At 35.0% G+C, this 60,948-nt stretch overlaps 5 protein-coding genes and 1 long non-coding RNA gene across 7 annotated transcripts; 2 read left to right on the top strand and 4 right to left on the bottom strand.

Moving 5' to 3' along the window:
• Positions 1–1,396: 1,396 nt before the first annotated feature.
• Positions 1,397–2,405, bottom strand: LOC120133836. The gene is made up of 4 exons (XR_005517127.1): positions 2,267–2,405; positions 2,143–2,188; positions 1,546–1,599; positions 1,397–1,440 (listed from the first exon to the last, which is right to left on the bottom strand). It is a non-coding gene; the product is annotated as an uncharacterized LOC120133836 (long non-coding RNA).
• A 2,164-nt stretch (positions 2,406–4,569) lies between these two features.
• On the top strand, positions 4,570–7,633 carry LOC120133835 (ferrochelatase-2, chloroplastic-like). The gene is made up of 9 exons (XM_039150344.1): positions 4,570–4,726; positions 4,872–5,223; positions 5,331–5,474; positions 5,814–5,915; positions 6,376–6,479; positions 6,558–6,684; positions 6,809–6,961; positions 7,046–7,146; positions 7,245–7,633. Exons 1-9 carry the CDS (start codon positions 4,668–4,670, stop codon positions 7,558–7,560), a joined length of 1,458 nt encoding a protein of 485 aa, XP_039006275.1. The 5' UTR covers positions 4,570–4,667; the 3' UTR covers positions 7,561–7,633.
• Positions 7,634–12,693: 5,060 nt separating this feature from the next.
• On the bottom strand, positions 12,694–13,378 carry LOC120134109 (abscisic acid receptor PYL2-like). Of its 2 annotated transcripts, XM_039150583.1 has the most exons (2): positions 12,811–13,378; positions 12,719–12,773 (listed from the first exon to the last, which is right to left on the bottom strand). In XM_039150583.1, exons 1-2 carry the CDS (start codon positions 13,367–13,369, stop codon positions 12,745–12,747), a joined length of 588 nt encoding a protein of 195 aa, XP_039006514.1. In that variant the 5' UTR covers positions 13,370–13,378; the 3' UTR covers positions 12,719–12,744. The 2 variants fall into 2 exon arrangements, with proteins under 2 accessions (XP_039006515.1, XP_039006514.1); XM_039150584.1 differs by having other exon boundaries at positions 12,694–13,378.
• Positions 13,379–14,661: 1,283 nt separating this feature from the next.
• On the bottom strand, positions 14,662–16,342 carry LOC120134065 (protein REVERSION-TO-ETHYLENE SENSITIVITY1-like). Its single transcript, XM_039150544.1, has 3 exons — positions 16,162–16,342; positions 15,485–15,890; positions 14,662–15,366 (listed from the first exon to the last, which is right to left on the bottom strand). The coding sequence occupies exons 2-3, from the start codon at positions 15,830–15,832 to the stop codon at positions 14,989–14,991; spliced, it is 726 nt and encodes a 241-aa protein (XP_039006475.1). The 5' UTR covers positions 15,833–15,890; positions 16,162–16,342; the 3' UTR covers positions 14,662–14,988.
• Positions 16,343–55,140: 38,798 nt separating this feature from the next.
• On the top strand, positions 55,141–55,788 carry LOC120134739 (NDR1/HIN1-like protein 13). Its single transcript, XM_039151175.1, has one exon. The coding sequence runs from the start codon at positions 55,141–55,143 to the stop codon at positions 55,786–55,788; it is 648 nt and encodes a 215-aa protein (XP_039007106.1).
• Positions 55,789–58,381: 2,593 nt separating this feature from the next.
• On the bottom strand, positions 58,382–59,907 carry LOC120133942 (acyl-lipid (9-3)-desaturase-like). Its single transcript, XM_039150431.1, has one exon. It carries the CDS (start codon positions 59,836–59,838, stop codon positions 58,495–58,497), a length of 1,344 nt encoding a protein of 447 aa, XP_039006362.1. The 5' UTR covers positions 59,839–59,907; the 3' UTR covers positions 58,382–58,494.
• Between the last annotated feature and the right edge of the window lie 1,041 nt (positions 59,908–60,948).

Below are 60,948 nucleotides of genomic sequence, written 5' to 3'. Positions count from 1 at the left end.
TTCAAATTTCAAATTATCATATATTTTAAATACTTTTTTTATATTTTTTGTTGATAATATATTTTTGTCAACCTTAAATTTTATAAGTTCATATTCCTTTAAAATTTTAAAAATTAACTCATAACATAAAATCATGTGTCCATCCTAGGGTTGTAAATGAGACGAGACAGATCGCGAGCTACTCGAGATCGACTCGATCTTGGCTCGATAAATACTCGGATCGAATGGACTCGACTCAAGCTCGAACTCGACTCGAGTTTTTAACGAGCCGAAACGAGCTACTCGATACTCGACTCGAAAAGCTCATGAGCAGCTCGAAAAAATGTTATATTATAATTTTAAATTTTTTAAAATTACATTATTAAAAATATATTAAAAATACATTATTGATGAATAAATATTCTTGAATTGAAAATGGTTAAAAATTATTTTTGAATAAATTTCTTATATTTATTTTAAATTTAAAAAAAATTATTTATCTAATGACAAATATTTAATATATTTCTAATGATAATATTTGAAATAACTAATTTTTTAAAATTATTGTTATATTTTGAGGTTTCGAGTTCAAATATCATAAATATAAAGGTTTAGAGATTAGAGTTTAGGGTTAGGGTTTAGGGTTTAGGGTTTAGGGTTTAGGGTTTAGGGTTTAGGGTTTAGGTTTAAGGTTTAGAGTTTATGTGATATGATTTAAGGTTTATAGTTTTGGGTTTAAGGTTTATGAATTAGGGTTTAGGGCTTAAGTTATGCACATGAAGGTAACATACAAATTATGCAAAATGATGTTATGTGACTCCTAAAGAAATCATGCACATACTTATACATAAACATATCAACATGCAAAATAAATATACACAACTAATTAAAGAAAACAATCCTAAACAGGGATTAAAATAAATATACAAAATTGGAATTAAACCAATGACTTAAATACAAAATGCGCATAAACTATAGGGTCTTATATGCAATTGATCCTATTCGGTTTAAGCTAAAATAATATGAAAAATAACATAAATGACACCTGAACATTTAAAACAAATAAGAAAATTTAAACAAATGTGATTGAAATACAAAAATTAAAGTATAACATACCAAACTATAAATTTATCAACCAATAACATATTAATTAAATAATTTGCCCAAATTTTCATCAACCAAATGCACTTCAAAGAACATTTATAAAGAAATATGCACTTTAACGATATGCAAAATGCTACAAGGTACTGTCATCATGAACAAGTACTATAAAACATATGTCAAGAAATCAAGTTAAGCTCATCAATCTGTACAGAGGGACGATTGTTGGCAACAAGCAATTTATTAAATCAAAAATTCAAATTGCTAACCAGTTTGAGAAAAACAAAATACCATAATATATTGAAACAACCCATCCAAATTTTGTGGCTTATGATGTACACCAACAATTATGTAAGAAGCCTAAAAGTCCCAAGCATCAAAGCGTATCAGTAGAACTGAGGGAGGATAACCAATGTATGTTTGCAGCATAAGGCCAGTAAGAGAGCATTACTAAAGGTGCCATACCTGTTGCAGAAAGGCTGAATTCTGTGCACCTATGTAACAAGAATCTATAGGAACCTGCAGAAGGTAGCCAGTTAATTAAGACTGGCGACAAGAACACCTTTGAAGCAAGAAAAACTACACATACAAAAGAAAAGAATAAATAAGCCAGTTAGTTGTATCATGCATGTATTCATGTGTATAGGGAGTGAGTAAAATAAAAAACAGTCGCAAACTAAAAAAATGAAAGATGCCAAATTTCATCGACATAATGCAAACCATTCTACTCAAAAACAAGATGGTAGAATGAAAACAATAATATTTCCACTACAAGGTTAAGACCATTTGGCCAACTAGAAGCTGTCATTGTGATACCTACCCTATACATAAATCGCCAAAAAAAAATCCAAACAGCTGCTACGGATGGTAGAAAGAATAGGATATTTAACTTCACAACTACATCTAAAGTTTTCAAGTCACTATAAGAAAGAACATAGAGGACTAGGTTGAATTGAGTTGGTAATGAACTGCAGAATTAATGAAACATGAAATTTGAGAGGAAATTTGACAAATATATATTGAAACAATGAGAAAGAAATACTGGATGTAACATTTGATTACCTCAGAGCGTTGGGCAGAGAATATTGCATTCATGATTGCAACATATCTGAAAAGAAGAAATCATTATGAAGTCTAAAAGCAGAGGTGGAATGTGTGAATAACCATAAAAAGAAAAGGAACTTACTGTTCAGGTCCATCTGGTGATCCCTGCAAGCATAAGATCTGCATACAAATGTTGGTAAAATACCATGAAACATAGTAATAAAAACTAAAGAAGAAAATACATAAAAATTCACCACCATAAGCCAATTACAAAATCTACACGTTTAGTGTTTTTCTTTTTCCAATATGTACCCACAGAAACTCTTCATTTACTTCTCGGTTTGAATATAGCTATTTCAAGTTGTTTGAAATTAAACCACTGTCGTGTCGAGTTAATAATTAAAATATTAAGTAGAATAACATTGATATTTGTTCAAAACACATACAATTATGGTGAATGGAATTATGAAGCTTCATCTTCATCGTCATCTTCTTCATGCTGACAGAAAAGTTACGCAATAAGGAGACTGTTATAGACTTATAGTACACGAAAAGCACAAAAGAAAGAAGAAAAGATGGTCAACAAATGTGAGTAACGTTCAAAAAGAGAAGGGAAAAGGACGAAATGAATGAAACTGAAATGCACGAGGTTGGTGTTGGTTGCAAAAAAGGCTTCTTAAATGGTTATTGATTTCTCGAGAAGAAAGTTTAATTATGCAGATTGTTCTTCATTTAATGGTATTTATTGTTTATTTTTTACAAGATTCTGCTTGCCATTTTGATGAAAACCGGTCACTTGATTCCTTCCTATCTACATTGATGTAAAGGGGGTTTTCTGTGCCGTCAATCCACTTTGGAAATACACTGTCCTATGTGAGTTGATATCCCACATCGTTAGTTTTTGGGAATAAGGGATAAGTCGAATGAATTAAAGGGGATGGGTTTTAGCAAAAGAATATTAACCCATCCACGAGCTTAAGTCGAGCTCACAATCGAGCTTGAATCGAGCTCAAAATCGAGCTTCAATCGAGTCTCGAGCTTCAGTTGAACTCTTGAATTTTTTTCGAGTTTGAGCTTTTTCGAGTTCGAGTCGAGTTTCAATATTATCTTTCGAGTTCGAGTCGAGCTTGAAAATTTTAGACTCGCGAGTTTTCGAATCGAGTCGAACTTATGTTTAAAATTTTCGAGTTCGAGTCAAGCTCGGCAATACTAGAGCTCGACTCGACTTGTTTACACCCCTAGTCCATCCTAAACTATCTCATTTCTCCCGTAACACAATTATGCAATTACCACCGAAAAAAAGCCATTACATGCTTCACGAATAACCTTTTTTTTCTCTTTTGAATTGCCAACCCTTAAATGCAGACCTTTACTTTTGTTTTTAAGAACGTAATCTTTAATTTTAAATTTAAAAATTTGAGTCAAATTAGTAAAATCGTTACAATTTTATGTTAACTCCAAAACGGTCACTTGATTCCTTCCTATCTACATGATGTAAAGGGGGTTTTCTGTGCCGTCAATCCACTTTGGAATACACTGTCCTATGTGAGTGATATCCCACATCGTTAGTTTTTGGGAATAAGGGATAAGTCGAATGAATTAAAGGGGATGGGTTTAGCAAAAGAATATTAACCCATCACGAGCTTAAGCGAGCTCACAATCGAGCTTGAATCGAGCTCAAAATCGAGCTTCAATCGAGTCTCGAGCTTCAGTTGAACTCTTGAATTTTTTCGAGTTGAGCTTTTTCGAGTTCGAGTCGAGTTCAATATTATCTTCGAGTTCGAGTCGAGCTGAAAATTTTAGACTCGCGAGTTTTCGAATCGAGTCGAACTTATGTTTAAAATTTTCGAGTTCGAGTCAAGCTCGGCAATACTAGAGCTCGACTCGACTTGTTTACACCCCTAGTCCATCCTAAACTATCTCATTTCTCCCGTAACACAATTATGCAATACCACCGAAAAAAAGCCATTACATGCTTCACGAAAACCTTTTTTTCTCTTTTGAATTGCCAACCCTTAAATGCAGACCTTTACTTTTGTTTTTAAGAACGTAATCTTTAATTTTAAATTTAAAAATTTGAGTCAAATTAGTAAAATCGTTACAATTTTATGTTAACTCCGTTAATGTGATATTTTAAAATTAAAAAATTAATATGAAAATATGTATGAAAATTATACCTAGAATTATTTTTAATGTTTAAAAAAATTTCGATAAAAATAAATAGTTAACACCACCTGTGGTTTTTTTTATTTAAAAAAAGGCACCGCCTTTACTCGGACCTTCTTGGAAGCTTCTATGGAGGTGTAGGCCTCCATCCTATTTAAGGTCTCCCTTTGAAATGGTCAATGAAAACTCTGGTTTGACTTTAACAATACGGTTGGCCTTTGGGACTGAAGTTTTTCTTTGACTTTTCGATTTTCATAAATAAAAATTTCCCATTTCCTTCTCAACAAACCCTTACAAGAATCTCTCTCAAATCACCTAACACCCATTTTTCTATTGCACTTTCAATTAAAAAAAGAGAGGTCTTCAGATCAAAAATCATGGAGGCTGCGTCTTTATCTGGTTCCAGTCTCTGCAATTATAATGATAGATTTACAAGGTCAGTCTTTTGTTCCTTGCATTTTTGGGGGATTGAATCAAAGGTTTATAATTGGTTTTGGTGAATGAGTTTTAGATCCTAATAACTTGCCTAAATGTTTCCCAAATTACGCCTTCGTTAATTTCTTTATTTTTCTTGTTTCCAGGTCGATTCCTCGGGGTAGATATATAGCCTCTGCATCACGCAATTTCTTTGTGGGACTTAATGACGTTGATAAACCTTCATCGAAACCCCTTGTCATTTCAAGTTCCGATTCGAATACTCAAAATCATAGCGTTCTCAAAGGACGCAATCTCAGCGATGGAGCAATTCAGAAGAGAAATCTGAACTTACAAACGAATTGTGCGGTGGGGGTTTGCACTTTCCCCGAAAATGTTGCGGAATCTCATTTCTCACACGCTGCGGAGGAGAAGCTTGGGGTCCTACTTTTGAATCTTGGCGGTCCAGAGACTCTTAACGATGTTCAACCATTTTTGTATAACTTGTTTGCTGATCCTGTATGTTGATTTTTCTTGCTACTTATATATGTTATTTGTATAAATATTTCTGGGTTTTAAGTTAAGTCTCAATGGTGTGCTGATGGCGATGATGTTTGTTTATGTAGGACATTATACGGCTGCCTCGGCTGTTAAGGTTTCTACAAGGACCACTGGCAAAGTTGATATCTGTTCTCCGAGCTCCCAAGAGCAAAGAAGGGTATGCTGCCATTGGTGGTGGGTCGCCTCTGCGTAAAATAACTGATGAACAGGTAAAATAAATTCCCTTCTTTGCAGAAATTGACATGTTACTTTCATCTTCTAGGCTAGTGTTGTATAGAATTGAAACAATTGTCTTTTCTTTCATATGAATATTTGATACAAAGTGAACGGTGCTATCATGTCATGAAAGTTTTTTTGTTGTTTGCAATTGAAATTATTCAATTATAGCTTGAAGGATTTGTTGCAGGTGGATGCTTTTAGCTTGAAGCTTTTGTTTTTTGTATGGATATTTGTTCAAAGTTAACCACACTATTGATTAGTGTTTTATGATGAAGCTTTTGTTGTTTGCATTTTATTAGTGTATTTATAGCTTGAAATTTTTGTTACAGGCAGATGCTCTTAGAATGGCGTTGGAGGCTAAGAACGTACATGCCAATGTATACGTTGGAATGCGATATTGGTTCCCGTTCACTGAGGAGGCAATTGAACAGGTTTGTGGTATTATTATATCCATGAATGATCTATTGCTATTTCTTTAGGTTTTAGGGTTTATTGTCAAGTTGATCAATATGTTCATAAGGGAGAAATATGGGGAGTACGAAGAAAAGAAAGAATCTACGGTGCTTTGACTCATTTTTCTAAGTATCCACATCCAATGCATCTCTGGATATCGGTATGGGATGTGACCCTCCAAAGACCCACCAAAGTTCGCTGACAAACTTTTTTAAAAAATAGACATACCCATATCCACGACTCACGCCTGAGTTTGAGTAATATAGGAAAACAATGACATGCCCTTCTGCAATTTCATGGCATTGTATGACTATGCCATGATAATTCATTAACTTGAAATTAAAACTCTCGTTATAAGGAACTATCTGATTAGCACTTAATGATCCATCTCCAAATTGCATCGAGTATTTATTGCTTAGGCTTTATTTTATGGAACAGATTAAGCGAGACGGAATAACAAAGCTTGTTGTGCTGCCACTATATCCTCAGTTCTCCATCTCCACAACTGGGTCCAGCTTCCGAGTTCTTCAACGTGTATTCAAGTAGGTTTTGATAATTTGTTTGACACTAAACTATCCATTAGCAGTCTCCTTCATAAATGGCTGTGGGTTAAATTTCAGGGAAGATGCATATTTATCGAGACTACCTGTTTCTGTCATTCTTTCATGGTATCAACGACAAGGTTATATTCAGTCTATGGCGGACTTAATTGAGAAAGAATTGGGTAAATTTGCAAAGCCTGAGGAGGTTGGTTTGATTACTTTGTGTACTTTTCGATGCACAAATTCATCGATTATACTTTTGATAATCTTGAATCATGGTCTCTATTTGATAGACTTTATTGCAATTCTAATAATCCTTAAAACATCAGGTCATGATATTTTTTAGTGCCCATGGGGTACCTGTCAGCTATGTTGAGGACGCTGGGGATCCATACAAAGATCAAATGGAGGAGTGCATCTCCTTAATTATGAAAGAGCTGAAAGCTAGAGGGATTGGAAACAATCACACCCTTGCTTACCAGGTCGATTATAGAACAGAGTTTCTGCTTTCACTTCAAATTTCGTAACTGTTATGCTCTGACTTTTTCTCAATTCTATCCTTCCAGAGTCGAGTTGGACCTGTCCAATGGCTGAAGCCCTACACCGATGAAGTTCTTGTCGAGATTGGTCAGAAAGGAGTGAAGAGTCTTCTAGCCGTTCCAGTAAGGTACACTACTCAAGTTCAAAGATCTTGTTCTTGATGTTTGGTTTTTAAAGGCTCAGTTATGTAGTAAAAATTAACTTCACTTCCATCTCAAATTCCAGCTTTGTGAGTGAACACATAGAGACACTTGAAGAGATTGACATGGAATATAAACATTTAGCTCTGGACTCCGGCATAGAGAACTGGGGTCGCGTGCCTGCTCTTGGGTGCAACTCTTTGTTCATCACCGACCTAGCTGACGCTGTAGTTGAAGCTCTACCATCTGCAAAAGCCTTGTCAACCACAACGGATGATGCTGAAGAAACTGAATTCAACCCCTTAAATTACATTGTCAAAATGTTCTTCGGTTCAATATTGGCATTCATTCTGCTATTGACGCCAAGGGTGGTAATTGCATTTAGGAATGGACTCTTTTAGTGAAAGATTTCAGAGAACCTCAAGTTCGTCAAGATTACGGGGTCAAGTAAGGAGTTTTACTTGATTTTGACAAGCTTGTACGCCCCTCCGAATTTTGGCTTTACACAGATTTGAGATTTTATAGAGCAACCAGAAAACTGTCTCGATGATTTTATAGTCAACAACATGATATATAAACGATTTCGTTACCATCCAGATCTTCCAATGTTTAGGTTCATAATCATGTGTTAAAAATCGAAAAAATATAGAAGAAATTACATTTCACGGGGCATTTTACAACAACCAAAATATGGGTTAAATAGGGGAACTTATGGTGTGCGGCGTCTAAAAAACGGCGTGACTTGTTAAACAAGTGATCGATTAAAATTATATCATTTAACCGGAAATATTATCAAGTACAATAATGTATTAGGTAGTGTTTATATAATGTAATATATAGCGCTTATATTAACCTATTTTCTAACTAAACATGTATATTTAAACCGGTAATATTACAAATTTACTTATTACATTATAATTATCGGTTTTGATGTTTTTGGGATTGATACAATTTTAAATGTATTGACACTTTATGCGTGCACCTCGTTGTGCTTTCATTTTGGGAAAAAAGTATTGACACATATTTAAAGAGTGTCGATACATAATGTAAACCTATTTGCTAATTAACCAGTATATTTTTACCGGTTAGATTGTAAATTTACCTGTTACATAATAATTAGAGATTTCGATTTTTTTTGGATCTATATTTTTCATAAATGCATCAACACTTATGTGTGCACCAGTTTGAGTTCTTCAATCAACAGTTTCAATGACACAAAATCCTAACTAAAACTGACATAACTTTATCGTATAGAGATAATAAGAATATATCATAAGTTTGCGTTGAGACCAAAAGTGTCGATACTTATAATAAAGTATCGACACTTTCAACATATTCGGTAGCTCTTTACCGGTTGTCATTTCGAGACCGGTTTTGTCATATTTTTAACTGTTATATTGTTATGGATCGATACATTTTTATAAAGTATCGACACTTTCAATATATCCGGTAGCGTTTTACCTGTTTTGTCATTTATAGACTGATTTTGTCATTTTTTTACCTGTTATATTGTTATAGATCGATACATTTTTATAAAGTATCGATATTTTCAATATATCCGGTAGCTCTTTACATGTTTTGTCATTTATAGATCAGTTTTGTCATTTTTTTACCTGTTATATTGTTATGGATCAATATATTTTTATAAAATATCGATACAAACCGACAAGCTAAGTTTGCCGATTGCCAAATTTTTTAATATTTATTCATGATTTCCACCTATTACATTATTATTACTCGATATTTAAAATAGCGCTAAATCAAATTTATTAAATATCTTTTAATATATCCGGTAACATCATATATTAGTCATTATTTCCTTAGACAATCCCGTTAAATGGTTGCTTTACGGTCAGGAAAGTGTAAGAACTCTGTTTCCTCAACCACACAAAACATCATACATCTTAAAAGAGAACTGTATTAACTCATCATGAGAGGATCGTTGAAACAAATGGATTCTCCATTTTAATTCTTCTTACAGAACAGAAAATCTTATGTTCAGACAAAAAAAAAACACAGATATTGAACACGCATATCAAAAGCTGTTCTTGTCGACACTTGATTATAGTAATATTTCCACTACGAATGTCAAACAATACATTCTAACCAAAATAGGAGTTGCGATGCCCCAATGCCATTCATCGTGAATGCCTTCCTGTTCATCCATTATGCGATGCTCGACATAATCAACCACGTTCAACCAGCATCAAATTCAGAAAACATGCACATCATAACAAGTTCAAATCGTCAATAAGGAGCAAATAAGTAAAAACAGAGACAAGGGTAATTGTAAACAAATAAAATGGATCAGCAGAGAAGGTTTGATCAACGCAAGGGAGCAATAGGGCAGATGACAAATGTTAAAGCTAAAAGGGAAAATAAACGAATGTTGGGAGAAGTCTAGGCCAGCGTTTAATACTAAAAACGCAGCCCACGCCTTTCATTTCAACCCGCAGCCAATGCTTATTAAAAGCACAGGCTTTGATTGTTGTAGGAGAGGTTGCGAGAGTCCGCAATGCAATCACTTGAAGCAAGAACTGGGGCCCTCTCCCTTTCTCCCTTTCTCCCTTTCTAACTTTGACACCATTATCAGACTACCACCATAAGCTTCCTTGCTCAGACCTTTTACTTTTAAGCCATCATATCCATCAATTTCAAGTATGCAATAATACGAGCCTCGATGAGGAAAAATAGAAAGAACAAGAGTAAATTAGAAACCACCGGAAAAGCCGTTTCCAAACCAAGGACGCTTAGGTTCACCGCCAGGGGAGGCGATGGATAGAATAAAGCTAGCGACAATCTTCTGAACTCACTGCTTGGCCATCTCGTTGCCTCCTATTACTGAAGAAGTTGATGACTGGCCATCGTATTTGCATTCCTTGCGGCGGGCTTCGGGACCTCGAGAGTCCCGTGATTCGCAATTTGTAAGAGAACAAAAAATAAACCCTAGATTGAATAGACGGTGGGGTGTGAACATAAGTAGCGCCAATAAAAAGACAGGTAAACTATGCAAATGGTCACTTGTGTTTAATTAAATTCCTTTTTTTCATTGATATTTTAAAATTATTGATTTGATTATTGATATTATCAATTCGTAATAAATTAATCACTTGCAATTAACTGTGGTTATTGGCAGTGATAGAATGCTGATGTGGTGCATTAATTCGATTTATTTGGCACCGTTTTTTTCGTACGAGATAGCTTTCTACAGTGATTGATTGTGAAGAATTTTGTTTCCTGTTAATACCCCAACGCTACAACAAATGACTGAATGAGATCCTCGTTTTTACAGCAATTAAAGCAGTAGTCGTCATTTTTGCCGACGAAAACCTTCAACTCAGCCATCTCAAGCTTTTACTCAGAACGTAATAGACAGAGATTCATTGAACAGAGAGAAACTTTCTCACATTAAAACGAAAGGGAAAATCTTATCCATATTGAACCATTTATTTCTTCCGACGCTTTACACATGTATTGAAAGCTTTGCACTGTACTTGTTTCAACAAAAATTTCCAAGGGAGAAAGATTATCAAACATAAACAGAAAGAAATCTTTATCATATGTAAAGTGATTTAATTGTGTTCTCATCAATGATTCAATCATGAAAAAAAACACCACTAGTATATTTATGTTATAGTCAGTCCAAAATTGTTCATTACCGATTTCCTCTAGTGGCTAGTGCAATGTTCTCCTATCTTTCAAGGTATTCACCTAGTATAATTTGTTTTTTTACTTATCCTAATTGTCTCAAATTCTTTTTGAATGTTATATAAGAGATCAAACTCGGAGAAACTATGAAGTAATGGTTCAAGCGACAATACTTTATTAGCCTAAGGCCCAATTATTACAAAGTAAGCCTACTGGATTAAGGTAGACCGGCCGACAAATAATAACATGCTAGCCGACCCACTTGATCAACACATGCTAAGTAGGTTCGTCACCTTTAATTTTTTAACTCATCTTTCTCTCTATATTTTTTAGGTAAAAAAAATTTATTAAATGATCCCATGGTTAAAGGGAGTATTATTTTCTCTTGGAGTCTTAAGAGAAAAGAGAAAGAAAAAATAAGCTTATCTGTCTCCTCTATTTTTCTAGACTTGCCCTTATCAAAATAAAGTGATGTGATCACGGAAAATAAAAGGTTATGGATTTCATTATGAAATACATCCACAAGCTTTATTTCTGCTATTGACACACACATATGAATAGCTCTAATTGGCTAAGATTGTGGTTTGAGAAAAAGAAAACGAGTATTTTAATGGGATTGATTTCATAGTCACATGTCCCTTGAAGTTTGCTCAAAACTTTGCACCAAGGAAAGGTGATATGTTTGACTTTTTTCCACCACATTGGAACCACACGAAGATGTTTTATTCACCATCTTAACTTTCTCTTCTTTAAACCCCATGATCTTCAAGATTTTCTATCATTTTCAAGAAAAACCACCACATGATTCATTGGTTTTAGTGTATACGACTAATTACATCTATAACTTATATGGATTTCAAGTGTGCGATGGATATAGATATATATTTGATGTGGGTAAAGGAAATAGTGTTCTTTATAAAGATATTGAGTTCAAAAAATTATGTCTGTAGAGTATGTATACATTATCATAGGGAAACAACCATCCTAAACTACCTTATTATCATCCTAAGCTATTAAAAAATATTTAATTTATCATTTTTATATATTTAAAAAATCAATTTTCACGTAATAAAAAGATTCAAAGGGAAACAATAAACAACTTTCTTCTTCAAAGTTCAAACCCCTCCCTCGAATCTTCCAAGTTATTTAATGATTCTTTAATATAATCAATCGAATTACATATGGAATTATTCCACGTCAACAACTTATAGAACAAGGGATTAAAAGCTCTTAGAAATAATTTTTTTTCCTCTTCTTCTAAATAGGAATTGTTCAAAAAAACATATATCATTCCTTTTATGAATATATATTTAACTTATAAACAGTGAAAACTTATTTTTATACCTAAAAATTTTGATTTCAAAAGCTATTTTTGTTTTCATTTTCTTAAAATATGAAAGAAAATAGATAAAATGTATTTAATTAAAATATTTAAAAAATATTTTTATTAATATGAGATAAGTACAAAGTAATGTTTGATCAAAGACTTCAACCATTTGATATTAAATGCACATATCTATGATGTATAGGGTGCTCGAACTCAAAATCTCAAATAATAATAATAATAATTCTTTAACCAATAAGATCACTTGATTCGTGCATCATCACACTATTATAAACAAGAGATTAGAGCTAATGAAAATGTAATACTATGCATCATTAGAAATTATATTTTCAACATCAATACCATCATCAGAATAGACTCATACACCAAGATTATCTTTATTTATATAATTTTTAGGACGAAATTTCAGCTTTTCTTCTCGACGTTTAATTATAACAAAAATGAAAGATGAATGGTTTTTTAATCAATTATTAGAGATTAAAATAATATAGCTCAAATATTCATCACCCAACAGGAACTAAGATATACAAACCAATCCCCAAACCCCACTAATAATCAAATAACAAAAAGAACAAATCCAACTTCTCAAAATCTAGATTGACCATCGTTTCCAAAGAGAATCTTACCCATCTTCTTCTCAAAATATCTGATCAATGATCATGTCCACGAAGAGAAGCCATTGCAATAACCGCAAGCTTCTGCAGATTCAACTTCACTACTGTGTCCACAAACATCTTTGTATCTTCCCCGGTGTTCCCTTCTGGTATATCCACTGTATAGGACTCCAAAACGATGGTGTACACTTTCCCTTCTTTATGGAACTCATTCACCGAGGTGACCGACCTGTAGTTCCTCAGCCTGTGCTCGCCTCCCACCACCCGAAAGCTTAGTATATGCTTCTCGTCGTCCAGAATCTCAAGCCTCTCGGTGCTCGTCGATGCGGGAAGGCCCGAAATGACGGTGACTTCCCTGATGCTACCGACGCCTCCGTCGCCGCACATGTTGCAGCTCTTGATGAAGTGCTTGTATTTCTGGGGCTTTTCGAAGCTCCGGATGAATGGCCACACGGTTCGAACCGGGGCGTCGATGCGTTGCGTTATTAGCGACGTGCATGTGTTGGGGATCGGTTCGAATTTGTGGTATGTTTGAATGAGGGGCTTCAGCTCGGAATAGTCTTCTTTGGATAGGCCATGAGGGGGCGTTTCCGTTGCGTCCATGGGTACTGGAGAAAAAAATTGATCTCGTTCGATGAGGTTAATGAATAAGTGTTGCGATTATTCTATTTTGGGGTACGACATACGATAGGAAGGGGGTGACGACTGGTGGGAGTTCGACGTTAGAAAATGTGGGCTGTGGTGGTTGATTTTACAGTGTCATATGAAATTTAGAGATTTGGGGTTTATCAATTTAGGAGATTTAGGGATTTGAATAATTTAAGAAGTTTAGGGGTTAGAAAATTAATGAATTTAGTATTTTAAAAAAGAAAAATAAAAAAAACTTAAAAATCATGTTACATGTCAAGGATTGATTGGATAACAAATTTTTCAATTGTCGTTAACAGTTAGGAATCTTAAATAGTGATGAAATAAATGTTAGACACCACTTTGACTAGAAAAATAAAATTCGACACCTAAAACAAGCACGAGGTATAATTTGATTACTTATCTTTTAATAGTCTTAAAAATATATAAATATTTTAAGTTGAATAATTAATGATTTTAACTATTTAAATTAATATTAAGTTGAATAATTAATGGTTTTAACTATTTAAATTAATCAGTGACATTATAAAAATATAGAGTTTGAGCATAGTAGGACCAAAATCAAAATTTGAACCATATCTATGTTTTTGTTGGGGAGATATGCCCTTTGGGGACATTGGACTTTTGAACCAACCAAGTGAGTAGTTTGAGCTTTTGTCCTTCCCTATTAAAAAATGTGCTTACTTCTAAATTATACAAGTTAGGCAATACGATAGCTATATTTGGTATGGACTTTGTCTTTAGCTTCCTTGAGATTCTATTCATCGTGATTGGGGTTTGCTCTTTTGGGGAGATTACAAAAATGGATTAGTCATTATCATGTGATTTTGATTAATACTTTAATAGTAACACGATTATCATCTTAATAAATCTTAAAAACAAATATGGATTAGTCATTAGTCGAGCACTTTGTTATCTTAATTACTCCTTTATTACAATTTGTTGGTGAAGAACTTATCTGTATTCGACAGCTCCGAAGGTTTGGGTAATGAATATGTTGATTTGAAATCATGGCAAACAACCTTTTGTCTACCAAAATTGTGTAATAATCCAATAGTTTATCTGAATCAACGTTTTTAAAGTGATGTCTTATGACCCTTATCTTAAACCCTTTGTTTTTTTTTATAAAAAAATATTATTACTTCGTTTCTCGTTAATCAGCATCAAAATATAGATAAATCCAAGAATATTAATACTGATTAACATAAAAGAAGAAAGCAAAGCTCGTTGCCCGACACAAGTTGAGATTGTTCTTGAAGCACATATATCTATGTCTGCTTATATTTATATATAATAAAATTGTGATTACCAGTTAAATGAGAGGAACATGTAGGGGGTTGGGAGTTATGGTCCACTGCTTTAAAGGCAAAATATACTGCGGATTCGAGGATTTCATGTGACAAATCTAACAAACGTCCCCTCTCCTGTGATCTTTAACTTTCACCTTATGGATCAGATTAGGCTCCAAAGGTAATATTATTCAAAAATAAATTATTGGATCAAGTAACCTTCAACTTTGACCAGTTGCTCTAGCATTCCAAAATGGTTTTCAGATAGAAAGTTCCCAATACAAACTACCCCATGAGGAGTAGAGAGAATAGGAACAATCCAACCAAGAATGGCCAGCCGACCAATACTAACCCGAGGCAGAGCACCACCATGGAAGGGAGGAAAGATCTTATTATTGACATGTTGTCGACCCAATGACCCTTAAATAGTATTAGAGCAGCCACCGTTAGCATGTTCCAATCCATCGATCCGTTGTAGCAGAGTCGGTTGAGACAATTTGCAACAAATGAATGTGAGTTGCATGTGAAGAGGTTGTAGCTCTTGTGCTCAAAATAACGTATACTCGACCGTAACGCATCGTCCCATGTGACCGCTGTCCCGTATTCGGAATGCTGGTAACCTTGCTTGCATGTATGCACGGACATGTTCAGAGGAAAGCAACACAAGTTCAACAATAAAAGTAGTTAATGACAAAAATTAACTCAAATAACAGTATATGCCTTTGTGTGCATGAAGAGATGTAAAAAAGGTTCGACTTGGAGTATCTGCATGAAACTATACCTTTTCTCTATCAAGTTTAACATATCGAGCTGTGGCACCGAAAGAGAATTCATCAACATTCACAATATTCGATCCTGAAAAGTCGAGAATAGCTCCATCCTCCTGGCAAATGCCAAGAAGTCCAATGAAGGGTGCCAACCATGAGACAACAGGGAGAGGAGTCCAAACTCGACAGCAAGGGAACTTTGCATTCCTTGAATCAATTTCATCTAATGGCCACAGTTCATGCTGAATTTTATAAGTGGAACTCATAAGTTCAACATCATAAGCTTGTTTTAAATCCATTATAGGAAGTCTTCCTTTTTGACATACAGATCGTTGCAGTTCTTGGTGGTCAACTATCACCATTTCAAGCAGCACACTCAGAAGTTGGCAAAAATATACTCACAAAGATGATAGTATCATTCTACAAAAAGAAATAATGTTACCTTAGAAAGAAAAACAAAATATATATGACTATCGCCGAATACATGGAAAAAGCTTTTAAAATCGAACCCGTTGCGGACACGTAATGTATCCAACACCGGAAAACGAGCACTGAATAACATAGAATCTAAACGTACACATTGAATCTTCGCGTAAGTTAAAATTCAATCAAGAAAAAGAAGAACAGAGCCAAACATAAGGGAGGAACTGTAAAATTTGGAGAAATGATGAAAGCTGTTAGTTTTACTAACCTGCAGCCTTTTGCTTTGAGGAAAAAAAAACAAAAGGAAATTATAAATGAAGGGTATTGCTTTGATTGCTGTTGGCTGTAGCCTGTTGCTTGCTGTTGTTCAATTTGAAGAAGGAAGCAAAGAAGTGATTTATATATTGGGAGAGAAGAAATTAAATAGGGAAAAAAATCAAAGAATAAGTAAATAAATAAACAACATTATTACTGAAATATGTTTGATTTGGCACTGGAAGAAGGTGCATGAACCTGAACCGTTTCTGGATTTTTTTAGTACCTGGGGAAGGTGGGACCTCTCACCATCCCTTCACGGTGGCCCCCGTGAATGGTGTTTTATGCATGGTTTTTAGAATCGGTCAAGTCAGAAGAACCGGACGACGTCATAATTATTTAAAAATTAAATAAAAATATAAAAAATATTTAATAAAAAATAATTTTTTATATCACAAGTCATATTCAAAGCAAGTCATAACATATATAAGTTAAAAAATCATAAATCAAGTGAAACAAAATGATTCAAATTAACTACAACAATATTTAAGGTAAAACATATTAAATAATATAATTATATAACTATAATTAAAAAATAAATTTGCGGTTAAAAAAATCATAACAAAATGATATTGTTTGGTTTAATTTTTTTTTAAAAACAATCTCACATGGCTAAGAAACATAGAAGAACATCCCAAAAGTCTAAAGAGTAAAAATATGATAACAAAACAATCTCACATTGCTAAGAAACATAGAAGCGCATCACAACTAACTTCTATAAATAATAGAGGTAATTTGGCATTCAAAATCATGGAGTCTTTTGGTGAGCATTGAGTGAACTATTCTTTCACTTCATTCAAGCTCGAATTTTAGGCTTCCATCGAGCTTCTAATTTTTTTTTGAGTTCAAGTCTTTTTGAGTTCAAGTTTCAATATTATATTTCGAGTTTGAATTGAATTTGATAATTTTTAGCTTGTGAGTTTGAGTTGAGTTGAGTTGAACTTACTTTTAAAGTTTTTAAGTTCGAGTCGAGCTCAGCAATACTCGAGTTCGACTAGGCTCGTTTAACAAACGACGTTGTTTGGTTTAATTTTTTAAAAAAACAAAATCCCAGTTTTTCTCAGTTTTTTCCGGCTTTCAGCCGGTCCTGTTCGAACGGTTCAGCGGTTCTGGTCGGTTCACTAATAACGGTTCAACCGGTTTAAATTGAACCGAACTAAACAACGATTCTCGATTAAACCGGTTGAACCGACCGATTTGATCCGGTTTTCAAAACAGAGGTTTTATGTTATAATTTTATTCAGAAATTATCTCTGTTTATGCTCAAAAGCCGACGTTTTCCTTTATAGAAGTTTAAAAAGTTATATTTCATGTCTATAATAAATTATAGATATATTATATTAAAATATTTTTATTTAATAATTTAGCTTTTTTACCCAAAAATCACACTGACAATAATTAAATTACATGTGAGACACCGTTTTAGAAATTTTTACCGATCTACCATCCGTTCCTTTTATAATCGTTTCTGAATTTCTGGCCTTTAAACTCTTCCCTCGGCTATAAATAAGACCCCTCAACCGTAAGCATCACCCCCATCAATTCCTATTATATTTTCTTAACCAGTTCGTTCGATCTTTTGTTGTAAGGTAATTTTTTTAATATATTATATTTATTTTAAATATGATTATTTGAAAAAAAATATTGTACTAATTATTTTCTATTATTTTTTGTGGTTGTAAAATTGGAAAGCGGGATCATACGTCGAGACATTTTTTATGATACGATAATAATATAAAATTATACCATTTAAATTATTGTTAATATTTTTAGATTTTTATTAGGTAATATTTTAATTCATATATTATTTATTTAATTAGTATATTTCAACTATTATTTTTGCATATATAAGACTATTAATCTTTCAAACTCTCATAATGACAAGTATTTCAACTATTGTTTACTATGATGGAGAAATTCAGGAAGATGAAACCGGCGTTGTGTTCGCATCAAATCATTCTGTTAAAATATCCTTCAAGAGAAACATACTCTTGAGGAGCTTATAACGAAGATTTCAAGGAAGGTTCATGTTGGAAGTACTAGAAGACTGTCATCGCTTCAGCATGGATTTCCAACATCAGTGTTTCTGTTAACTTATACAGCGTTCGAACTATCAAACGATGACGATGTTGCAATGATGGTTTATTCTTAAAATAATTATTCAGACGCCGATATAGATATGTAAAATTTATTAAAGTGTGTGTTTTTCGTGGTATGTCATTATGCTTCCACTATGACCTGGCTCAACTAGCTGATCAAGTTGACAGCCTAACTACAATAATGTGTAATGATTTTAACGTCATAATGGGAAATCCACATCATGGTGTCATCCCATCAAGTTTAATGGTGAGACATTCATCAGCAACTCCTTACGATCTGTATCGAGGTGGGTCCATAAACAATCTGTATAGAAACATCACGTCCAGTTCAAGGGGAAGGCATTCACCTGTCAATTTCTTTGACCTGAATATAGATATGCCCTCGACGCAGCAATCTATGCAGTTTCCATTTGAAACGATACCTTTAAGCTCCAGGGGCATTCAACTACGAGCTTATTCGACTTCAATGTCGAGATGCCTTCAAGTTCAAAGGGAAGACATCCAACTACCAGCTTGTTCGACCTAAATGTCGACAGTGAAGATGAACCCTCATCTCCACCAGAAGAACCTCTTCGTGAGCCAGGTGCAGATGGTGCTGAGACTGAACTATTCGTTCACCAGAATCACCGCAGTTCAACATAGACTCTGATGATGATGATGATGCAGATGAAGTTCCAATAAATGTGGTACACACTGAACCTCCAGCACACATGTATAAAGTTGAGATTTCATGCAAAGAAGAAGCGATGATGGCAATTGAGAATTACAATATTCGTAATTATGTTCAGTCCAGAGTCGACCGCTCTACCATCGAAAAGTATGTCTGCCACTGTATCCAACGTGATAACGGATGCAATTGGATGGTTCAAGTATCAAAGAGGAAGAGAATAAATAATATATGGGAACTAACGATATACAACGGTCCTCACACATGCTGTGTTGGAGGGATCAACCAGGATCATCCCAACTTGGACTCCGACATGATCTGTCAAGCCATCATGCACATGGTAAAAGCAAGCTCTCATATATCTATTGTTGTGTTGATTTCAGCAATACAATCGTAGTATGGGTATACCGTCTCATACAAGAAAGCATGGAAGGCATAACATAATGTCATTAAAAAACTTCAAGGCGAATAGGATACATCTTACAACGAACTACCAAGTTGGTTTAGGTGGTGCGCAGTTGAATCATGAGACACTTATGGACTTCAAAACTTACCATGCATACCACAATGATCGAGTTCTTCGCGATCGATGCCAATTCTATCAGTTTTTTTAGACTTACCCATAATGCATTAAAGCTGTGAAATACTCCAAGTTCGTGGTCCAAATCGACTGGACATTCTTGTATGGAAAATACAAGTTTTACTATTTGTAGTCCAAGATGTTAATCGCAACATTCTTCTAGTTGCTTTTGCCCTTGTTTAAGGAGAAATACAGATTCTTGGTCATTTTTCCTCCTAAAATTACGCTCACATGTTATCACGAGGGGAAAATCTGTGTCATTTCAGATCGCAGAGCTGAGATTAAATCAGCAATGGATTCTTTAGGCCCAATGTGGTAACCACCCTATGTCTTACATAGGTATTGTATCTGACACATTGTTGCAAACTATCATGGAAGATTCAAGAAGAATGATGAGCGCCCATTACTTGTGTGCATGGGTACGTCAGAATGCTTTTTTTTTTTATCAATCATTTTCATTTTTTATGGAAACAAAGTTAGTAAGTTCTATATTTGATGCTCAAGTTACGAACTACTACCTCAAACATTTGAATCCATGCTTCAAGAGTTGCGGGAAAAGAACGAGGAATGATATAATTACATCAACCTCATCAATAAAGAAATGTGGACAAATGCATATGATGGTGGATATCGATATGGACACATGACGACCAACTTGGCTGAGGCAATCAATTCGACCTCAAAGGGGACACGTCATTTACAAATAAATGGAAAAGAACGAGGAATAATATAATTACATCAACCTCATCAATAAAGAAATGTGGACAAATGCATATGATGGTGGATATCGATATGGACACATGACGACCAACTTGGCTGAGGCAATCAATTCGACCTTAAAGGGGACACGTCATTTACAAATAATTGATTTGGTAAAAATGACATATTTTCGTTTAGGAACGCTTTTTGCGAAACTCGGGGGACAAGCTCAAACATGGATGTAAAACAGTCATGTCTATCACACTAGATTAGTTACAAATCTATAAAAAAGAATTGATGCATCAAATGAAATGTCTGTAACAAGCTTCTCTAAAACCCATGAATTTTTTCATGTCCTAGAGATCCCGCTACCACTTCAAGGGATTCAAGCTAACTCGTTCAGAGTTAATCTATGAGACAAATGTTGCGACTGTGGGTTTTTTCAAGCTCTGAAGTATCCATGCTCTCATGTTATAGCAGCTTGCTTGTATACTCGTAAGGATTATAATCATTTTGTGGATCCCGTATACCTACTATCAGAAGTGTTTAAGGTATATAAATTTGAGTTCCCCCCATAGGTAATGAAAAAGACCTATGAAGTTCAGAATTGGTTTTCGATTGTACCAGATCCGTCCTTATTGAAGGACTATGGTCGTCCAAAATCCACTTGAATTCATTGTGATATGATATTCGATAAACATCTAGAGAAAACAAAAGATGTGGGTATTGTAGAAACACGAGATACAGTAGAAAAAAATGTCCATCTTTTTTGTCATCAAGTAACCGTTGATGTTGTGCTTGATGTAGTTATTGTTTATGAAAGAATAGTTTTTGTAATTTAATTTACATTTACTTTAATTTAATGTCATTTGATCATCTTCGATTAATTAAAAAAGAAAACGTTACAAGACAAGGGATTAAAATTCACTAAATAACAAACCCGTTTGCTAGAATTAAGTAATAAACAAAATAATAAAACCATTTGCTTGAATTAAGTAATAAACAAAATAATAAAACCATTTGCTTGAATTAAGTAATAAACAAAATAAATTAAGTAATAAAAGATAAATAATTAAAAAATTACAATTGTTTGTAAATAAAAAAATTAAATACAAAAAAATTAAATATATGAATTTATCGATGCCTACGTCTTGAATGTGTTCCGCAGGGCGGTGGCTGTCTGTCTCGAGGAGGATTTCTTCGTATAACTTGTTATGACTCCTCACTCTCATCATCATCATCATTATCATCAGGAGCAAATACATTTTGTTGATGAAGAACAAATGGCGATGTTGCACCTCCATAAAATAAGGACTGGAGGTGTATGACTGACTATCACACCGCTCATAGAAAACTGGGAAAACCGAGAAAAAACTAACATCGATGAGTGAGAAAATTGAACATGAGGTGTATGTGCGGCAGCCATCGGTGGTGAAGCTGGATTCGCCAAATAACCAACATATAAACCCCAAGTTAGATCTGCAAACAGAAAACCATAATATCCTCTAAGAGGAGTCATATAACTCTGCGGCGGTGGCAACATCTGGTATGAAAACGATAGTAGCGCATCTGATATGGCTACAGAGTCATCTGAAACGGTTGCGGAGTATACATCGATATAGACGGTAGCTGCTGTGAAGGTTTCAGTACTACAACTGAGGACGAACCAGAAGCAATGCTCTCTGTCCATAAGTCGGGAGACGATGGGGTTGTGTCGATAGACGTCTTTGTCGACGTCGATGAATGCTCTCGCCTCGTGCTTCCTCGAAAAGTAGGAACGGTTTCCTGTTCCTGTTGAACTACTCGTAATAACCATATGCAACCGTCAAATGGTCCACATAAATGGGTTCTCTATGGTGAAGACGCCTACATCAGCCCTCCCATATCATGACCCACTCATAATGCTTCAGCAACCAGTCCATTTTTTTGCCGTGTCGATCGGTACTATACAAATCGTCGAGATTTTTAGGTGCTTTCGGAATTTATTGTACAAAACTAAATTGTCGGAGCACGCGATCAGTGGGATGCCACTCGATAATCGCATAATAGATCAGAGGGACCACTGTCATCCAAACATTTAATGGGCCCCATAGGTCTTGTGGGATGCAAATCTTTATCTCTTCAGTACAATAAGGAGTCTATTCAAACTAAAATAAATATATATAATTCTTATTAAAATAATAATCTCATAATAAAACGATAATTAAAAATATACATATCTTTGTGCCAGCCTTTTTATCAATGAGTATCCTAATTGATTCTAAGTCATCCGGTAACTTCCGATGATCTTTCCTTGCAGTAAACCGCCTATTGAATGAAATAAATTTTATTATATACTAAATAAAATTATTAATATACAAAATCAGTATTGCAATTACCTCAATAATAGCGAGAAGACCAAAGGGTTCTTCACAACCAGACATAAAAAGGGTATGTGATACCATACCCAATATTGCAGTAGAAGGAGACATCTGTCGATAGCATTTTTCCTAAAGTCAGTTGCTTGACACATTTTCCTATAGAGAAATGCCAAAACTATCGAGCCTCAACTCAATATGCCAGCTATATGAAAATCGTCGAGGTGATACAACCACATACAGTGAACTTGGTTGCGCGATTTGTCCAACATCAGGAACCCTCCTATCAACCGTAGTATGCATGCTCGTGCATACATTTTTACTTCCCCCTCTGAGGCGTCGCTACTCAAACGCTTGAATGTTGCATCCAACCAATTTAACGGAATCCGACCACCATTAAAATTAGGCGGGACACCTCAAAGATACTCCTGACACAATGAATGCCAGTCACCATGCGCCACCCCAGAAAGCACATCTCCATCTATCGGAAGCCCCAAGTGCATGGAAACATCCTCCAACGTAATCGTGCACTCTCCGCACGGAAGATGAAATGTGTGTGTCTCCAGTCTCCACCGCTCGACCAATGCAGAAATCAGGTTAGATTCTACGTTACAGTGCCCTTCGTATCTAGCTATGTAACTGAATCCAACCTCGACTAAATACGACCATACAAGACTTGATATCTCTAACTTAAGATTACGGATAAAGGGATCTAATATACGATTTCTCTCCTAATTTAATAAATATTATAGAAATTAATATATAAACTAATACTAAAAAATAAATAAATAAATAAAATATTAACAATAATTAAAATTAAAATATAATTTAAAAATAGTATTGTGTCAACAAAATACATCGAGATATAATGTCCATATAAAAGAAGCAGCATGTCTTCTATTTTAGAATTGCAAAAATAAAAAAAAATTATTATAATATAATTTAATAAAATACTAAAATATTAATTTATTACAATATTATAATATTTTACCTTCTAAATAGAATTTGACCGGGTTTGAGCTTTATGATGGTTTAAGCTTTTAGATGATTAAAGAGGATTTGAAAGAATTTTAGATTTTGGTGTGTTTGAATGAATAAAGGAGGTGGTATTTATAGGGTTGAGGGATGGGTTGGGCTGGATGGGGTAATTAATTGGGGGAGTGTGAACGATTGACATTTAATTGAAAGGCGTGGATGATGATTTGCGCCTTTCTGGCACGTGTCATAATTACAGAAAAGAGCGGATGATGATATGCGCCTTACGTTGATGTGACGGCAGCTCGGGTAAGGCGCAGCGGATGATGATCTACGCCTTGCCAGCTCGGTAAGGCGCAGATGATGATCCGTGCTTTTCATTATGTGACGCCACATCAACGATGATCCACACCTTTATGCAAAGAGTGCTAGATCGATAATATTTTCTGAAACGATGTCTAACAGGTAATTAGTACTTATCAGAGTAATTTTTGGGTAAAAACGCTTAATAATTTGATGTTATATAATTTTAAGAATGATCGGTAGGAAGGAAATATTATTTTAAAAACAACTTTAGGTTTTTTTAATAATAGTATTTGTATAGAAAATTTTGAACATATATTATCTTATAATCACTTTAACCTAATAAAAAATTCAATATATAAAATTTTACTAAATGATGTATAAAGTTATATCTATTAATGTTAATATTGATTACAATTACAATTATTATTATTATTTTTCAATAGTATAAGTGATTATAAGATAGCATATGTTTATAAATTTTCTTAGTCATTGAGAACATACACTCTTTGCCGACGCATGCTTATTGTATTTTCAAATGTACATAATTGTTAATATATATAGAAAGAGGTACGATATGTTTACATAATACAACATTTAAGAATTTTACGTATTGAATGACTAAAAACGAATGATTAAAATTAATAACAATAAATTAAATTATTACAAAAAAATGATATATCCTGGATTTAAAAATTTTAGTCACAATCATTAAATTTAATTAATTTATTGATTTAGAAAAAAATATAAAATTTTATACATTATATCAACGGAATATGGTTGTCCACATTTCTTCCCATAATATACTCCTAATCTTACCCCTATAGTAATTATGCTTGTTCGGTCGGATCTGATTAGTGGTGTGAAGGTGGGTGCGAGTCAACTGTGTGTCTCACACATACAGTTCGTCGACGATCTAATTGTCTTTTCGGAGGCTAAGGTTCAACAGGTCAAAAACATCAAGCGAATTCTAAGGATCTTCGAGTCTACGGCTGGTTTGCGTCTGAACCTGAGTAAATCTAAGCTCTTTGGAATGAACTTGGAGGTGTATTACGGAGCTAGCTGTTTCGATTCAGTGCGGGTGGGACAATTTCCCGACAAAGTATCTCGGTTTACCGCTTGGTCAAGCAAGAAACTCGGTGGACATATGGCAGCCGATTATTGATAGATTTAAATCCAGATTGGATGGTTGGAAGAGCAAACTCCTCTCTTTCGGAGGCCGAATCACTCTAATCAAGTCTGTTCTGAGCAATTTGCCGATCTATTATTTGTCATTGTTCCAAATGTCGATCGCAGTAGCGTCAGAACTAAACAAGTTAACCACCAACTTTCTGTGAGGTTCAGGTGAGAGGAGGTCGATCCATTGGATCAAATGGGGCACTCTATGTAAACCGAAGGCATCCAGTGGCCTAGATCTGGTGGATCTAAGAGTTAAGAATCGTGCCCTGTTGAACAAATGGTTGTGGCGATATGGATCGAACCTGGCAGCTTTTGGAGGAAAATTATGGATGCCAAATTAGACTCCAGTCAGTCACTTCTGATTCCCGGTGCAGTGAACCCGAAGAAATTCTCGTGGATTTGGAAGAACATTACTGAACCCCTGTCCAAAACTGAGGACACATTTACTTGCAATATTAGATGGGTGGTAGCCGATAGAAAGAAGATCAAATTCTGGAATGATTTTTGGACTGAGGTGTCTTCGCTAAGGATGGCGTTCCTGAGGATCTTTAATGTTGTTGTCAGAAAGGACGGCTGTGTAGCAAATTTCGGCTTCGTCTCGGATGGTGTATGGGTGTGGAATATTCAGATTTGGAGAGTCCTATATGATTGGGAAGTTGCTTCTTGGGATGAATTTATGTGAGTGATTAACACCCTTAGACGAGACATTTTAGCAGCTGATCTGTTAAAATGGATTGGCTCTCCTCGCGGGCAGTACTTTCCGAAGGATTTTATTACTAAAGTGGTTTATGCTGGGGCTAATTAAGGCGAATGCTGGAATAGAGTCTGGCCCAAATTAGCCCCTCTAAAAGTTGAGGCGTTCGTGTGGAGAGTGGTCCACCAAAGGATCCCAACTCTTGACGAACTTGTCAAACGGGGTGTTAATATCCCAAACTCAGTCCTTTGTGTGTGTTGTCACCAAGAAGCGGAATCTGTTGTTCACCTATTTTGTCACTGCTCGGTTGCGTGGGGAATTTGGCAAAAATTCTGCAAGCTGTGGAATATCCCCCTTGTTTGCCCAAGAAACACCATACTTTGTTCTTTCTTGGGAAAATCAGCCGATTAGGGTCGCGGTTAAACCCGCGTGGAGATTGGCATTTTTTGCTTTCTGCTGGACGATGTGGCTGTCTCGAAATGAAGCACTGTTCAATAATAAAAGCTTTTCTAGTGATCGTGTATTTAACCTGGCAATGCTAAGATTCAGCTTTGGTGTAAGAGCAAATGGCCGTCACTTTTTGCATGTGTTTGACTTTGTCCACTCCCCAACCTTCGTTGTTGTCAAGGGGTGAGCTGCGAGAGATAATGCTCTGGTATTTCCCCCTAATTGTTTGGTTGTGTTTCAGCAGGTGTATCCTTTTAATTTGCTGTTGTTTGCCTGCACTCGTGGGCTCGTGGCTCTGTATAGTTTTCTGGTGGATTGCGTCATGTTTTTCTAATCTGCTGGTATTGGTTCCTTGGTTATTGTTCTAGTGCAATATCCTCCTTCTGTTTTGTCCCGCTTTATGTGGCTTGCTGCCCAATCGTGAAGCGTTGGTGCAGCTCGATCTCGTCTAGGGGTTCTGCTCGCCTCTGGGTTGGCCGCGTCACTCCTGCTGCTTTTGTTGGTGCATCTCTAGGTGGCGTCGGTCGTTCTCCCTCGGTCAGGGCAGTTTCAGGCGTTCAGGAAGCTGTGTGTCCCCAGGGCTGCGCCTCCTTCATTTTGATGCCGAGGCCTTTTTATTAGTTGTGTATTGCTGTCCGTTGCTTCTTGTGTTGGGTTTGGGTAGGAGCATGTGTTTGGATGTTGTTGAAGCTGTTAGGGTGGCAATGTTTTCTCGGTTCCTTCTAAAGTGCATGCAGCGGTCCGGGGAAGCTGTTTTTCTGCAGCGTTTTGGATGGGTGTTATTGGCAGTTGCAGTTTTGCTCTGAAGTGTTCCTCTTTAGCTGCTGGTGAGTGGTTGGCTCGTCCGCCTGGCTGGTCAGTCTGGTGCCTTGCTTTCCGAAATAATGATGTCGCTTACCTATTCCCCTTTCTCTTGTCGTGTGATGGATGTGGTTATTTGGCTATTGCTTGGTCTTCTGTGGTTAATTGGCAGGGTGTTCTAGGTTTTCCATATTGTCGTTGTATGGATTCTTTTTTGCTAGGTCACAGTGTTTATAGAGGTTTTTTTTATGAGACACCTATCCCTGTTTAGTTTTGTGTGTTTTGATCTAATAAAATCATAGAAAACTTCCCTTTCAAAAATAATAATAATTAAATCTGAATTAATAAAAAAAATTATTGAAGATGATTTACAGTTGCGTTTTCAACATTTCCATTGAATCTGAAAAGGTAATGGTTGCTTTCATCAATCTGTTGAACTTTTTCTTTCGTGATTTCTCTTATTTATTTATTTTGGATAATTTGAATTTTATTACCCAAAGAAAGAATAGTTATATGTTACAATTGAAACAAGCTACTAGATAACATAAATAATCACCAGCCCCCTACTAGTAACCTAAGTAACAAGCCTGCACAATCAACTCAACTAAAACAACCAAGGGAAGAAGCAAAACAATAAGCTACAAAATGAAATAACAAACTTCCAGTGAATCAACCACCCCTTAGGCACTTCATACACATCTGCAGGTGAGTGATCAGATAGACCACAGTATTTAGCAGCAACCAACAAGTTAACCAATGCTCAATTCCACACAAAGCTGAAGGTTAACCCTTTCAACTTTGTTTATGCTACAACCTTGCAACTTGGCACTAAAAATCCTCCTGATGCCTTCGAAAACTTCATCAAGGACCCGAGAGCAGCCTCTAAAAAGCCTAAGATTGCGTTCCTCCCAGACAAAGTACAAGAGACTAATCCAAGCTAGCTTCAAAATACATACTAGCAATGACTTCCCCTTGAAGTTAGCTGCTGCCCAAGCCAAGGCATCACTCCAACACAGCATCCTGCAGGGAATGCTACAATCCTGTAGGACTTTATTCCAGATCCCTCTTACAAAATCACAGTCATTAAACAAATGATCTCTACTTTCTAACCCATCACAACAGAGTTCACAGCGCCCATCCAACTTCATTCCCATATGAATGAGCCTGTCCTTGGTTGGGAGCCTATTTAGAACAGCCATCCAAGTAACAATTATTATTGGGATATGCAAAGGGAACCAGATTAGATGTTCCCACCTTACCTTCTCCATCTTGTCTCTTATTTTCTCCCACACCCAATTGTTTTTAACCATATTCCAGTCCACCACACTACCAAACAGATCAGTATCTACATTCCTGAACTTAAGTAGTTTTCTCATAATCCAACTGAGCCGAGGCTTATAGTTAGCCTCCCAAAAAGTAGCCCCCTTCATGACATATTCTTTAACCCATGCCACCTAGAGAGACTTCAAACAACACATTTGCTGCCAGCTAACTCTTGCCCCCTAGAAGGAATGTTATCACCCTTCTAGAAGAATCTCATACAGAGCTACTCTACTTGTCTAATGACCTCACTACGCAAAACCAACTGCCTGCACCAGTAATTGGAAATACTAAATAGGACATATTGAATAAGTTGTAGTCTGCCACCATAGCTCAACCTTAGTTTAGACCACATGTTCAGTTTACTTCTAATCTTTTCAATCAATGGGAGACAGTCCTTAACAGATAGTTTCCTGGTGACTAATGGCACACCAAGGTACCTAACAGGAAACTTGCCCAGCTTAAACCTAGTAGATGTCTGCACTCTGCTCAAGACATCCTCATGCACACCACAAGCAAATAGTTCAGATTTTCCAGCATTCAGCTGCAATCCAAACATCTCATAAAAGACCCCCAAGAACCCCAACAACACCCAAAATTGAGTCCTCAGTACCATGGCAGAAAATGAGTAAATCATCACCAAAACTAAATTGAGTAAAAAAAACACGTTTGCATTTGGGATGAAACCGAATTAGATCATCCATAGCAGTAACATTTAACAAGTGAGACAACACATTCATAATAAGAACAAAAAGATAAGGGGACAGTGGGTCACATTGTCTAATTCCCCTCATCCCTTTAAAATAGCCCACTAAACTCCCATTAAATGCCACATAATACCTTGCACCAGTGACACAAGAAAAAATCCAATCCCTAAACATCTCATGAAGCCCCAAGGCAGCAAGAACTTTAATAAAAAAATCCCAACTAACAGAGTCAAATGCCTTCCTTAAGTCAATTTTAAGGGCACACATAGGGGAAAGAGATATGCGTGAATAACCCCTAACAATCTCCTGTGCTAAAAATATATTATCTACAATACTACACCCTTTAATGAAAACAGACTGATTTGGTAGAATCATGTCTGGAAAAAAGCAGGCCAATCGATTTAAAATAATACCATTAATGGTCTTATAAAAAACCGAGCAACAAGAGATAGGGCGAAAATCCCTAGCCATACCTACATTGGGAGTCTTAGGCACTAAGGTAATGGCTGTAGAATTGAAAATAGGAAGAGGGATCTAGACTGGAAAAATTCTCTAATGGTAGCTAAAAAATCCTCTTGCACAATATCTCAGGCCACCTTGAAAAAGTATGCAGTATACCCATCGGGTCCTGGGATCTTCTCATTCGCTTGCTTGAACAGAGAAGCTTTTATTTCATCATTAGAAACCTCCCTAACTAGGAGAACAGCAGCATCACAATGCAGTTCATACCCCATCAAGCTCTTAAGAAGATCCACTTCACAGTTTTGAACCTCAACTTCCTCAATACCAAGCAATTGAGTGTAAAACCTCACCATCTCAGAAGACATAGTCTCAAAAATATCCAACCGAGAATCATCCTCAGCATAGAGCAATCTAACAATATTCTTCTTTCTTTTTCTCATCACAGCAGAGTGAAAGAATTTAGTATTTCTATCATCTCCTTCAACCAGTGTACCTTGGCTTTCTGCTTATAAAAAGAAGCTTCAGACACCTCAAGGTCTTGAAGCTCTTGTTTGATAGTCTTCTTCTTATCAATGTAACAGCTAGATTGTGAGAGGTTAGCAAGTTGCACTTGCTCAAGCTGGTCTCTCTTTACCTTAACCCTTCTGGAAATATCATCAAAGTAACACATGTTGAACTCCTTAAGCTTCAACTTGAGTCTTCTCAGTTTAGCAAATAGGAAGAACATGGGAGAGCCAATCACTTCAAGCTGCCAAGATTCCCTAACAATACTCTTAAAATCCCCATGATTAGCCCAACAGTTAAAAAACTTAAAAGGCTTAGGCCTGTCAGCCTGATTTTCCTTGAAAAATTAAATCAAAGCAGGGCAGTGATCCGAAACCCCTTGAGCTTTGAATTCAACGAAAGAGTTTGGGGAGTCCTCAAGCCAATGAGAGTTAATTAGGACTCTGTCTAATTTACGAGCCAGGTAGTTCCCTTCTTGCCTATTAAACCATGTGAATAGAGGCCCCACAAAGGGATGGTCAAACAACACCAATGATGACAAACAGTTTCTGAAAACCTCCATAGCAGCAGTGTCATAAGGTTCAAGTCTCTCAAAATCAGAGCTTTCTTTAGCTTTAGTGAAGATGTTGAAGTCACCTCCTACTAACCAAGAAGACACACCCACTATGCTTCCCACTTCATCCAACTGCCTCCGGAGATGCAGGCTATCAGCTCCATTGTTACTACCATAAACAACTGTTATAGCACAACTATGGCCACTAATCTCACCAACTATATACAAGGATTGGTAAAAAAACTTTCAAAACAGTAAAATTAAGTCTCTTCCTCAAAAAAATCCACAATATACCATTGTCAGAAAACTCATGATTAGAGTGGCAGTCCCAATCCAAAGAATAACAGTCGATCAGTCTACTCATATTGACAACCCTCACACGAGTCTCCATAAGGTAAATAATATCCACATTTAGCTTACCAAGCCTCGAAAACACTTGCATTTGCTTTAGGGGGTTATTGAACCCCTGACATTCCAGAAGCATGCAATCATTGAGCAGGATTAACCTTCCCTCAAACAGCTCCCATAGCAGCTCCCACATACTTATCAATAAAATCTTTCTTTTCATTCTTCATTTCTCTTATTTATTTGTGATTAAAACGTTATCTTCATTATTGAACACATATACCCAATGCTACATAGATTTATTATCATATTAAAATAGGATAAAATTCAGTTATACTATTTTTTTTAATTTTATATTAATTTGTAATCGTTAAATAAATATAAATTGATTGTTGCAATTAAAAGTTAAAAATAAAAAAACATTACAAGAAAAAAATAGATAATTTTAGCCATTACTTTACACATCTAATAATCTTAAATTAAAATATTTTTTTTGACTTCTACATTGTGTAATTGGATCTTACTCCTTCTTAAAATCTTTATTTTTATTAAAATAATAAATTATTAATAATAATAAACTAATGTTAGTATAAATAAATAAATATAATATAAAACATTAATTTATTATATTAATTTTAAAATAATTTATATAAAATAAAAATTGAACTAAATCTAAACTTAAAAATGAGGAGAATGAGTAAAAATTCAAGTAAAAAAATAATACATATTAATAAATGATTTCTTACATTTGTTCAAATTAAATCATAAGAATTATTAAAACTTAATAAAAACAATTTATTGTTAATTCATATACTAAAACATAAAGAAAAATCAACACTCCAACGAAACGAAACGTAATTGAATTAAAACGGATACGTGAACAATTTTTATAACAATTTACAGCTACTACAATTATTTTCCAATTTGAAGTGTGTGTGTTGGGGGGGGGGGGGGGACAAAAATCCTTCTTTGCTCATGCCGAAAACATGTTCTTTACTTGGATAAGATTTTGTATGAAAAACAAAATAGCATTTTGTCAACAACAAAAATAGTATTATACGAAGCTTCACTTGTCTCAAAATTTAAACCATCATTATCTAATTTAATAGGGCAGGGTAGAATGTGGAATATGGATATCCATAATATTTATATTGATATGTTTTACCATCATTTCTATTTTTAAACTTTTAATATTTAGTTTTTTCTTTTCTTTTTAAAAATTTCATTAATTTGAATTCATTATATAGTTTTAATGATAAAAGAAATGATGATGCTACCACGCTCGACGAGTACGGATGAGCATGGTTAACGATGAACATCATTAAATTAATTTATAAAACGTTAAATTATAAAGTACTAAATGTACAATTATAAATTGTTAAAAATCTAAATGTAATTTAATTAAAATACAATATTTATAAAACATTAGTTTTTATAATCTTATTTTAATTATAATTAGATCAGAATTAATTTGAAAATTTTATAAACCCTAATTTACTTTCATAGCTTTGAAGCTCTCGTCGTCGTTGCCATCGTCGCCGCCGCCACCAGTTTCATCTTTCACTACCGACGAACGACAAAGACTAAATCGACGGTAAAAAAAGATACCGATGACGACGAAGGCAATGTCGGCGACGGTGATAGCGGCGGCGACAATGACAACAACGATGGTGACGGAGGTGGCTTCAATGCTATGAAATAAATGAGGGTTTATAAATTTCTCAAATTAATATTTGATCTAATTATAATTAAAATAAGATTATAAAAACTAATATTTTATAAATATTGTATTTTAATTAAATTACATTTAGAGTTTTAATTAATTTATATTTATACGTTTAATAATTTATAATTTAATGTTTTATAAATTAATTTAATGGTACTCATCGTTAACCGTGTCCATCTACGCTCGACGAGCTTTTGTAGAATTTTTCTAAAAAAAATGTTGTTCTCCCTAGTGATTTGAGATTTGAACATCCACGTATGCATGATGTATGCATTAATTGATTAGAAAAGTTATAAACGGATACTATCTTTTAACCACATTAGACAATTAAAAAAAATCATTTATTTATTTGTCTGGTTTAACAATTAAAGCTGAATTTATAATATTATTAATGGAATTTTATTAAATTTAAAATATAAGATTGATTTTAAAAAAAAATCCAAGCAGTAACTCATATTTGAATATAACAAAATTACTTAACAATTCTCCCAACATGGACTTCAATTTTCAATGGGTTGAAAATATCTCTTCATGGCATTATCAATCTAAAAAAAATCAAGTTTCATGCCATCATCATTTGCAAGAAACCTCACATCACTTAAACTTTTTTCCAAAACTTGTTTATGTAAATATACAATATTTTGGTCGCCGGTATTAATCCTTTGAACCTGTAACTTTTGCCTTAATTTTTTTCCCTTAACACTACAGATTATAAAAAATCAACGCTAACAATTCTTTAATGGATTAAGCAGCAGTTGTTGAAGACCTGACAATTGCACCTTTTAGAGATGCAATCAACATGAGTCTTATTAAAATCTTTAATAACCAATCCATCAATCTTCCTAGGAAGATGATCTTCTCAGGAAGATGATCCTCTCTTACAGTTCTCTAGAAGATAGTTGTTTGTGATTAATGGTAGATTCATAAATATTTTTGAAAGTAAATATACGTATATATTAACAATATAAAATTTTTATACGAGATTGATGCAAATAAAATTTTAAAATAAATACACTTAATAAAATTTTAGTATCCACTTTCATTAAAAAGAAAGATGGACCCGCAATAGTAATTTGAACTCTCGTAAGGTTAAAAAGTAATATTGATATCATCAGAAAAAAGCTAAGGCTGGCAGCCCACAAGTGTTTTCAAATGTTATAATTTTTAAAAATTGGTAGGACATATAAAACGAGTACATGTTAGTGGAGTCCAATTTATGGTGGAACAAAGCATCTCAAATTTCGCTTAAAAAGAATCCATGCTGAGATGGAATAAATTTATTCCACGCGTTGGTTTTTTGTTTGAGAAACACCTCCAGTGTAGAAAACCTAATCACATTAGGCACTACAAATTCATATAGTTCAACTTATTTAATTTCGGATTTAACTTTTAAAATTACTAATATATTTAAAATAAAATTATTAAATATATTTATTATATATTATGCTAACTTAATTGATCAATTAATATTCCTAATAGGTAGATGTGTTGACTTTTATAATTATTTGTGTTGATTAGTGAGAATTTTACGAGGCATGTGTGACACCATGTTCTTCAATTTGTGATTAGTATGTAACAGTTATGGTGACACCAGGTGGTATCATTGTGTTTGTCATATAATTGTGTATGCATATGACGATTAATGACTTATATGACATTGAGGTTAGAGACCCAAATATATGTTCATGGCTAGACCCTTAGTTACAGACTAGGGAAGCATGTGACTATTCATACGTTGATAGAACTATTGAACCTTAAGTATATATAATATTTGATATTGGTCATGCATGTACTTATTATTTATTATCATATCTACTAGCATTCTTATGTTTATAATATTTTTAATGATGCTCTAGATTAACGATTACACTACTGACTTTTGTAAGCTCAATGTTCAAATGTTTTTGTTCACATGTTAGTAGCTTGAGTCGTTCACCATCGCAGAAGAATTTCCAGCATTCCTTTCAAAGTATTGTATTATTACTTTCGGTGGGCGTAGGATCCTTACTCATGTATTGAGTTTGTAAACTCTGATATTATATTATTTCGTTTTAAACTATGTATCACAGAGCTCCAGTTTGTGAAAGTGTTTTATAACCATTATGGATGTCTTTTTAACAAACATATATACTATGTTTTAAATGGAAAAAAAATAGTGGTTGTCTCGACAACCCAATGTAACACTTTAGGTCCATTTAGATTTAGGATGTTACAATATCAAAATCAAATATAAAGCAAACATATGATGCATATATTTCAAATAATAAAAGTAACATTTATAAGTCTAAGAATTCAGTTCGTTCTGTTGTAAAAATTTACGATTGAAGAATTCAGTTTAACTGAATCTTCGATCGATTAGATTAAAACTAATTAAACTGGTTGACTTAATTTTGTTGGGTTTTTCCCATTAGAAGCAAGAATAACTCTGCCCCAGTCGGAGATTATACTCATCGGTGTTGAGTAACATAGGTACGTGCACCAATATTAATTATTGTGGGTTGGGTTGTCATGTTTTTTATCTTCTTTTTTGGTGAGAAATGAAGACCGATCAACCTTTTTCCCTTTTTTGTTTGTTAGTTTTCTCTCTTTCAATCTTCTTTCTACCGAAAGCTGATTCTTTTTATTGTTTGAAAAGGTCTATTCCTTTCGTTTATAAGCAGCAATTGGCTAATTAAACCTAACCAGTCCACATTATTGGACTGGTTTTTACCATAAACAGATTTGTCTTCATTGCTCTACCTTACCAATATTGTTTTCACATAATGCGACATCTTCTCGTTCTTTTTCATAAAAAAACTCAAAATCCCACATCATTTGCCCATATCTCCATCTAAGACTATAATACATTTTACTAAGCCCCTAAAGGCATAATTTATGCTTACACATTTGTTAGATGATGAAAATACATTTTACCGAAAGTGATGACTTGATTCTTTTACCATATTATTTGATTGATATAAATAGTTACAGCTAACTTTATTAGAATGCTTTTAAACTCGGTAAAAGGGACTTTTATGAGCAAGATTTCCAAAATAATATCATTTTTTACAATTGAGATCACTTGATAAGTTCAATTTCACCCTTAAACTTTTATATATAATAACACTGAAGATGATATATAAAAGAATTATTGATGGTTCATATAATATAGATTGTATACAAAATATCCAGAAACCACTAAAATTAAATAACTTATCCGTTCATTGTATGATGAACTCATATCCCAACATAAAAAACATTTATTGGGTAATATGAGAGCACTTGGAATGGTGAACAATTATCCAATGATGCTTCTCTGCCCTGAAATTGAAGCAAATAAGTGTTCTCAAATTGTTAGTTTCTCTCATCATTTATTTACTAAGCGATGAATACCTATATCACATGGCATCTTTGGTGTAGCGCGCATAAAAACTATATTTTAACCCATTTTATTTAATGCCTTACCACCAAATGTTAAAAACAAGTTATTTATTTTATCTCATTTGCTTTAACAAAAGTTGATAAGGGATGAAGTCCATTGAGTGGTCTCATTTGTTTTAACAAAAGTTGATAAGGGATAAATTCAAGCAACTACGTTTACAATATTTGTGTACATTACTAACGATAAAAAATTATAAACATATACTATCTTATAATTGTAGAGAATGGATGAATAAATTGAACATATATTCTAAAAAAAAAGGAGATATTTGAATCCCTATTTGCAGTTATTGACCCGTAATAGTCATCAGATTGTGCATCCTTAAAGCAGGCGTCAAAATAGACCGTTTCCTATCTTTGTGAACCCTAACAGGAAGCACAAAATTAGAGTAACTCAGTCTAATACTTGTATTTGAGTTGGCATGACATGAACTCGAAATCCGATGTGCACGATGTTAGAGGGATCGCTAGAATTCATGCAAAATATTACAACTATTTTTTTAATTAGTTAATTTACCTATGGATGTTTTTTTTAACATAACATCCTCTCCATTCATAAACAAAAAGGAAAGGAAAAGACGAGAGAAAAAACCAAAAGGCAAAATATGATGTCACTGCCTTTTTTTACGACCCTGCCAAAGGACAATATCCCTGCGCTATAAGGGGCTATCTCTGTACGGAAAACTCCATTGATGGGACTCAACAGATCATCACTGACATTCAGGTCCAGTCTTCCAGCTCTAGTGGACCCCAACCTAGAACTCTTGCCAGCCATTGATCGTTTTCATCACACCCCAACATTTACTCTTCTCCTACCAAGTTGTTATTATCGTCGAACCCCATCTTCATTACCCGTGAGTCATTCTCCGGTGACATGTTCTCCTTCTCCGATAAACCCACCTTTACGTCTGGTAACTTTCCTGCGTCGGGGCCCACGAAAGCAATGCCGACCATCACTGTGGAGGATGAGTCGGACATTAAAGCTCCGCAGCTCTTGCTCTTGACGTCGCAGGCGGAAAAAAAGGACAGTGAAGATAAATGAAGCGGAGATGAAGAAGACGATGAAGGTGACGACTGAGTTACCATTGGTTGTTGTGAAGTAGTGTTATAAGAAGGGCTCGTTATCTCTCTGTAAAGCTCTTGCATTATCTCCTCCAGTTTATCTTCTTCGACGAAACCCTCGTTGGAGAACTCGCTTTCATCGTCGGATTCTTCAAGAAGGACGTTCAACTTCGCCGCAGAATCGCCTGGAAGACCGCTCTCCGGCGATCCTAGCTTTAACATCACCCTTTTCTCCTTTTTAGTCTTTTTCTAGAGTTGAAGAGGAACATAGAGTAACGCGCATTATAAAGTGGAGGGAGGGTAACACATTGGACAAAGGGAGTGGTGAAGCCACGTAGGATGGTAGGTGTTATGGAGATGACGTGGCGATAGAAGGGAAACGAGGGTTACGAGAATAGAGACAAAAGATTTGTCAAAAGAGTCAGTTTATTGGACGCAGCGGAAGAAAGGAATATTTTTATTCAAAATCAAAATTAAAAATATTTTGTCTTTGGTGTAAACAACAAGGATTGTCTCGAGGAACTCATTTCTCTGTCAAGTTTACGAGATTACCCCCACTCCATCTATATTGAGGATGGATTTAATTCACTGAAAAAATTATTACTAAAACATTTTTTTAATTATATTCTTACATTTAATTTACTATCGTTCTCTCAAGACGATATTACTTTATTATCAACAACAATACTTTTGAATTAATAAAATGGTGAAACTATTATTTTCTCAAATTCTTAGATATTTGATAATTTTTTATTTGTTTACAGAAGATTATCTCTGAGATGATGAGTTCTTCTCATGTAAATTAATATCTGAGTTTTGCTTTACTTAAAAGTATATACACAATAATAATATATAAAGAGTTTGATTTAATAAAATAATAGTAAAATTATGTAATTAAAATTATTTCACTTTTTTAATATTTAAAATAATTATGATCAAAATTTAAAATTTCTGATTTTGAAAGTCAAATCAATAGTCGACACATTTAGTGGGACGGATAGAGTAATATATTTTCAAATAACAAAATCCATTTTGTACAATTATTTTATAATTGAACTTGGCCCGATTCTAAATAAATCAAGAGACCAAGCAATTAACCTAAATATGACCCAAATTACTCTAATATCCCCCTTAGTCCTAAACTGGCCCACTAGCCCACAACATTAACCAAAGAAGAGAAATCCTAGGGAGACCATTAGAGCCGCCAAGCTAGCTAACATCCAGCATGAGATTCGTGCGTAACTCACGCGCCAACTATGGAACTCCCCCGCACGCTTAGCCACGTGTTGAAACTCCGACGTATGCCCAAATCGATGATCATTTCAGCAAGGGTCTTCTCTCGCATGAACCATGTGCAAGCCCTCGTCGGCGATAAATTATTAAAATATTTCTTTAAGGAAATTTCTATCCTTTTTACAGAGATCTTCACAAAAGCAAAGGATTTTGAATTTTTTTGTTTAATAAAAAATCCCCGGATCTCGAAGATTTAATGGAAAAATAGGCTCTCCGATGACTATAAAAATTTTCCTGTAAATCGAAAAGAAAAACAATGATTAGAGGGGGGAAAAAACAAAAGCACAAGATAACCAATGAGAGAAAAGATGATCACTCATCTTCGTCGTCGTGAAAAGTGTTACCAGAACACTCAAATATAATAATAAAAGAATTACAAACTTCAGAAGGTAAGGGATTGGAAAGCAAGAAGTTTTTCCCTTGCTGGCCGAATAACCCTCGCCAAAGTAGTACTTGCGACGATTCCATACTATGCCATGCAATTGACCTTACTACCAAATGGAACATGTGAAGAAATTGAAAAAATCATACGTAAATTCGTATGGGGCAGTTCGACAGAAAAAAGCGGAATCCATCTAAGTTGAAGGAAGTTTGCAAACCAACCCAAATGGGGGGACTTGGATTTAAAAATCTGGAACAAAAAAATGTTGCCTTCCTAACAAAAGTAGGATTCAACCTGGTTACCCGACAAGACCAACTGTCGGCACAAGTTCTACGATCGAAGTACAAATGGAGCGAAGATATACCAGATACAATAGAAAGGCACCATTGCTCAAGACTCTGGAAAGGTCTAAGCCTTGTATGGAAAGAAGTGAGAGGGGCTGGTATGAATACTGACAACGGCAGAAATGCAGACTTTTGGCGCGATAAATGGCTCGGAGACGTGGGAGCACTGCAAGATTACGTGATAAGCCATGTTACAGGCACAAGGTTACTAAGGACAACTGTAGCATCAATGGTGGATAATGCTGGTGAATGGAAGTGGAGCGAGTGTTCCAACTTTCTGCCACAGGATATATTACTACGACTACGTTACCACCACAAGATGCTCAACAAGAGGACAAACTAGGATGGAGATGGAGATCGGACAGGAAGTTCTTGGTGAAGTCAACCTATGAACAAAGAAGGAGGCCAACAAACCAAAACAGTGGCAGCTTAGATAAAACATGGAATTGCATAGCCAAGTATCGTGGTACACAAAGAATAAGAATATTCCTATGGCTTCTCGTTCATGGAAAAATCCTTACGAACAAAGAGAGAGCTCGCCGACACTTGACAACACAAACAGAGTGCGGGGTCTGCGGTGGACATGATGAAACGATCCAACACCTATTCCGAGAATGCCCCATAGCAGCAGCAGCATGGGCAATGCTAGTAAAACCGGATAGAATAAGAGAATTAATGGAAATCGGAACCAAAGAATGGGTACAAATTAATCTTTATAAACCGGAGTATTTCGCGAAGGAAGCGGATAATTGGGATCTATTATTTGGTTCGATTTTATGGTCAATATGGCTGAAACGAAATGCCAGGATATTTGATCCAGGAAAAACTGATAACGAAACAATTATGGAGCATGGCCGGAGATTGCAAAACGACTCCTGGAAGTGATACAAATGACAGGAAACAACAATGGAAACCATAGAATAAGAGGGTGATCACACCCACCACCTGGATGGATCAAAATCAACACGGATGGAGCACGGATGAGTAATGAAGGTCTCGCATCATCCGGAGGTGTTATTCGAGGAAGTTCCGGAAACTGGGTTATGGGATTCACAAAGTTCATTGGAATATACGCAGGGTTGAAAGCCGAGCTGTGGGGAATCTGGGAAGGTCTGCAGCAAGCATAGAGGCTGGGAGAAAAGAAGGTAATGATCGAAACAGACAATCTGGAAGTATCGAAGCTCCTAAAAACGAGGGAGCACCAAGAGCATTCCTTCACACTCCTGAACCACATCAGAGGCATACTCGGGAAAGAATGGCAGGTGACATTCAACCACATTTCTAGAAGTAGTAACATGATAGCGGATAGACTGGCAAAACTTGCGATACCAGGACAAACGTACTGTGTGACGTTCATGACCACCCCCAACAGAGATCTCATCGATCCTGAAATTGGAAAGCAATGCCAATAGGCAAGGCTGAGCTGTTTTGATACACTTCTTTCACCAAAAAAAAAAAAAAGAATTACAAACTTAAGTTTAAAATTTTGTACAACATTAAAAATAAACATTTATCGATATAATTTTAATAAAAGTGAAATTATAATTCAACAGGTATATGAAGAGTTTATATGAATGAGAAGATTTTTTTTATAAATACACTGAAATCGTATAATGAATTCATATATTATACACATACTTAAACATATATATAAATACATGGAAGAAAACAAGTAAGAATCCTCCGCCCTATTCGGTATGTCTTTACATATGTATAAATTCATCTGCAACTTTTTTTAAGGGAAAGAATCATTTTGTTTAAGAAGAATTTCCTTGTCAAAATAGAGTTTGTGGGAGCAGAGGATTTTTACTGAAAAGGTGGAAATTTCATCCAAGATATGCGATTTCTCTATAAATTATCAACACAAACATTCAATCTTAAACCCAAACTCATTCTTTTATTTACTCTTTCTCCTGGGGAACCACTTCGAATTCTACTTTTCGAATACTACATGGAATAAACAACTTATTATGTTAATATGCATTAAAACTAAACAGCCAGAGCAATCTTATATGTGTGGATAATAAACAAACAAGCATAATGTCAGATTACTGAACCTTTTCCTTGTTTAAACAAACAAAAAAATAAATAAAGAGGAAGAAGAAGAGAGAGATCACACTTGAATATAAAACATTGATCTACCGTGTAATCAGCAGCACCGACTAGGGGTGTAAACGAGCCGAGTCGAGCTCGAGTATTGCTGAGCTCGACTCGACTCGAAAACTCTGAAATGAAGTTCGACTCGAAAACTCGAGAGCTTAAAATTTTCAAGCTCGACTCGAACTCAAAATCCTGAACTGAAGCTCGTGAGCAGATCGAAAAGGCTCGAAATGAAAAAAAATTCTTAAACTTAACTCGATTGAAGCCTCAAACTCGAATATGAACCTTAAATACATGAAATCTTACTGTATTTTTAAAAAAAATCAATACATAAATATTAATATTATTATTAATTTATTTTTTTAAATAAAATCTTAATATATTATATTTTTGAGCTGCTCACGAGCTTTTCGAGTCGAATATCGAGTAGCTCGTTTCAGCTCATTAAGAACTCGAGTCGAGTCCATTTGATCCGAGTATTTATCGAGCCTTGATCGAGTCGATCTCGAATAACTCGCGATCTGTCTCGTCTCATTTACAGCCCTAGCACCGACGACGATGATGCCTTGTGTGAAACTTTTCTCAGTATAAATAAACAAAAAAATGATTAACCTCGTAGGGATTAGAATTTAGGGGAAAAAATACAAATGATCCCGACTATATGACGTTACTTTGTTGAGTCATTCATTATTAAAAGTTACAAAATAATTATCCAATTACTCATATGTTCTAAACTCCTCATTTTCTATTAAAAATAATGGATGTATGAGCTGAACATAATTTATTGACTATATATGATAAAATTATATTTTAATGATGTCTACAGACATCACTCCAGTTTTCAAGCATTGGGTCGATGTCATAATATTGTTTCAAGTACTAGCTTGACGAAATAATATAAACATAGACTTGATCCATACCAAACGACTTAAACAGTTATGAGATCAGGTTTTATCATATCTCAATCAAAAAGTTAACGTCTAACTTAGACTATCATCGATTTATTAACAAAAAGGGTGAGTTTAGAACATATGAATAATTATATGACTATTTTATAACTTTTAATAGTCGAGAAACTCAACAAAACAACGACCATTTATATACTTGACCCAAGAATTTAATAACGAGGCAACTTACTACAAAATGAGTCATTATGTCAATGTTGAAAATTCACATGAGAGAAAGAAAAAGAGAAAAAAAGTTTTTATAGTTATTAAGCAAACTGTTGACTTTTGCATTTTAAATTCTTTTACTCCTTTGTTTCCTCTATTTCATGGAACATTCATTTTCTGAATATTTTAAATTCTTATATAATATAATATTTTTTTCTTCTAAAATTTAATAAGAGCACTCATAATATAAAATTCTGTTCGATATACAAATTTGGAGTAAGGAGAATACCTGTGCCTATTTTGTTAAGAACGATGTTTATATATGTTTTTTTATTAAAGAAGAGATAAAACTGTAAAACTACAATGTAGCTTTCATTTGCTCGTCTAATGGTTCGCCACGGAGCACGCCTGTGATCCCCGGGGGTGGAGAGTGATAGACTTGGGTGCCGAACGGAAAACTCCATGCAAGTTTGACTAATCCATCTGTTACCTGGTTTTTTCTTATGGTACGAAATTGAACTATACACTCTATTTATGTTGAAGAAATTCTATTATATATGATATTATTGGCGAAACGTTCTCTATGTATGTTCTTTGACTTCAAAATTTATTGATATTGAATTTTAATCTTATCCATATATAATTGATTCCTGAATTTAATTTTAACTGTGATTTTTTTTTGAATTGTAAGGAGTTGAAGGAAATTACATTTAATTTAAAATAACTGATGATGACTCTGACTCTTAAAACATGAACCATGATTTTAAAAAATATTTTTCTTTCTTTTTTTGAATGGAAAGGACTAAAAGGTAATACAGAGATTATTGTCTAAAATAGGGGACCACGAAGGTCTCTATTTAACAGCTTAATGACTCCTTGGGGAGGGTTCACAAAAACAGAAGAAACACCATCAAAGGAGGACAGCTTTGCCATAAAATCAGCATAGGAATTTGCTTCACGGCGAACCAAGATAAATTCGATGATCCAAGCCTTAGAGATAGCTTGGACAAGAGCGAGAGGGTCCGAGTGCGCTGTAGGCGAAGTAACAAGTTTAAAAGATTCACAGCAATCCATTTGATATTGTAACTACTCAAAACTATTAGACCAAACGTTGCGAAGACCTTCTAAGATGCCCGAAAGCTCAACATGAAGGGATTGAGATATTCCAACATACTTATTAAATCCTACAATCCAGTTGCCGTGATGGTCCCTGATAAGCCCTCCTGCAGAGCCAATAGAAGTTGAAGTTGAAACGGAGGCATCGGTATTGAGCAGAGACCTTCATGATCTCGCCTATGGCTATGAATGAGAGTCATTCATTCATCAATATTACCCCGTCTGCCTTCAGCTTGATCCAGTTACGGTAAAGAGCAGTTTGGCTGCTTCTCAACCTTGTGTCCTTCAAGGCTGTCATGTAATTCTTACAACACTGTAAGGTCGTAGCAAGCACACCATCTGAATTCAAAACCTACCAACAATTGACGCAAAACATGTAATTCCTTCCTATATTATCAAACCTGCAAGGACATTTATAAACAATGTTAGAAATTAATTCTTCACAAAGAAATTTTGACAACTGCATATATATATATATATATAGGCAAGATTCGTTCACATTAGATAAATTTTTGTAATTTTACACTTTTTAAGATCATTTGGCATGTGAAATGAATAAACAAGATTAATAATAAAATAATAAAAAATAAATAAAAATAAAATCTCAATTTTCAATTTTCATCAATTCAACGATCTTAAAAGAATGTAAAACTAAAAATTTTACAATAGATGTAAGTTGATCTTAACTCTCTCTTTCTATATATTCTCGTGTTAAGTATAATTTATCATGATTTGATTTAGAAAATTTTATTTGTTCTTCTCATGTCATATTTATGTTATATCATATTTTCATTATTTTCTTTCATCTGTAAAATATAATAAATTTATATTATACTTTTACATATTAAAAATTTTTTTGAAATAAATTTAGTATATTCATATACTTGTTTTATGTAATTTTAACCAAATATTTTTAGTTACTTTGTTTTTTATATTTAAATTTTCATAATTGTATAAATATGTCGAGTAATTTAATAATTTAATATTTAAGTTATAATTATTTAAAAATTAAACTATTATATAAAATATATCAAATATTATTAAATTTTAAATCAATTTTGTAAAAGGCAAGACACGTACGTAATTTATAAAACTAAAAATATCAATAATATCATAAAAACAGAATACGAAATTTACAATTTAAAATAAGAAAAGAAATAGAAAATAAAGTAAGAAGTGAAGGGATCTGTTTGTGAGTCCCATTCCACTTCCCGATCCTTGCGCTCTTCAAATTATACACGTCAAAGATCACAAAGGGTACGATTGAGACGCTACTTTGGAGTCTACTACTAAAACTGCATTCAAATATTTAGACCTAAATTTTTTACATATTCAAACATAAAACTGAAAAATTATATGTACATTATTTTTGTTTTTATATCTAAGTAGAATTTATTTACATATTAAATTTACTGAGACATTTTTAGTGATTAAAAGAGAATATTACTCTCTTTAAAAGTTTTAGGTTTAAGCTATTGATGTATAGGTTATCAATGATTAAAAAAAATATAAATTAATATTATTTTATAATTATCTTAGAATATTACAAAAATAAACATGATAAGAACTTAATTTATAATTTTTAATAAATTAATATATACATTTAAATTTATTACTTTTTAGAATGTTTTTTTTTTGTCGAGTTAGAATATGATTTTCTTATTTACAATTTTTACTACCCACGCCCTCAAAAGTTCATATAAGTAGGCATCAATTGGACTTGAACACAAACATAGAATGATGCAGAATTTTATGTTGAGGGAAGATTTTTTAAAAATTTTAACAAGAGATGAAAATAAAATTTTAATAGGAAGTAATTTTTTTAAATATATAATAATTTTAAATTTTTAAAAGATTACTACTAATACATATAGAGAAAATCGCCTCAGTGACCAAAAATGCCTTATAATATACGATTTTAACCAATTTTTTTTGGATTTGCCAAAATGACCAACAAAATCACAACGCGAAATAAAAATCGCAACGCGATCCCCAGAATCGCAAATCAGTTTCCAAAATCGCAACGCGATTCTTGAAAATCGCAATGCGATAGTACAAATTCGCATTGCGATTTTCCAGAATCGCAACGCGAATATGAAAATCGCAACGCGAACACATAAATCGCAACGCGTATCCGTAAATCGCAACGTGTATCCGTAAATCGCAACGCGTATCCGTAAATCGCAATGTGTATCCGTATATCGCAACGCGTATCCGTAAATCGCAACGACAATACGTAAAATCGCAACGCGTATCCGTAAATCGCAACGCGATTTTTAAAGCGCCATTATAATCGCTATGCGTATTTTATTTTCAAATTACAAAAACGAATATTAAGACAAAATCCCGTAATCGCAACTCATAACCTAAAACCTAAAATCACAACTCAGTCTCATCTCCATCTCTCACTCTCTACGGCGAAATCCGTCCCCATCTCCGAAGATTTCCGTCCCCATCTCCGGCGAAATCCCTCACAACCATTCACGGTCAGAAATCCCTCACAATATTCAGAAATGGAAAATCAACCTCCGAGGGTTAGTTTTTTTAATTATTTTTATTTTGAAATTTTTGCATTATTGTAGGTTTTTCATATTGAAACTGATGATAAGTTTACTGGTCATTTCAATAATAGATTAACCATTTCACTTAGATTTCATTTCGCGTTACGATTCTCTCGTTGCGATTTTCATTTCGCGTTGCTATTCTCTCGTTGCGTTAGTATTTGTCTTTGTCTTTGTTCTGTCTTTTGGTTGAAGTAATGCAATCCATTCAAGTTTCAATTTGCAGAAGAGTCGCAACGAGAGAAATGAAAATCGCAACGTGAAAATGACTATCTGCAATGAGAAAAATGAAAATCGCAACGAGAGAATCGCAACGCGAAATGAAAATCGCAACGAGAGAATCGCAACGCGAAACCAAAATCGCATTGCGATTTCATTTCGCGTTGCGATTCTCGTTGCGATTTTCATTTCGCGTTGCGATTCTCTCGTTGCGATTTTCATTTCTCTCGTTGCGACAGTCATTCTCTCGTTGCGATTTTCATTTCAACCAAAAGACAAAACAGTGTTGCAAATTTTAGTTTCAAGAATAAACTACTACTTTTTATGTTTATTGTTTTTGGTATATCTTCACAGTGTAGTTTTTGGTATATCTAACTTGGTATGTTTATTGTTTTTGTAGAATTTTTTTTCGGCTTCATTGACATTAAGGAATAAAGTTAGCCTAGCCACTACAATTGCTTCGAAGCTTTCACCTGCACAAAGACAATTGTTTGAGGAAACCTGCTTCGGGCCATGGCTGAGAGTACAGCATCCGGGTGGAGATGCTAATTTGACCCATTTGTGGCTTCAGACCATGACATCAAATCTACCCGACAGTATACAACGTGGTGAGGAAGAGATATGGTTTCATTTTCCACCAGCGTATACTTGTTTTGGGCGGAAGGAGTTCTGCTTAATCACTGGTCTACGATTCGGACACGATGATGTAGGCCGGTACACTCGTCATATCGCCCGCCCATCATGGTTATCCCGGGTTTTTCCGGATGAGTCAATGGAGAAGCCGAACCTACACATCGACGACCTGAAGAAATTGTTTAATAAGAAAGATGGTTTCACTCGGATGGATGACGTCGATGTTGTCCGAGTATGCCTTCTACTACTTGTGTATGCCGGCTTTTTAGGCAGAGAGGCCAGACAACCTATTCCTCGGGAGCTAATAATATTGGTAGAGGACCTGAATGCATGGAATCTTTTTCCGTGGGGTTCGTATATATGGAAAGCTACCTGGACTAAGTTGTCTACTGCCTTTGATGACCGCAAAAGTTTGCGTGGCGATGGGTCGAAATACACTTTGTCAGGCTTTGTTTGGGCCTTTAAGGTAAGAATTTCTATATAATGTTTCTAAAATTATAATTAATTATTTAACAATTACTAATTTTGTTATTATATTGTTTGTAGATTTGGATATTCGAGGCTTTCCCCAGCATGCGTACATATGCAATAAAAACGTCAAATGATATTCTCAGGGCTATTTCCTGGAAGAGGAAAAATCTGTTGGATTGGGAAGACTTAATACCATATGAGACAATTAAATAATGTAAGTTAACACAAATACTTTCATATAATATATAAACAAGTTATTAATAGTAGACGTTTAACTTTGTTTGAGTTTTTATATTGTTAGGAGGCCAACATTCCATTACAAAGACTGACACCCACGGAGGAAGAGCTTGCCACTGATTGGTGGCAAGCTAGTCAGAGTTTTTTTGATGGCACGGATGATGAGCAGCATCCACTTCCTCCAATTCGAGAGCCATCACCTCACCCAGAGCCATCACCCGATCGACCCGACTATACACCTCTAGAACGAGAGCCATCACCTATCCCGTCACATCATCGAGCCTCTTCTCCACCATCACCTCATGATAGGCGACCGGTAAAGAGGCCACGACATTTATCTCTTTGTTCTCCACCTCCACGGGATGAGTTACGTGATGAGGTCAGTGCCTTGCATGAGGAGATCGGTACTCTACGCGATAACGATGGTGCATGGCGTGTGGAGGTGTCAACTTTACGTGGTGAGGTTGCCGCTCTACGTGAGATGATAGTATCGTTGCAGAATGAGGTTCATACTCTACGCAACGAGGTAAGTTTAAGATTTTCCATATTTAACTTAATGATAAATTTACTCGTAATTTCACTTAGATTAGCCATTTCACTTAGATTGCTTAGTAAATTTATTCGGTTGCTGCCAATTCTGCTAAACTGTGTATTCTTTAACACTGTGAAATAGTATTTGTCTTTGTTTTGTCTTTTGGTTGAAAGTAAATTTGTTCGGTTGCTGCCAATTCTGCTAAACTAATACCCTGAAGTCAGTATTTGTCTTTGTTTTGTCTATTGGTTGAAGTAATGCAATCCATTCAAGTTTCAATTTGCAGAAGAAGAAATAGTTTACTTTCGCAACACGAAACTTAAAATCGCAACGAGAGAATCGCAACGCGAAATGAAAATCGCAACGACAGAATCGCAACGCGAAACCAAAATCGCAACGACAAAATCGCAACGCGAAACCAAAATCGCATTGCGATTTTCATTTCGCGTTGCGATTCTCTCGTTGCGATTTTCATTTCGCATTGCGATTCTGTCGTTGCGATTTTCATTTCGCGTTGCGATTTTGGTTTCGCGTTGCGATTTTGGTTTCTCGTTGCGATTCTCATTTCGCGTTGCGATTTTAAGTTTCGTGTTGCGAAAGTAAACTATTTCTTCTTCTACAAATTGAAACTTGAATGGATTGCATTACTTCAACCAATAGACAAAACAAAGACAAATACTAACTTCAGGGTATTAGTTTGAAACATATTTTTCTTTGTTATCTGATGCATTTTGTGAACTATGATAGAATAATGACTTGGGTGAATACAATGCAAGTTTGAAACATATTTGTCTTTGTTTTCACTGTTTAAATATCATGTCTGTTTATTTACTGATTTTTGTATTTAATTATTTAGTGGCCCGATAGAGTGGATGCTTTACGTCGGGTTATGCTTGCACGACGGAGTTCACGCATCAGACAGCGTGCACGTGCTATTAAGTCTCCGTACACCCCAATAGTGCAAAGACACCGCAAGAAGAAGCCCAACTCGCCTGTCATCCCTCAAGAGTCCACTCCTATCGTTGAAGATGCCCCCCCTATCATTCCTCGAGAGTCCCCTCCCATCGTTCAAGAGGCCACTGTCATCATTGAAGAGGTCCCTCCCACCATTCAAGAGCCCGATTCACATGGCATCATATGTAGGCTTCTTGAGAAACCCTCTGACGTGCCGGACATAATGGATGAGAGTTGGCTCTCGTATAAGTTACCGGCCAGTACCATTCCGGTATCGGAAGTGGAGAGGAGACAACTACCAGACACAATTCTGGATAACACCCTTTGGGCTAAGACCGCAGTTGATTTTTATCTACATGAGCGGAGCCAGGGGTGTTTCACTGACATATGCAAGCTCACCGATGATATCTATTTGTTGCTTGATCGGTCTTGGTGGGGCGTATTATTAGGGGTCGAAGACAATGGCTATTTCGATGGGGGGTAAGTCTTATATTTTTCTTATATTTCAATTTGATTAATTTTTTTTTTAAATTTATGTAAGTCACTAATATATGTCTTTTTTTGTAAAACAGCATATCGATGCGTGGGTGACACGTCTTCTAATAATAAGAAAACTTAAGAAAAATAAAAATATACGATATACAATTATGCCGACGTCTTTTAACGCCGTTCACTTGAAGAATCAACGAGATGAATCATTTGATTTGGGCAATGGACAAGCTAAACTTTATCCTGCATGGTGGGAGGTCCATAAGGTTAGTATTTATTTTAGATTGAGTTTAAATGTTTTATGAAATAAGTGCGCAAATGAATGAATTATTACTTATGATTGCAGGTGTTTATCCCTGTTTTGGAACGTAAACATTGGATTCTCGTCGAGCTTCAGCTTCCATCCCTTAAGACAATAGTGTATGACAGCATGATAAATTACATATCATTGGCTGATTTAAGAGATATTATTAAGGGATGGAGCTCTCATTTGGCTAAATTCTTGGATGCGATCAATTATTGGACTCGTTCTGGAAACAAGAAGCCAAAGAAGCTCAATATTACAGTTATTAGAGACGAGACCGCACCACAACAAACGGAAGGAGCCAGAGGAGATTGTGGTCCTCTCGTATGCTTGGCGTTGGAGCGTTTGACGACGGGAAGCATCAAGTATCTACCTCCCACCGATAGAGATAGAGCTGCAGTAGGCTTGTGGTTTCGGCATTATATGGCTAAATCGATATATACGAGACGCTGCCAACCTGCATCCGCGTTATAAAAATGTCCATAAACAATTGGTAAGTTTATAGACTTTTGGTTTGAAAATGTTTGGTTAAGTACCTAGAATTCAATAATTTGCTGTTTGTAGGTTTTAGATGTGTAGAAAGTGTTGTTTGAGCAAATGTTTGGTTTCTGCAGGTTAATCTCAGAAGTGAACTGCGTGAAAATGATGTATGGCTGCAAAAGTTGATTCAATAGTTTAATTGATTGTTTTTTGATTGTTTAATTGATTTGTAAAAGTTGATTCAATAGTAGATGATTGGAAATAAGAATTATTGCTTATTTTTTTATTGTTTAATTGATTTGTAAAAGATGATTTGTAAAAGTTGATTGGTGTAATTGATGCGAACATAATTCTTATTTGTGCTTGTTTAATTGATTGAAATGTAATGGTTGATTTTGTTGATTTCAATCTGCATTATGTTGAAGGCAAAAATGACTATCGCAATGCGGAAATGAAAATCGCAATGCGAAATGAAAATCGCAACGAGAGAATCGCAATGCGAAATGAAAATCGCAATGCGGAAATGAAAATCGCAACGAGAGAATCGCAATGCGATTTTCATTTCGCATTGCGATTTTCATTTCCGCATTGCGATTCTCTCGTTGCGATTTTCATTTCGCATTGCGATTTTCATTTCCGCATTGCGATTCTCTCGTTGCGATTTTCATTTCGCATTGCGATTTTCATTTCCGCATTGCGATTCTCTCGTTACGATTTTCATTTCGCATTGCGATTTTCATTTCGCATTGCGATTTTCATTTCCGCATTGTGATTTTCATGTTGGGATTTTCATTTCGCATTGCGATTCTCTCGTTGCGATTGTAATTTCCGTGTTACGATAGTCAAATGCATGCCTAATAAGTGATAACAACTGAATAACAAGAGTTGGTTAAGTCAAAATGGTTGGCCTGAGTCATTAATTCAACTAAAAATGTTAAAAGTTCACACATAAAATCCACATAATACAACGTTTGCATTTAAAAATCACCTAAGTTAACAGTCCCAAAAGGTGAAGCCAGTTGTGATTGGGATTTTAAAGATGATTGCCTTTTGCTTGACACCATATGAGCTTTGGATTTTGATGAGGATCCATATTTTGGTAGAGGAAAAGATGATTGTGATGGCACTGGTGATCCACATGTCAACCTTGTATGACCACTTTCCTTGCACCGACTACATGTCGATCTCTTCTTCTCTTCACCCTTAGACGGTATACGATCGTGACTTTTTGGTCGGCCAGGTAGCATTCTGTCCATGGCTGGTGGCAAAACTGTTTGTAAGTCATCTGGTATGTCCCACTCAGAAGGATGTGGAATAGGGTAGACAATCTCGGCATAAGTCTGTCAATAAACTTCTGTAGTGTAGCAATCTATAGCGTATGCGCTTGAATCATCTTGGTTTAAATGAAGAGCAACTTTTATAACATGGCCACACGGATAACCAGATGTTTGCCATTTCATACAACTACACGTATTTGCATTTAGATCGACTAGCCCATTTAAGTTATTATCCAGTACTTGAAACAAAGTGTTTGAACATGGTTCAACTCTCCATGACGTTGACTTCACAACACGTTTCGTTATCTTTTTTTCAGTCCATGGTGTAACACGATGTTCCAATGTTCCTATAAATTTAAATAAACAATACTTAGTAAAATATATAAATATGATAAGTTACGAATTCAAAGAAATAATACCTGCATGGTTTCTTTTCTTGTAGTACCACTGTTGAATAGAGGCTCGAAAAAACTCCATTAACATAATAATGGGTAATTTCCGGGAATGACGACTTAGAGCGTTGATTGATTCTGCACTATTAGACGTCATGAAACCATATCTTGCTCCAAGTTGATGTACTCTTGACCATCTTTCAAACCCGACATCTTCTAGTGTTTGAGCACACTGAGGCAAAACACGTCTTAAACAATTTATATGCTTATTGAAATCCACTTCCCGATAAGCTTTTACAGCCTTCCAGTATGTCCATTTGTGCTTTTTTATACCAGCAGACCTTGATTTTAGATTTCTATACAAATGAACACCACAAAGTCCATGAAAAGCATCTGGGAAACACCTTCTAACAGCGTTGTCAATTGAGTTTGCCCTATCGGATATGATTGTCAGATTGCTAATAGGACCTATGCAATCCCTAAGATGCCCCATAAACCATGTCCATGAATCAAAGGTTTCAGATTTGCCAACCCCGTAAGCTATTGGCAATATCCCATTGTTAGCATCCATGGCTACTGCTAATAAGTTTACTCCAAGGTATCGGCCTTTCAAATGTGCTCCGTCAACTATAATAACTGGGCGCATGCAAGTAATAAACGAACGAATCTACAAAATAATATACACAAGAAATATAATCATTTAAATGTGAAATGCATGTAACTAACAAAAATGAGTCAACAAAATTATATTGATTTACTAACCGTAGCACCAATGGCGATAAACAGCAACTCAAAGTGTCCATCTCTATCTGTTTTGATATGAGTTACCGACCCAGGAATTTTCAGCTTTAAATTGTGACAATAAGCCGGCAGTTGGGCAAACGATGCTTCTGGCGACCCCCTCAACAATTCCAAGGCATAACATTTGGCTCTCCAAGCTTGAGAATATGATATACTAATCTTGAACCGAGCATTCATGTCAGTCATAATTTCATGTCCCCGATATACCCTGCCATTCAAAAACATTAACTCAGCCAGAAAACCACCCAACACCTTTTTGTTTGCCTGTCTATGGTGAGGAAAAACTTGGGTTCTTGAACATGTATGTTTATCAATAAAAGTCCTAACTTGAAACATTTCGCAATCTTTTATTCTCTTTGCAATCATACGCCACGTACAGTTTTTGTCAATCATACACCTTGTTTCGAAACGATCTTTGCTTGATTTGTTAACTTTTAGTTGATAGCCATCTTCCACACATTTCGTATACAAAGCTATCTTCAAGTCTTCCTTTGTATCAAAACAATCATCTTTCTTGATACGAATAACTTTTGTGTAACAATCAACTGCTTTCTTTACCAACTCTTCTTCTGGTATCTGAAGTAATTCTGGCATATTCCAGTTATACGCTCGTGGCATTTTCTTTTCTTCGGGGACTTTTTCTTCTTCTTTTTCTTCTTCAGGATTATATGAATTACAGAATGGATGTTCAACATGTTCATTCACAGTCGTAACTTCCTCCTCATTATCATCAACAATACCTTCTTCGGCAACGGCTGTTTCATCATCAAAATTCGGGTATTGACCAATATCAAAATCATTACACGCAGGGTCTGTTTCTTCTTCTGAAACATCATCAAAATCCGTGTATTGACCAATATCAAAGTCCGGATATTGACCAAGACCAAATTTCGAATACTGACTAGTACTCACAATTTTTTCTGTTGGCTCATCATCGTCTAACTGGTCAATACGAAAACCGAAATTTGGTGCTGAAAGTTGATTGGGATTTGGATTAGAGAAAGGTTGTGGGTTTTGAGAAAAACTTAGTTGATTACTACCCGCTACTGACCCAACAATACTACTTCTAGGTTCAACAACATACAATGTAACATCATCTTGTGAAACACTAATGTAAGTAATGAATCGTTCAACATCTTCATTGTCGGTTAACAAATAAACTTTACCATTTCTCTGATAAGATAGCCTAAATCCACTTAGGGGCTCTAAATTCAATTTCTTTGAAACACGTAGCATTAGAGTTTCATAAGTTAACTTTTGTAAAGACAATTTTAGTTGAAGATTCATGGGTAAAGGCATATATTGTAAAACACCATGAACATTATCACATGACCCTCCAAAACACAAATCTATCCAAACATGATCAACATTAGATGATTTCATGGTTGTAAATTAATTTACTAAACAGACGAGCTGCGAAACTAAAACCTGTTGCCGGATTGGGAAGGATGTCGTTGGATATAGGAACGGATGTCGCCGGAGAAAGTGATAGATGGAGATGGAATGAGTTGCGATTTAGGGATTTAGTTTATGATTTGCTGCTGTTGCGTAGTTATATACCCAAAATTTCAGTGTTGTGATTTACAGATTCTCGTTGCGATTTACGGATTATCGTTGCGATTTACAGATTCTCGTTGCGATTTACGGATTATCGTTGCGATTTACGGATACGCGTTGCGATATACGGATACGCATTGTGATTTACGGATACGCGTTGCTATTTACGGATACACGTTGCGGTTTACGGATACGCGTTGCGATTTATGTGTTCGCGTTGCGATTTTCATATTCGCGTTGCGATTCTGGAAAATCGCAATGCGAATTTGTACTATCGCATTGCGATTTTCAAGAATCGCGTTGCGATTTTGGAAACTGATTTGCGATTCTGGGGATCGCGTTGCGATTTTTATTTCGCGTTGCGATTTTGTTGGTCATTTTGGCAAATCCAAAAAAAGTTGGTTAAAATCGTATGTTATAAGGCATTTTTGGTCACTGAGACGATTTTCTCAAATATATATATATATATATATATATATATATATATATATATATATATATATCCCTTCTATCCATCATTGCAAACAGGTGTAGTTCAAGTTCCAAGTCGAGCCAATGGTAAATAACAAAATTTTATAACCGGTAGAATGTTAGAAGAGTGAAATCAATTTATATTAATACATTGAATATTTTATTGTCATAAAAGCAAATTATAGAATGTGGTGAGGTGGCATCCGTCCTCTTTGGGTGGATTGCACCTTTCCATTTTCTTGCCATTCAAATTCACTCCTTCCTTTACACATTCCACTCTTCACTCTCCCACACTTTCTTTTTCACAATGTCAGATAAAATCCCCCCCTCCAAACCCACCGCCACAACGGCTGCTACACCTCCCGCCAAAGGCGCCACCGTTGGAATTGCAGCTACCAAACCACCTACAACAAATGGCGGTACCAAAACATCTCACCTTTACAACCCCACTTCCCGCCCACCGTACCGTCCTCAACCCTATAACCGCCGTCAGCATAACCGTCCACAGCGGAACTATTGTTGTTGCTTCTGTTGTTGGTCCATCCTCGTAATTCTCGTACTCGTGCTTTTGGGTGCCATAACCGGCACCGTCCTCTACGTCCTTTACCGCCCTCAACGCCCCTCTTTCACCCTCGATTCACTCCGCATCCACCGCCTAAACTTAACCACCTCCGCCCACTCCTCCTCCTCCCACCTCTCAACCCTTTTCAACTTAACCCTTTCTTCCAAAAACCCAAACTCATATCTCTCCTTCTCTTACGACCCTTTCGTCGTCTCATGCGTATCGAGCAACAGCGATGCGTTTTTAGGACACGGAGCATTGCCGGCTTTCGTCAGTGACAGAAAAAACGACACCACTTTCAAGGGAGTGGTGGTGACGACGTCGAGTGATCTGGATGTGGATACGGTGAACAGCTTAAGACCGGATCTGAAGAAAAAAATGGGGCGTCCTTGAAAATTGAGATGGATACCAGAGTGACGGTGAGAATGGGTGGATCGAAGAGCAAGAAGTTGGGAATTAGGGTTACCTGCGATGGGATTAAGGGGACAATTCCCAAAGGTAAGTCGCCATCGTTGGCTGACGTTTCTGCGGCTAAATGTAAAGTTGATCTAAGGATCAAGATCTGGAACTGGACCTTTTGAGAAGATTTTTACTTTTTGAATCCCGATTGTTTTATCTTAAATTCCAAAAAGAAATCACGAAACAGTTCTTTTTCTTTCTTTTTTTCATGGTCAATGCAATGTTATAATAGCTGGAGAGAATTACCATAAGTTCTTACAAGTAAATTGCAGTTTAAATTTGCCTCTGTTTGCTTATTGCAAGCTGTAGCTGTTGAAATATTTTACGAGAGAAGAGGAATACATTAAAAAGTGTGAAGGTAACTGATAGAAAGGGGGCTTAACTTTATGCCTTTTGTAGTAAAAGAAAGTGGTTGGAATTGCGTGGGGATCAATGTGCCTACTGAAATCTATGTTCCATTCACAAGTTTAGACTTGGATTCCCATGTGTTTTGGTTTAGTTTGAAAGCTCGAACTGTGTCGGTAGAATTCATTTTGATTGGATGTTAATAGGACACCACTAAGTCCAAACTTGTTAATCTATTACGATGTTATAATTATCGTCTTTCTTCTGCCTACACAATAGCCGTTGGAATTTTGTCTATATTTCCCACTCTACAACCTCGGGTTTGGATTTCATCTATCTTCGTAAAGCTACTAAAATTCGACTTGATTTTAAAATATATATATATATATATATATATTTTAATTTTAAATTATTCAAGTAGAATTAAATTATCGAATCTATGAGTTTAGATATTATCAATTTGAAAATTTGAATTTCAAAATATCATTTTGATATTTGGTTGTGCAATTTGATTATTTTGTTAATCTAATCTCTAATTTTTTTATTTGTTTCAATTATTCATTTATTATCAATTAAATTTGAACTACACGTTATTAAATCAATATAGCTTCAATTTTTCTTTTTGAAAATGATTACTTCTCTTTTCATAATGTAGACCATCAATTTTATATATTATTCAATTTGTTTTTAATTGCATTTTTATAATTCTTTCTTCTATTAATTCTTTCACCTATTTATACTCTCATCAATATTTTATTGCTAAAATTATTTCTTTTAAAAATATCATTATAAATATATTTTATAATTTTAATTGACATTTGATTTATTAAATAACAATACATATCTTACTTACATATGTAGAAAAGAATATAGAAAAATATATATGTATATCTGATATAATTAGAACAAATTGTTTAAATTATAACTAATATGTATTATGATATTATAAATAATTATAATTAAATTTGAAAGGAAACTCTATTAAAAAAATCAAAATAAAATTTGAATAATAAATAAGACTCATCAACTCGATTAGCTCAATTTTTTTTGATTTGATTTAGTTATATACTCATCACCTCATATTAAAATCAAACAGTGATTCACAAATTTAATAACCAGTTGGTCTTGTAGGAAGGAATACTAGATCCCTTAAGCAATGTCAATATTCCAAACCTTAACGATTATGAATCTTTGTAAAACTCAATCCGAAAATGTATATCAATAAATTAAATACACGCAGTTAAAAAAATAATTCACAGACTAAGATTTTTTTTTTAATGATTAAATGAAAATACTCTCAAATTTTGAACATCTACCATAATGTTAGTTTCACGTGGTATGTCGAGCTCTATCATTTAAGGGATGGTTTTGCAGTTCCAAGGGCTCCCATTTTATATCCGGTAAAACACAGTTACTGTACATAGTTTTGATATGTCGACCTAAATCTATCTATCTATGGGCTCGGCTTAGTTCATGCGCAGTGCATACAAATCTTTTACACGCCTACAATATATATATATATATATATATATATATATATATTAGAATCAAAACCATTGTAAATCATATATGTTAATTTTGATTTGAATTTGAAAAATCGATTTGATTATGAAAAATTAACAATTCAAATCTTAAATAATCCGATTATAAATAACTCAACTTGAAAAATCCCATTGACCATACAAAGTTAACAATTCAAACTCCAGCATGCATCACCTAAACCAACAATGACTCATCTAAGAAAAACAATTAACAAGCCCAAATGACCCTAACTTGAATTAATTTACCCGACTCAACTTACTCTAGTGCCAAGTCATTGTTTATTAGTGGTCCCGAGTACCAGCACTCTGCAATGTAAACAAGTGGTCATAGATGTTTGTTAAAGGGTTGGAAGTTGGGTTTGTGTCCTCTCTACCACTTATCACTCATCGAATAGTGTCTTGCCAAATAAACCATAGCTCAGAGCATTGGTCCACATTCTACGCTGGCAATGCTCCTTTCTAGGCCCACTTTCCCAATCAAATTGTCTATTTATTGATGGAAAATGCAAACCAGAGCTAGCCAATGGGGGAAACCAGGTTGAATGAAACAAGAAATCATTAAGAGCAAAACTTGATACTGAAATCCATTTTAGAATTGATCTATGAATCTCAGAGCAATGAACATAAAAAGTAAAGGAAGAGACCTGAATACTTTTAACATCTGTAATCATAAAAAACATAAGCATAAATCATTGAAGACCTCGAAGCAATGACAAAACATGGAGGAGCCTTCACATTTTCAATCCCAAATTTCTCACCCATGTGTGTTGACAGCTTCCCATACCAAGTTCTTTGGAACTGCATTGGTGAGAACCCTGGCCTGCAAGGCGGCTGATCTAAGAGTCTCGATAGTCATCGCATTAGCCTTCCAAAACGATGCGCAATTGTATGCCAGGTTGTGTTTCTTGCATAGATCCTTAACCAATGGTGAAATTTTCCGCAGATGGCACCTTGGCAACCTTGGAAACAAATGATGCTCAACCTGGAATTGCAGGCCACCATAGAACCAATCCATCCATGATGAACATGATATGTTAAGCGTCCCATCGGTTTGCTTCTCGAACCAGTCGTTCCCACTCGGAGGTCCGATGTAAACGCTAGACGAAAAATGGTTTAGGCAGAACTGAACATGTTGGATTCCAGTTACAGCAAAACTGGCAACCACAAACATCACTCTTTCATACCAATTAGGCAAGCAAGAGACAAGCAGTGGATACCAAGTCCAAAAAACAAGTAGCCCCAAAATCTCTTGACCCTTATTTGGGACCTTCCTCTTAGAGAACAACAATAAGAAAGATTGTGCAAATAGATTAATTCTAGCAAAGCACATTACAGGATAAAATGTCCAATGCTGGTAACTAACCAAGAACCTTGTGAAAGAATCAAAGTTCATCTTCCTTCCATAGAAAGCGGATGTGATTGAATTAAAGAACTTGGAAGATACCGTGAAAAACGGCATGTGCTGAAGATCCGGATCGAAATCGAGACTGTTACAAGCAATGTGATGAGCATTGTGAGTCCATTTCCACCATCCCATGCTGATCCCTGCAAGGCAATTCCCGGTGAGGAGCTGAGCAAATCTATTGGTTTTTTGGTTAGTCATTACCACGTAATGCCCAGAATCATGTCCGATCCACCCACTCTGTATCCACAAAACCCCCATCAACCCACCACAAAAGAGGTGGACCCAAACGCTGTCAGAGCACAAAACACCATAAACAGTGATGGAAAACAACAATGCTATGATGCAAAGCAATATGCAAGTCACATGTCCTTTCTTTTGGAAAAGACCCATCTTTGAAAACTCGGCAGCAAGCCCTCTGTAATCCTTGGATACCTCCGAGACGGAGTAATCTTGGAGATAGTACCCAGTGAAAAACTTATCGAGATATTGCCAAGCTATACCCGGATGATAGGCTACAAACGCATCAGTGGCATCTCGGCCGCCTAGATTCAGCAAAGGAACTGGCCCTCCAGGGTGGTCGAGACTCCATTCGGTGACATCATAGATCTTACCCTGTATAGAGATCCAAATATCTCCCGGCTTCTTGTGATTTTCAAGCTCTGTTTTGGAAATGTACGTCCTTGAATCCGCCATTGATGCAGGAAATGAAGAACCAAAACAAGGGATCTGGTTCTCTCACTGTTTTCTCGATGACTATGGCATGAGAAAGAAAAAGAATGGTTTTTTGGGTTTTGAATGTGATGGAGAATGGAAGAGAAGTGATATCAATTATCATTATATATAGGGGGGACATGAGAGGTGGGGTTTATAGTACGGACAAGCAAATGCCAACAAAGAAAACAAAATGAAGAAGCGCCGTGAAATTGTTTAAACAAATTATAGCAAATGGAAATTAAAATATCTAGACGGGCATGAACAACATTGAATCATTGTCGAAGGTAAGGATAAAATTCAAAGACTAAAGGATGAAACCATTGTGAAAATAAGGATGAAATTGCTGCCTTATCCATTTAATTTTGATTTTTGATTTGAGGGAAAGAAAATATTGGATTATAATATATTAGAATTTGGTATTACTTTTATGTGAGTGATTTTTGTATATTTTTTAAATAAATTAAAAAGATAACATCATCCTTATCTTATATTTATTATAATTCTTTTTAAGGAAATAATAATATTTTTTTATTGAATTGGTGTTACGATATTAATTAAAATCAATTTTTAGAAAAGGCAAGTAAACATATAGGGTTTAACTTTAAAGGAACAAAATAACGTAGAACTTTTAGGATTTATTATCATATATCAATAAGTTAAATATTGAGAATTCATAAAGTGATTTTAATAGTAAAAAAGAATGTTATTCTCTTTAGATGTTCTGGGTTCAAGCCTGCAAAATGTGTGCGCTTTATGAATTGATTAAAAAAAATTTAAACATATATTACTCTTTATAATTTCCCTATATAATTAAAAAAAAGTTAAATACAGATATCAAGAGATATATATATATATATACATACATTTTATTATTCAAAATTTACCCATTAATCATAATTTGTTGTTAGATTTTTTTGTTAAAACGAAAAAATTAAATAAACTTATTTCACTATAATTGCAATGATAATAGTGCTAAGTTTATAATGCATTTAATTAGTTACAAGTGAAAAGAAAATGACTGAAAAGTATAAGATTACAAAAACACACAATTTGGGTAATATAATAAGCAAATCTATAAAAGATGAAAGT

The sequence above is a fragment of the Hibiscus syriacus genome, unplaced genomic scaffold, assembly GCF_006381635.1.
Source record: "Hibiscus syriacus cultivar Baekdansim isolate YM2019G1 unplaced genomic scaffold, ASM638163v2 tig00110597_pilon, whole genome shotgun sequence".
Classification (NCBI taxonomy): Eukaryota; Viridiplantae; Streptophyta; class Magnoliopsida; order Malvales; family Malvaceae; genus Hibiscus; species Hibiscus syriacus.
The sequence above is the reverse complement of the archived record's forward strand: the minus strand, read 5'-3'. Positions and strand labels throughout refer to the sequence as shown.

Bases quoted from the DNA above. Each gene is read 5' to 3' on its own strand.
- LOC120133835 (XM_039150344.1), top strand. From the start codon at position 4,668: ATGGAGGCTGCGTCTTTATCTGGTTCCAGTCTCTGCAATTATAATGAT. The intron at 5,475-5,813 runs GTAAAATAAATT...TTTTTGTTACAG, and splicing joins GTAAAATAACTGATGAACAG to GCAGATGCTCTTAGAATGGC. The intron at 6,962-7,045 runs GTCGATTATAGA...CTATCCTTCCAG, and splicing joins ATCACACCCTTGCTTACCAG to AGTCGAGTTGGACCTGTCCA.
- LOC120134109 (XM_039150583.1), bottom strand. From the start codon at position 13,369: ATGGACGCAACGGAAACGCCCCCTCATGGCCTATCCAAAGAAGACTAT. The intron at 12,774-12,810 runs ATCATTGATCAG...AAGATGGGTAAG, and splicing joins GGCTTCTCTTCGTGGACATG to ATTCTCTTTGGAAACGATGG.
- LOC120134065 (XM_039150544.1), bottom strand. From the start codon at position 15,832: ATGGTGATAGTTGACCACCAAGAACTGCAACGATCTGTATGTCAAAAA. The intron at 15,367-15,484 runs GTATAGTTTCAT...TTGTTGAACTTG, and splicing joins TTAAACTTGATAGAGAAAAG to TGTTGCTTTCCTCTGAACAT.
- LOC120134739 (XM_039151175.1), top strand. From the start codon at position 55,141: ATGTCAGATAAAATCCCCCCCTCCAAACCCACCGCCACAACGGCTGCT.
- LOC120133942 (XM_039150431.1), bottom strand. From the start codon at position 59,838: ATGGCGGATTCAAGGACGTACATTTCCAAAACAGAGCTTGAAAATCAC.